This window comes from Limanda limanda, chromosome 14 (genome assembly GCF_963576545.1).
Source record: "Limanda limanda chromosome 14, fLimLim1.1, whole genome shotgun sequence".
Classification (NCBI taxonomy): Eukaryota; Metazoa; Chordata; class Actinopteri; order Pleuronectiformes; family Pleuronectidae; genus Limanda; species Limanda limanda.
In genome coordinates, this window is record NC_083649.1 from 810,963 (window position 1) to 882,686 (window position 71,724).

General features: G+C 43.5%; 7 protein-coding genes across 7 annotated transcripts; all 7 read left to right on the forward strand.

Moving 5' to 3' along the window:
* Nucleotides 1-10,576: 10,576 nt before the first annotated feature.
* On the forward strand, nucleotides 10,577-11,518 carry LOC133019707 (odorant receptor 131-2-like). The gene has a single exon (XM_061086265.1). The coding sequence runs from the start codon at nucleotides 10,577-10,579 to the stop codon at nucleotides 11,516-11,518; it is 942 nt and encodes a 313-aa protein (XP_060942248.1).
* Nucleotides 11,519-19,093: 7,575 nt separating this feature from the next.
* Nucleotides 19,094-20,062, forward strand: LOC133019708 (odorant receptor 131-2-like). The gene has a single exon (XM_061086266.1). It carries the CDS (start codon nucleotides 19,094-19,096, stop codon nucleotides 20,060-20,062), a length of 969 nt encoding a protein of 322 aa, XP_060942249.1.
* Nucleotides 20,063-30,254: 10,192 nt separating this feature from the next.
* On the forward strand, nucleotides 30,255-31,148 carry LOC133019906 (odorant receptor 131-2-like). Its single transcript, XM_061086498.1, has one exon. It carries the CDS (start codon nucleotides 30,264-30,266, stop codon nucleotides 31,146-31,148), a length of 885 nt encoding a protein of 294 aa, XP_060942481.1. The 5' UTR covers nucleotides 30,255-30,263.
* Nucleotides 31,149-38,710: 7,562 nt separating this feature from the next.
* LOC133019709 (odorant receptor 131-2-like) lies at nucleotides 38,711-39,679 on the forward strand. Its single transcript, XM_061086267.1, has one exon. The coding sequence runs from the start codon at nucleotides 38,711-38,713 to the stop codon at nucleotides 39,677-39,679; it is 969 nt and encodes a 322-aa protein (XP_060942250.1).
* A 9,006-nt stretch (nucleotides 39,680-48,685) lies between these two features.
* LOC133019908 (odorant receptor 131-2-like) lies at nucleotides 48,686-49,579 on the forward strand. The gene has a single exon (XM_061086500.1). It carries the CDS (start codon nucleotides 48,695-48,697, stop codon nucleotides 49,577-49,579), a length of 885 nt encoding a protein of 294 aa, XP_060942483.1. The 5' UTR covers nucleotides 48,686-48,694.
* A 7,300-nt stretch (nucleotides 49,580-56,879) lies between these two features.
* LOC133019710 (odorant receptor 131-2-like) lies at nucleotides 56,880-57,848 on the forward strand. Its single transcript, XM_061086269.1, has one exon. The coding sequence runs from the start codon at nucleotides 56,880-56,882 to the stop codon at nucleotides 57,846-57,848; it is 969 nt and encodes a 322-aa protein (XP_060942252.1).
* Nucleotides 57,849-63,075: 5,227 nt separating this feature from the next.
* Nucleotides 63,076-64,017, forward strand: LOC133019907 (odorant receptor 131-2-like). The gene has a single exon (XM_061086499.1). It carries the CDS (start codon nucleotides 63,076-63,078, stop codon nucleotides 64,015-64,017), a length of 942 nt encoding a protein of 313 aa, XP_060942482.1.
* Nucleotides 64,018-71,724: the final 7,707 nt, after the last annotated feature.

Genomic DNA, 71,724 nt, shown 5'->3' on the forward strand with positions numbered 1-71,724 from the left:
ATTAATAATTAGCCAACGTCAAGTCTACTCCTATTGCACAACATCAGTAAAACACAAAAATAAAAACGTCAAAACATAGCTGTGATTAAAAGAATCACAGCAAGCAATACAAAAATCTCAAAACAAACCTGACTGTAAACATTCGGAACAAACTGAAGACAAACAATGTCCTACTGACTTTGCCCCAGAAGAGATAGCTCCTGGTACTCTGTTTGATGTCTAATGCAGCTAAGGAAATTATGATTTAATACAGAACGAGAAATGAGAACTAGTGAAAGAGTCATTATTAACACTAAGCAGCAACAGTTATTAAAATCATTTGTATGAAGCATATGATAAAACTGTTCCTAGCTTTATTGCTTAAGAGTTCAATCAGACACAGATTATAGTTAAAAGTTTGAAATCCCTCCAGACCCTCTTTTAATCCCCCTTTAGGGTGTGACCACTTACTGGGGAGTTCATGTACCCCCAACCTTCATCCCATCCAGTGCAAACCCGTCCTCATACATCATCATCATCGTCGCGTCATCATCTCCATCGTCCTCAGCTTCGTCTTCAGCTTCACAGCATCAGCACCAGCATCCACAGCCTCAGATCAGCTGGGGGATGAGGCACGTTTTCCTTCATCAGCAATTTCAGAGTCTACAGCCAGGTCATCTCATGGTGCGTAGAGGTGGAGAGGGCACTGGTCACCCAGCCACCACGGGCAGTTTGGAAAAAATGTCTTTCAAGAACTTCCTATGATAGTGCACACATCCCTTTCCTGCCAGTAGCAGATCCAGGGCCATTCGTTTCTGTGTGACCGTACAGGACATAGTAGTAAGCTGTTCAGATATCAGCTTCTTTCAGATCTACTCCAAATACAAAATTATCATAAATCGTTAATGAGGCTTTTTTCAGTCAATGATTTGGATCCTAGCCTTGTAAAGATCCTTTCGTGGAATTGATACTCACCTACAGGCCAGGTGGTTGGCTTGCACTGTACAAGCCAGGCGCAGGGCGTAGTCGGTCAGGGTGGAGGATGTGGAGTTGACATCGAATGGGAGTGGGTTGTGAAGACATGAAGCCCAGATCCCAGAGTTTGAAAGGAAAACAAACAGAAAAATTATTAATTTACTGCGATGCGTTATTGAGATTAAAGTAGATTATATAAATTTAGAATTAAAAAGAAACAAACAAAATAATCTAAACAAAACATACATACCCTCCGTTTGTGGTCAACAATTTCAATAAAACTTTTAAGGAGTGGTCGGCCCAATCAGTTGACATTTCAAAATAAAATTAAACATGTTGAATTTCAATAAGCAGCAGATATGACAGTGTTTGAGTATTTGTGTTCAAACCATTTTCCAAAATTAATTCGACTGCTTCTGTTACACGATCATTTCAGAAGCTTTGACGTCAAACTGTCCTGTGATAAAACAGGAATCACATACAAAAAGGACAAATGTGTGAGAGATTAGATTCAATCAAACGTTTCAGAGTTGACAGCTGAAACAGTTCAAAACAACTTAAAAGTTATTCTGCCACTATTTTCTTCATGATGAAAATAAAACAATAAGTAGAGCTTCACATCACCTTTCAAATTAAGAGCATAAGATGTTAAGATAAAGTATTAAACAAAACAAAAAATAATAACCCGTCTTCCCTGAATTTAAAAGTTAAAGGGTCCAAAATAAATTAAACTATAATTATAGATATGACATTCAGTAAAGTGTCTAAACAGAGGGGCTTTTATTCTGGTTTGTGCTTTTTATTTAAGATGAAACACGCTATGAGTTAAAGTGTATTTGACCTCTGACCTTTAACTGGATTTTTAATTTATTCGTCTTCCCAATGGTGAAACTATTTATTTTAGGACTCTCCAGAGTCTAACAAGAGTTACATGGGGGGTGAATCAAACTCCTAGTTTAAATTCCAACTGTAAATAGATTTAACATGTCTTGACTATGGAATTTTAAATGGATGCTTTGAATGTGGAATAAAAGCAACTGCAGGTGAAACTGAAAAAATAAATTATTCTAGGCAGCACAGAATTTAGTTTAAAGTTAAGTTAGAATTTCTCATCCTAATATGATTGATTTGGCTCATAGAAAAAGCACATGATTCAGCTCTAAGAACTAAAAGTCAATAAAACAGTTTTTTCAACAACCAAAAAGAAGAGCTAGATTTCCCTTCTCATCAAACCTCTAGCAGAGAAAAGCAGATCAGCTTTTATCAAACTTTCACTGGGCTCATTGCATCGGAGCAGCAACTTCTCCAGACTAAAAAACAAAAAACAGTGTTATCTTCATTGTCACAAAGCCGCAGTTGCAGATGAAACTTTTGTAAGATGGCTCAAAAATCATAAAAACAGAGAAATTAATAAAAAACATTGCACATTAACTGTACTTAGAGATGGGCTTCAAAGGAAACCTTCATGTGATTTAGTTAATCACTCATACTTGAAGTTTATATTATGAATCAAATTAGTAACTTGTGAAGTCTTAAACTGGTGTCTACTATTATCCCTGCTGTGTCAGGTAAAAAATAAAATATTAAATGATTGGATTTTATGTAGAACTTTGGAAGCAAAAACCTTTCTCCTTTCCTCTAATAGATTAGATGTATTGGAAATATCTGTGTTGTGCAATAGGAGTAGACTTGACGTTGGCTAATTATTAATAATCATGAAATATGATTATTAAAATAATAAAAATTATTTATTGAAAATAATTAAAAATGATAAGGCTATCACTTAAGAATGGTAAAATAATTAATTAGAAATTATAAGGTTATCCATTAAGAATAGTTAAATGATTAATGAAAACAATAAAATTATCAATTAAGAATGATACAATCTGTAATTATTACTTATCGAAGCGGGTCACCACCCTGGTTACAGGGACCAACGAGTCAATCTATAAATATCAGTCTCATCTGATAAAAGTTAAATTAATAATCTCAATAGTTAATATTAATGATTATATAATAAACAATAAAGGGTTGTAAGTTCGAGCACAGGCTATCATAATCCAGCTGTATTCACATACATATGCACAAATAATCAGACTACAGATACTTTAATTGCAAAAGCATTTATTAAAAAGGGGAAATAAAGTTAATGTTATTCAATGATTCATCATTTTAACAAACTCTAATATTTCAAAGATAACGACAGCAGCAGCACTTATCACAATTCAGACCATACATGTAAAACCTGTGGTCTATGTATGTATGTCTGTCGGTGTGTGTGTGTGTGTGTGTCTGTCTGTGTGTGTCTATGTGTGTGTGTGTGTGTGTGTGTGTGTGTGTGTGTGTGTGTGTGTGTGTGTGTGTGTGTGTGTGTGTGTGTGTGAAATAAAGAGAGAGAGAGGGGAGTGGCAATGACGTATGACGCAGTCACGTGGTGACGTGGTCTGGTCACATCCAAGATGGCGGCCGACAATGATTCATGGAATTATGAGGGCCGAAAAACTCTCAAAATGGTGGTGACTACAAACAAAATGGCGGAGCCGCTTTGGAATTTAGAGCCAAAAGGGGAGGAGAGAGAGAGAGGAGGCGTGGCAATAATAAACTCTCAAAATGGTGGTCTAACTCGCGTTATTCAAAATGGAGCCTATGTTAATGACACCATGCGGCCGATGCCCAAAATGGCAGTCGCCACGTGAATTAAAACAAAGGAATTTTCAGACAAAGAGAATTCTTTGTCTCTGCTTTGGCCTTGGGGCCGAATGGCTTCCAGCTGCGTCCAGTCTCTCTAAGTATAAATGTATCTATGTGACGTGAACTGTATGAATACAGATCGGAACGAGTGTGTAGGTAGGTTTAGGAGAAGAGAGAGAGAGGAGAGAGAGAGAGCATGCACAGGAAATATCAAAGAAACTCTTAAAAACACCGTCGAGACAAGTTCACAATTACTTTACCACTCAGCACCCAAGCGGCGTCGTGTGCTGAAGTTTGAACGGTAAAGTCTCTGTAAAGTTGGTCAGACGGTCACAGTGCAGCCGGAGAAGCTTCGTTGCGACGCTTAAACACTGTAACAAAGCCACGGCCGTCAAACCGGAAACCGTAAGTGCCGGCTCGTCACAGCTAAAAATAGGAGACACGGAGTCCCACAAACAAATACACTCAAATAAAGACAATACGCTAAGTATTAAAACTAGTCTCTGCCCAGACAAAATAACCTCTTACTGTAACCGTAGTTTCATGGGGTTGCATGCGCGTTGGCGCGAATATCCCGAAAGTTCAGTGAATGAACGCGTGGCCTCTCAAGCTCTGTGTCGCTGGTTCGTCTGGGGCAGCGGGCGTCGTGCTGAGCGGACAGGAGCGGATTCTTCTTGCTCCTCAGCGGAATGAACGTCGCGCTTCTGCAGGGAACGGCTGTTTTGAAGCCGTTTGTAGATCGTGTGGAAAAAATAGTCCGTGGGGAAAATGTCTGAGCTTGACCCGCGAGCGAACTTCCTGTTTCGGTCTTTCAAGTTAAAATAACAAAAGGTTCCTATCAAAATAAAATCTGACTGAAGGAAAAATAAAGAAAATAAAAATGGTATAAAACAAACGTTTGTGATTCGCCCCCTTTAACAGCTAGGACATCTGAAAAGACCAGGGGAAATCTTGGTTGAAATCTTTAGCAGGGAAAATGGCTGAAATAAAATTGGTAATCGCCTCCGTTAGCTACTGGGTCATCTGTTTTGTTCCACCTGAGGAGTTCCTGCCTCCTCAGGAAGTGGTCATGGGCTTCAGCTGGCTCTCAGCCAATGAGATGTCAGGGTTACAACCTTAGTGCGCGGGGATTCGACCTCAGTGGGAGTTTTAGGGTCACAGTTGGGCTTCTCTTGAAGGACACCCGAGATGCTCCCCCACCGAGGAGAGGCTCCACGTTGTCTGAGGAAGGTGTGAATTAAGAGTAAAACTGGTTGAACTGGTTTCAGCTTGGCCTACAGGCCGCATTTTTTATTTCTCTTTGTCTGGAGGTCAGATCTCAGGACTTCACCCCCCAACATCTGAAAGAACAAAATTGGTGCCAAAAAGTGTAATTTTAACAATTCCCTCTGGGATTCATTACTTCTGAATGAAGCAATATTAAAAAAACAAACAAACAAACAAACAAACAAACAACATAGAAACAAACAACCAAGCCTCTTTGTGATCTTAACGCCAGTTGTAAGCTGTAAGGCTTCTGGCCTTCCCCAGATGGCTTTCCGACTCCAAAACACTGTTATCTCCCCCTTTTCATCCTATGCTATGCACGTCTTCATCTTTCTTTGGCAAGTCCTAAACACATTTACCCCTCTCATTCATACATACAACAAATATCAGATGGCAAGCGCATATACCACCTCTAGTTTAGGAAAAAGTCGTTTTCCTGTCAGTCAGTTTTTCGCTCAGTCAGTTTTTTCTGTGTCTCAGACAGCCAGCTGTGACCTTGACACACATTTTCTCCTCTCTTACACACAGACACACACACTCCTACTCTCACACACACATCTGGGAGGTATCGCCCTGCACACAGACGCACAAACATTTCACAGCCAATGAGCTCAATTCTCCAGTCTCCCCCACAGTCACTTCAATCAATCAACATTTATTGTCATATACATTGTCATATATTCCTCTAATTTATATCTGTTTCTATCATCTTTTAAGATGTGGGAGACCTGATTCGGGTTAAATTCCTAGCTACTACCCACGCACCAACCTGTGTACTCAGGCTTTGCGTTTTACAGTGTGTGTCTTCACGGGAACCCACACACCAACCGCCGCGGAATGATTTTCCGATGTGCGCCTGGATGAATTTTAACCCTTCTCTTTTTAAGTGGGAGACCGAATTTGAGTTAAATTCGTAGCTACTACTCACACACCAACCCGAGATCAGGCTTTGCGTTTTACAGTGTGCGTCTTCACGCCAACCCACACAACAACCGCCGTTGCGGAACGATTTTCCGATGTGCGCCTGGCTGAATTTTAACTCTTTACTTTTTCTTCGGCTACTCTGACACCAACCCTTCGGATCGATTGTACAGTGTAAGCTGCCAGCACTTCGTTATTAAAATATAAAAACACAATTTGCACAATACACAGCAGTTTCAGACCATTTAATTACTTTGTTAAATTTATCATATGCAACTCATACTCACCCTCAGTACATCTGATAAAAAATTTAGGTTTTCTCTATCGCGACAATATGCAGATTTATATTAAATAGGCTCTGCTTACCTCTTTAATAGGACAGCGCTGTTTTGATCAGGTTCCTGAGGAGAGACGAGCCACGCAGGGCGGTTCTTTCCCGTCCGAGAGACGACCTCCTCTCTGACTGGTTGTTTCCAATCCACTCTTTCAATCGTCTAAAACCATCCTCTGCTACCAATTTGTTGCGGGTGGAAATCAAAGGCAGGAGTCGTCGTTCTCAAGTTAAAATTAAGCAAGTTTATTCAGAGGTCACAGGTCAGGAAACTGCGGTGTCCAGCAAATGATCATGCATGGGCCCAGGCATGGGCCTCCAGTCCTACGCAGTAAGCTGCACAGGAAAAAAGGCGCTTAGACAAAGTGTGCACATAGCTTATGTATCGATATACTGGGCGTGACAGAGGTTCTTGGATTGGTCGAGACTAGACGGAAGCTGCTGCATATACGCGGGGCAGTGCCTCGTTGGCTGATTCACAAGGCAGTCCTGCCCTCCTGGCTCGTTGGGTCCTCCTCCTGGCGTTGCGTGTTGATGATGATGATCTGGGCGTGCACGCCATGTCGCTGTTACCAGAGGTCATCCGGCCTCAAAGCATTCTAAGACTGATGATCTCATTGTGTGTGTACTGATGAGTGGGACATACCATGCACAGGAGAGAGGACATCTCAGAATTTATTTTTGGTTTTGGCCGAGGTCTGCTCATTATCTGCCTCACCTCCCTCAGATGTGGTCCTCTGCCTTGTGTGTGTGTGTGTGTGTGTGTGAAGTGACTGTGCTACAGAGTGTAGTTAATGCCCAAGGGACATGATGTGTAGCTGACCACACGTTAAAGTGTGTGTATGTCAATAGACCCGCACAAAGGATTAACATGGGAGTGGATGGGAGCCAGCTGTTATTTAAGGCTTGGCGCTGCGCTTACGCGTCGCTTCAGCGTCGCTTCAGCGCCCGGTGTGAACCCGGCGTGAACCTCCTGGAGGAGAAAAGCATTTTGTGCTCTCATGGCATTTACCTCCTGTTCCATCGCTCCTTTGCTCTGACAGGCAAGGTAGATTTGCCTGTGGAAATTTAGAATCATACATCTCAACAATGGACCCTTTGATGCTGTTTGTGCATCACATCTGTCATTAAGAAGTGAATCTATTTCTTTACTGCACTCATTGAAGTTCAACTTGCTGATGAATTCAGGATAGCCAGGGGTCAGGCTTGGTGCTAGGGAAGAAACAAATTGTTCTACACAGGGGTTCTCCATTGTTTGACCTGTAATTTAAGGATTAGATTTAAGTTTATAAATCAAAAAGCCGTGTGGTTGGCTTTGGTGTTGCAATGGCAGACACCTTGTAGTGTGGATTCTATCATACTCTAGCCTAACCAAAACTATGGTGGGTTAAACAGTTCACCAAACTTTTAACAACACTAACTGATATGCAGGGCAGTAACAGTTAGGGATTCTTTAAATTCACAGGGCTGGAAGCACACTGTGGCTTTTTCTCAGGTTCTCTTATCCAATTTGGGCTGATATGCTAGGCAGAAGCAGCCATGTACAAGCTCTGTTACATAGGGCCGGTGTCAGCTTTGTCTTAAAGGTGACATATTATGCCCATTTTACCACAGTTGATATGGTTCCTTGGGGTCTTAATGAAATATCTGTAAAATTTTTTGGTCAAAATACCACAAGGATCATTTAAAACAGCAGCCTTTTTACCCTGTCTAAAACAGCCCTCCTCAGATTGACCTGTTTTGAGTGACACAGACACAGACAAAGGGATGTGGGGGCTTGTTTTGGAGGATAACACTGCTGCAACTTTTGCGGCGAAATGCACTTAAAACCCCGGGTATGAGTCTATTTTAAAGCAAGCGATGGAGGCGACAACGAGCTGCTGGTGACCGGCACTGGTTTGTGCAGCTCAAGGCGCGTGGAGCAAATCTGTACGAGCCACAAAAGTTGTAAGGCGCAGCTCTCTCCCCCCCTTCTCCTTCGCTTCGCCACCCGGGAACCACAGGAGAGGCTGTCCGCTGAGCGAGCACCCAAGCACGGGTACACTGCAGCCAGAGATCGGGGGGGGTTAGGGTTAGCACGCTGCTAATACACGTAAAGCATCTAAGTGGCCACAGCGGCAGAGACACGGTCCCCAACACCGGCAACCCCGGAGCTAACAGCTGCTGCTACCCGTAAACAAACACTGACACGTCCAACCTGGACAAAGTCACATCCAGCTGCGGCAAAGCTGGATGTGCAAATTCCAACTTCAGTTATTTCTGGCCTTGGCAAAAATGAAAATCACATTAATATTGCATAGTCATGAATTTTTGCCAACTGTATTCTGCCTCACATGGGGCACCATATGTTGTGCAATAATTGTTAGAAGTGATACCATAAGATGGTGTGCCTTTAGGCATTCAATACATTTGGTTATCAAAATGAATTATAAAACATTTATATTTAAAATATTAATATTAAACCATATCTTTAGTTTGTTTAAGTTCTCTCCGGGCACCACCTTTCAAAGAAGGAAAAAGATAGCCAATTTATTGATTCAGATCAGTCTCATTTAGAACTTTTTCAATTAGAAATCTTAATATTTACTATTAAAGATTATATAATGAAGAGTGAAGGTTTATATCAATCGATCAATCAATCAATCAATCAAATTTTATTTGTATAGCCCATATTTACAAATCACAATTCGTTTCATAGGGCTTTAACATGGTGAGACATCCTCTGTCCTTAACCCTCAGCAAGAGTCAGGAAAAACTACTAAAAACCCTTTTAACAGGTAAAAATACGTAGAAACCTCAGAGAGACACATGTGAGGATCCGTCTCCCAGGACGGACACAAGTGCAATAGATGTCAAAAAGGTGGTTAACAAAGAGAGTGACCCCTTCCTGTGGGCTCCTAAGATGGTAGCTCCCCCCCTGTGAATGCTAATTAGAGACTGAAAGGGTCAGAGAGATCCTGTGAAGAGCGTATCTAACATTTAACTTTCATTTAACTTGTAACCACAATAACACAACACATATCAAACTTATACACACCACACAGAATCACATAAACAGTCCTGCTTAGTCTAGTATCATTATTAAGCCCAGTATGTTACCAGTCCTTAAAAAAGGGAGAAAGTTGCTGTGCAGTTGCAGTCCTGCGACGTCCCCGGTTTGGTCGGAAGGTTGAAGTCCTCGCGGTGCTGTTGAGCTGTGCAGTTCATTTGCTTATTGAATCTGAGTTCTTACCTGCAGGACATTGAGTCGCTGCTTGGAGTTTGGAAAAAGCTTGAGATTCGTGGAGGTTTCCTTGAAGACATGAGTTGGAAACTGCACCTCTGACTTCGGGTTGTTGGGTGGGAAGAGAAGAGTTGTTGGAGCAGCCCGGCCCTCTACTAGGCGATGCAGGAGGGTGTCCTTGGAGGGTCGGCAGAAAGAGGAAGAATTGGGGCAGACCTTGGTCTTATATAGGCCCGGTGACCTCACGGGTCATGGGCCAGAGTGACCAAAAGGAGGTCAGCATTGTGACTTTTCACACCTATGCCTGAAGTTGCTGAAACAAAAAAAAACCTGTTGCCCCCTGGGAGACTGAGTTCCTTGGTTTTTCACAACAATAGAACCTGTGGCATCTTGGGAGATTGAGTTCACTCCAGAACATGTGGCATGCTTGTTTCAAGCTTTGACCACACATGTAGGCTGAAAGGGGAGCCTCGTGTTTCCCAACACCTTTAACCGCTTATGAGAGTTTGCTGGGAAAAGAAAACATTTTGCAAAAATTATCAAATTCGATGGTTGAATGTGTTTAAATTCAAATTGATATAGATGCTGCAGGAATTCAGAAAAATGCAGACGCATATTCAGATCACTGCAACGGTTTTCAACTTGCAAGTTCCTTCTGAAAGCTTCAGGTCTCCCAGGAGGGATCAAAGGAAACAGGGGAAAGGGAAACAAACGTAAAATATTACAAAGTGAAATGAGTTTGTACAAAGCAATAACAGTGACAAGCCATTTAATCATAAATACTAATGATATTCATATTTATAACATTAATATTAATAATGAAAGTAATTTTTAATATTATTATCATTATAATATTCCCACAGCGTCTTTAGTTGTGTGCAGTCCTGTTTCCGAGCACTTGCAGCGTGGTCACATGTCAGAGTCATGTGACGTCCTGTGCAGCTGATATACAGACGATGGGAACATGTTGCCTCAGCAGAGCTGCTCACACACAGACACACACTGACCTGCTAATGATCTGCAAAGGGAAATGTGAATGCTTTTGGGTTTTGGATGCAACTCGACGAGCCTCTTTGTGTTTTTTCCACTGTTCTCAGAATACAGGGGACAGATGAAGAGATTCATTGTGCTGTTGTTTTCCAGCTGCATCAACAGGCTCTAGCTGTTCATGTGGTAAATGCTTCTCTGAGATGTCACGTACAGCTCAAACCAACACTACTACTGGTGATGCGTTGCTGCACAGAGTGATGCTGGGCACTGTGACCTCTGTGCCCTGCTGCATCTTCCTCTTCATTAATGTCACCATGTTGTTCACCCTGAGGAGCAAAGCAGTGTTTCGTGAGTCCTCTCGTTACATCCTCCTGTTCAACCTCCTGGTGGCCGACACCATGCAGATAACACTGGGCCAGATATTGTACATTTTGTCTGTCTGTAGAACACGGCTGTCGTATCCTGTGTGTGGTGTTCTGGTCATGCTCTCTAATATCACAATTGAAGTCTCCCCTCTCACTCTGGTGGTGATGTCTCTGGAGAGATATGTAGCTGTGTGCCAGCCGCTGCGACACGCTACCATCATCACCATCACAAACACAGCACTGGCCATCATGGTGGTTTGGGCCATTAGTTCACTGAACATCCTCGTCCACGTTCTGTTGATGTTAGATTTCCCGTTTGAAGACCTGGACACTCTGCAGATGAAAGAATTTTGTACATCCCATGCCATGTTTCTTGGGCCGATGTCTTATGATTATGACAGAGCTTTCACTTGTCTTGTGTTTGTATCAGCGGCTGCAGTGATCATATCCACCTACATCGGTGTGATGGTGGCAGCAAGGTCAGCGTCTACAGACAAAGCTTCAGCTCGTAAAGCTCGTAACACCCTGCTGCTGCATCTGGTGCAGCTGGGCCTCAGCCTCTTATCAACTATACACAACTCTGTCGTTGGATCCATTGCAAGGATTGTGACAAGGCCAATACTTCTGATCATCCTAAATACTTTATATGTGCTCGTCATCATGCTCCCCAGATGTCTGAGTTCTCTCATCTATGGGCTCAGAGATAAGACCATCAGGCCTGTGCTCTTGTACCATCTGTGCTGTCGACTGAAACTCAAAGCTGGGGTCTCACCCTGACACATGTATTGACTTGTTAAACTCATGCTGCTTGTAAAATGCCAACATTTCCAGCATTTGACTTTAATGTAAAGTTCAGGCCAAAAGTCTGAGTCTCATCAGTTTGTCTCTTTTTCTTTAGTGAATAGAATCCTGTCAAAATTATGATTGTTTCAATCAGATCCGGCTACAGCGACTTGTCGTTGAAAGGTGTTAATGGAAGTGGAAGTGTTGAACATTGAGGGGAGGTGAAGGTTAAACATCCGTCTATTTCCCACCCGAGTCCGTCGGGACCCGTCGGGACCTGACAGGACGGAGAGGTTGAGATGATATCGGCGTCAGGTTGGTTCAGACCCGCTGGCTGGGCTGCTGGATGTTTTGACTGTAACTGGGGGAAACATCAGGCTCAGGTTTCTCTCTGGCTCAGTCGGGTTCAGACAGAAAAGGGTCCCGAGCTGATCACAGGCCTCAGATGGTACAGAGAAGGAGAAAAGGTGTGCACCAGACTGAATACGAGTAGGAAGAGACGAGTGCAGGAGGAGAAAAGCTGAACGAGGATGAAGGGAGGTGGGATGTGATGAGAGAGGAAGAAGAATGGAGAGAGGGGAGAAAAAAGGCTGAGTCAGACGGATGTATTGTGGAGGTGTGGTTCAGATATGACCCTGATCCTAAGTTCACTAGTTCACTTCATTAGGCATTAACATTTCAAAAGGATAGGATTCAAGTTGCATCATCCTCGTCTAACGTGCGGCTGTAGCTTCTGCCTTCTTCCGTTCCTCCAGAAACGTTTCAGATTGTCTTTGAAGAAAAGCTCCTGTGCTGTATCACCACAACATGAAATAAAATGATTGCATATCATGTTTGTGTTGGTCTTCATAGTGTCACATGTTTTCAGTCCATTTAAAATTGAGTTGTTAAAACTGGATTCTTTTCATGTTCAGACCCCAGCTTTGAACCTACCACCCCCCCCACACACACACACACACACACACACACACCATCGTGACCTCCATGTTAATCAAACAAGTGTTTCATCCATAGACTGTTTATAAAAAGGTTTTATCCCTCTATGTTCATTCATTCTCCACCACTTACACTGGTCAGTGATTTCTTTCTTTCTACTGGTCAAGATCATATTTAACTCTGACATCTTAAGGTTGAGATTTATGTGAATTAGATGCAGCTAAAGTAAATAAACTCAATCAGTCACTAGTCTAATGAATCCAAGCAGAAGCTTGTGTCCACAGTGAACGTGCACAGCCAAGGGGACAGGATGCACCAGAACCAGCACCGGATAGTTCCAGGAGCAAAATCCTTTAATACACTTGTTTTCAGTTTTGATGAAAAGCTAAATTTGAAAGTAAAATGTTAACATTATTGATAGGAATGATGAGAACCGGGAATGTCCCATTGCTCTGCCAAGGCCCGAAAGGCTCCTTATGAAAACATATTTAAGTTCACTAGCTCAGGATTTTTATTCAGATCTGCACCAGATTACACAAACATAAATATCATCGCAATGAATATGAATTGTTCTGAGAGAAATCTGTGAATATGTTGAACTCTTTTCTCACTTTGTTGACGAAAGTGAGAAACAATCCTTGATCTGGACTCAAAGTTTACCAAGTACCCTGTGTCGTGCCCCACTCCGGGCTTTTGATGTAATCCTGCTTTTAAACATTTGATGTATCATCATATCTGTAATATCAACACAATGACATGTAGTGACCACATGAGGGCGCTGACACCAAGGTTTTGTCTCAGTGTTGTCTTTAGCTCGCTGAAGATGAAAAGTCTCCATGAGACCCACAACACAAACCATAATAAAGACCCAAACGTGTCCAGACCACGTTGGAGTCGTCCTGCCCCATGTCGTTGAGGTGCAGCTGGAACAAGAAGTCATGCTCCTCTAAAGCGCTGAGCATGCTGGGAAGGCGACCTCACCGGACTGGTGGCTGAGCAGAGGACACACGAGGACATGAGACACAAACTTATCTAATTTCAGACGTGAGAAGTGGCTCATTTCAATTTAAACATTAATAAAAATCTCTCCTAAATCTATATGTACGTAATCCTGAAAAATCTGCCACTGTGATTGGCTGGTTAATACAATGAGATGTGACATAATAACATTATTACATTAGTAATAAAGTTCTGCACATCGAGTTGTATATTATTGTTGTGCAATAGGAGTAGACTTGACGTTGGCTAATTATTAATAATCATGAAATATGATTATTAAAATAATAAAAATTATCTATCAAAAATAATTAAATTATTAATTGAAGATGATCAGTAATCAAATAACAATAAAACCACTAATGAGAAAATAGGAATTATCAATTAGAAAGTACAAGCTATCAATTAACAATGATAAGGTTATCAACCAAGAATAATGAAAATAATTAGTAAAAAACAATAAAATTATCAATTTAAGAATAATACTATCTATATTAATAATTGAGAAAGGGGGGCACCACCCTGGTTTCCAGGGACCAACATATCAAGCTATAATTATCAGTCTCATAATGATAAATGTCAAATTAATAATGTCAATATTTTAATATTAACGATTACTTAATAAACAGTGAAGGCTTCTAAGTTCGAGCACAGGCAATCATAATCCAGCTGTATTCACACACTTATGCACAAATAATCACAGACTACAGATACTTTAATTACAAAAGTATTAATTAAAAAGGGGAAAATAAAGTTATAATGTTATTCAATGATTTATCATTTTAACAAGCTCCGATATTTCAAAGATAAACACAGCAGCAGCACTTATCACAATTCAGACAATACATGTAAAACCGGCGGTCTACCTATGTATGTCTGTCCCTATGTGTGTGTGTGTCTGTGTCAAAGTGTCTCTCTGTGTGTATGTGTCTATGTGTGTGTGTGTGAAATAAAGTTAGTGTTATTTATTGATCCATCATCTTAACAAACTCCCATATTTCAAAGATCACAACAGCAGCAGCATTTATCACCATTAAGAAAACACATGTATTCATCTATGTGTATCTGTGTGTGTGTGCATCTGTCTATGTCTATCAAAAAGTGTGTGTGTGTGTGTGTGTGTGTGTGTGTGTGTGAGTGTGTGTGTGTGTGTGTGTGTGAGAGAGAGAGAAAAAGAAGGGGGGCGTGGCGATGACGCAGTCACATAGTGACGACACATCCAAGATGGAGGCCGACAATGTTAGGCTTAAAACTACAAAACAAAATGGCGGGTTCGTTATGAATTTAGAGCCAGAATTGAGGGCGGGTCTACCGATGAATAATCTCCAATGGCCGCCGGACCACGTGTGAGGCACAAAGGAGGAGGTGGAACAAAGGATTCTTTGTTCTGGTTTAGCTTTGGCTTCAAAATGGCGGCCAGATGTTTTCAGGCCCTTTAAATATAGATTTAACTGTTACATGAACTGTATTCTAAATACAGATCGGAACGGGTGTATAGGTCGGTTTAGAAGGAGAGGGAGAGAGAGAAGGCATGCAAGGAGAGTTCAAAGAAGCTCTTAAAACACGCCAGAGATAGATTAACAGTGATTTAACCACTCAGCCCCAAGCGGACGTTGTGGGCTGAGTTTCTGATCGGTAAACTCACTGCAGACTAACACAGACGTTAACAGCGTGGCTGGAGGCTTTCCTCGCGGCGCTCAACCACTAACACAAAACCCGGAAATGAACCGGAAGTAGCGGCTCTTGGTAGCCGGTTAAACAATGAGACTCAGCGGTCTCGCAACAAATAAAATCAAATATTAAACAATATGCTACGTATCTGCCCAGATAATCAAGTCTCTTACTGTACAACCCTCGCGATGTGCCTGCGCGAATGTGTCAGGGGCCAGTGAATCACGTGGTCTCTCTCACGAGCGGAGCTCCGGGCTCGGCCGCTGGACCGGAAAAGGAAGCGAATTCTTCTTGCTGCCCTGACGGAATGAAACTTCGTCTTCTTCTGTAGCAGCGGAGATCGTGCTGCTTTACAGGAACGTGCGGCTGCTTGTAGCCGTTGTAGATCGTGTTGGGAAAAGAATAAAAGTAAAGTCCGTGTCTCACTCGTCTCGCGAGTGAGATTCCTGTCTGGTCTTTTCAGGTTAAAACAGGAAAATGTCCTTTCAAAATAAAACGTCAACTAAGATAAAAGAATAAATGAATGAAATGAATTGAAATGAATAAAACAAACGTCTTAACGCCTCCATTAGCTTACTGGGTTGACTAGGAAGACCCCCGTGGGGGGGGGTCTAGTGGCGACGTCAGCATCGGAGGAAAAAAGAAAGGTTTCTGGGAGCACAGCCTTTTTAAGTCATGTTCCAGGTGACTCCCCCCTGGGAGGAGGGGTCAGGGGTCAGTGTGGCCCCCGGCCAATTGAGTTGTCAGGATTTGGCCCCCAGGGGCGGGCTTACAGTGGGGGACCCAGGAAGTGATTTTCTCTCACATGGAGATAAGATCTCCATGCTGGATTTTTAAATGTAAGGGGTCTCCTGAGGCGAGTCCCAAGTTTTACGAGCCTTTGTTCTAAGTCAGATCACTGGGCCTTCCCCAACAATATAAACTACTACAAGACACATTGTGTCTGAAAGTGAAAGGTGACGTATTTGACTGAACAACGCACCACACGTTGTCCACCAGCAGGACGGAGCCGTCTGGCATCATGGGAAGGTATGAGGCGTTCAGGTTCGGCAAAATGCGAACATCCCGAATCCTCACCTCCTCCTGAGAAGACTCATTCAACACTGTGGGGTATAAATACAGTTTTCAGTTTAACTTTTATTAATCTAAAACCATTCCAATAACACGTGGTTCCTTTAGAGCCTGTCCTGATGCTGGTGATCGTCCAACCTGACGTCTGGTTTCTTTTCCTCTTTCAAAGTAAATTTGGGATCAGACTAATTCCTGCCTCTCCTTCTTTTCTCTATCACACCAGGAGGCAACAGAAACATAAAGCTGAATACAAAACCATCTGGTACCTTTGAGGACAGCGAGGTGTCTCCCGGAGACGGTCATCTGTTTACAGCGGACGGTTGGCGGCGGCAGGACGGTCAGAGTGGTGCTCACTGTGGAGGACGGGGGTTAACGCTGAGGTCAGAGGTCAAACTGAAAGTGTATGAATGTGTGTGTGGTGTACCCTGAGCCTTGAAGGTGTTCAGGCTAATGGACATTTAGTAAATGAACCAGAGAATCGTTTTCTTCCTTTATGAAATCTTTAGTCAGTAGTGATATTGACGTGGTTTGTCCTTGTTGGTATCTCCATCTACTTTCTTTGGCCCTGATCCCGATTCAACTATCTACCAATCCCTTTACTCTATTTACCTAACTGTTGATGAAGGATTAGCTTTCTACGTTCAGTACAAATTATCTTCCATTAGTTTGTTCCAAGTAGTGGAACCACTTTAATGCTAATAATCTTAAATTGTTAATCTGATTCATGTTGTTGTCTGGGATCAAGCAGGTCGTCCATTAATTAGAACGTTTTATCATAATTATTATAATAATAATACATTTTATTTGTAGAGTGCTTCAAGAAAGTCAAAGACACTTTACACAAAGTTCAGTAGAGAATCTAAAGTCTCTGCTCATTAAGGGACAAGTTTCCTCAGCTCACAGGTTGTCATGTTGTTTGTCAGCTGTAAACACTCAGGGGTGTCACACAGAGAAATCCCTTGTAGACCTTTCCCCAGATATCTCATTTAGACACATTAAATATTCAAAACCTCATTCTTTCAGTAACTATTGACATGATTAATGATTCCTCTGAGTAATCATCAGAGGGGATCGAAGTAGAACAAGCACAAACAAAGTCTTCAGCAAACAGAGAAAACTTAACTTCAGTCTTCAAGGTCTGAATCCAAAACTTGTAAATCTGAGACGTTTCAAGTTTCCTTTGGCAAAAGTTTTCTAAGTTTAAAGTTGGGCTGCAACAGAGAGGATCACCTGAGAGTTTCCTCCCTTGTGCAGGAGGTGAAAGATCCTTCAGCCGTGGTTCACTGAGGGGGGGCTCATGTATAAAGTACATCACAGGAGTCCAGACGGGAAAAGACAGGGGGATGCAAGTGATTTCATTTAGGAACTATTTCATAGATGGAAGTATCAGGTTTAATGATTTCATTAACGTGTGATTTAAAATTCAGTTTGGATCGAATGTGAAACCTGTTGTTTTCATACTGGTTGCCAGGCGACGGAGGGATGGTAGAAGTTCGCCTGCTGATCGGGACTGAAAAGTATGATTTCTGTTTTATTTGAATTTACCTGAAGGAAGTTAAATGACATCATTTCTCTGATGCAGATCCATCACATGTCATTAAGCCGTTTAGGGGTCGAGTATCTTGCCAAAGGGCACTTCAGCAGGCTGATGGGGAAGACTGAGGATCGGACCACCGAACTTCTGGTTGGAGGTTGACCGCTCTACCCCCTCAGCCACAGTCGCACCACAGTTACACACTAAGCAGCTGACATTGTCTGGTTTCAAAAATCATCGGCATCGCAATGATACGATATCCCATTAAAATGGCCGATGACGTTTCCTATTGAGAGCAGGTACAGGGAAACTAAAATGGGAACAGGAATCAAACCTCTCTCTGTCTGAGAGACTCTAAGGGCAGCTCCAGATCTGCCCACTCTCCGATAAAGCTGCTCGGACAGAGGCTGAGGAAGGGGATGCTAGCAGGAGACGCTAACTGTCTGTAGCTCAGTGGTCAGATGCTCGATCATCAGTCAAGTGTTGGAATGTAATGTGGATTGTATATAATCAAGTTAAGGCAAAGTGATGCTATGCTATGCTATGCTATGCTATGCTATGCTATGCTATGATATGCTATGCTATGCTATGCTATGCTATGCTATGCTATGCTATGCTATGCTATGAATCGACCCAAAGGATACTTGTCTGTGTGACTTGTTCCAGAAGGCCCACAAGGTGATGCCTGAGTTTAGGTTTATATCATCTGTGGAATAACTTTGACCTGACAGCCAGGAGCACTCAGCCAATGAGAGGCTCTCATAGCTGAACACACGGGTTTGGACACTCGTAACTTTATACACACCAGTGAGTGTCTGAAGCTGTCAGTCACCACATGTCAACAGTTCTTATATCATCCATCAATAACTGATCAGAGCCGAGCTGATCAGAGACATGAAACCTTGTGTGTTGATCCAGATGCTTCTCACGTTTGGAAGCTGTCCTGTAGTCCATCTTTATTTGAAGTCATTGGCACAAAGACCTTGAGGACAGACTGGATGTCCATGTCTTTGTGAACTAAAGGGACATGCTCATTGTGAATTTACTGCCCCTCCCCATCATTTCGCCAGGGAGATAGATGTTCTTCTAGAAATCACATGACCAGGGAGCTGGAGACCAGTGGAGAGATGATGCAGAAGGTGTCAGCCAGTGTCTGGTGTCACGTGATGTGAGGGTTCATATACAGTGTGAGGACAGGAGGACGCTGCAGACAAGCTCTGCTCACATGGAAACCAGAGGAGCCACGACCAGGCGTCTCCGCTGACAGCCCCTCTTTACTGTTGTGGGAATACGAGCGAGAAGAAACCTGTGTTACTGCTTCATTGACTTTAACAGGTTCATGTCTGTGATGCTGGACTAAAATGTTGAGTGCAAATCTCTCTCTGACCAATGTCACAGCTGGAGCTCAGTATCAGGGTTTACTGGAGAGACTGCTGTTCTCCACTGTGACCTCTGTGCCCTGCTGCATCTTCCTCTTCATTAATGTCACCATGTTGTTCACCCTGAGGAGCAAAGCAGTGTTTCGTGAGTCCTCTCGTTACATCCTCCTGTTCAACCTCCTGGTGGCCGACACCATGCAGATGACACTTGGCCAGTTAATGTATATAATCGCTGTCTGTAGAACACGGCTGTCGTATCCTGTGTGTGGTTTTCTGGTCATGCTCACTAAACTCACAAATGAAGTCTCCCCTCTCACTCTGGTGGTGATGTCTCTGGAGAGATATGTAGCTGTGTGCCAGCCGCTGCGACACGCTACCATCATCACCATCACAAACACAGCACTGGCCATCATGGTGGTTTGGGCCATTAGTTCACTGAACGTCCTCGTCCGCGTTCTGTTGATGTTAGATTTCCCTTTTGAAGACCTGGACACTCTGCAGATGAAAGACTTTTGCTCGGACATAGCAATGTTGATCGGGCTCGTGTCTGATGATTATGACAGAGCTTACACTTGTCTTGTGTTTGTATCAGCAGCTGCAGTGATCATATCCACCTACATCGGTGTGATGGTGGCAGCCAGGTCAGCGTCTACAGACAAAGCTTCAGCTCGTAAAGCTCGTAACACCCTGCTGCTGCATCTGGTGCAGCTGGGCCTCAGCCTCTCCTCCACCGTCTACAACCCAATCCTGGCAGCTGCTTCCAGAAGTCTCAAAAGATTAGTATTCGTGCGCCTGCAAAATGTTTTTTATGTTTGCATTTTTATTTTCCCCAGATGTCTGAGCTCTCTCATCTATGGCATCAGAGATCAGACCATCAGACCTGCTCTCATGTTTTATCTCTGCTGTCGACTGAAAGTCTTTCGGACCAACACGAAGGTCTCCGCCTCGTGAAGTCGCATTATTCACTGTTTCGCTGTGTTTTGAATCTGATAGAAAGAAAGTGACTAAAACAAGCTTGTACTTTATTTCACGTCTCACCACAGCTCCACCAACAAACCCCATGTTGTAACACTTAGTGCTGTTTGACTGTTTGACTGTAAAATGTACATTTGAATGTCCTCAAAACAGGTTAATATTATACCATATATATAAATATATATCATATTTATGTCCTAAATGCGTTTCTGTGCCTCAGACACATTTTATTCCATTAAAGTTCTTTCAGAAATGACAACAAAGAAAGTATTTGTCAGGATCCACACTTTTTCATGTCCTGTCATCTTACACAATAATGCCTTAAAAGTGATACCATAACATGGTGTGCCTTTCGGCATTCAATAAATGTGGTTTTCAAAATAAAATATAAACATATTTAAAATATAATGAAATCATAACTTTAGTTGGTTAAAGTTAACTCGGTGCACCACCATTCAAAGGAAGGGAAACGATAGCCAATTTATTGATTAAGATCAGTCTCATTTAGATCTAGTTCACTTAGAAATCTCAATATTTACTATTAAAGATTATATAATGAACAGTGAAGGTTTATGGTTTTCTTGACTTAAGATTCAAGATTCAAGATTTTTATTATCAAATACACAACAAAAACATTAAGCAGTCGCTGGCAATGAAAAGCTCGAGTCAAAGGCTATCTTCTAGCAATGCTCAATAATTACAACCAAAAAAATAAAATAGAAATAGTATAAAATAGAATAAAATAGAATATCAAAAATTTAAAAAATAAAATAAAATGTATATATCTAAATATATATATATATATACAGCTCAAGAGAAAAATAGAACAACAATTGTTCAATTGTGTGCAAGAGTGCAAATGCAAATATGCCACGGTGCTGGTGCAAATATGCAAATATGCCAGGGTGCTGGTTTGATGGAGTTATTGCAGTTTAGAGGAGTTAGAGGAGTTTAAAAGTCTTATGGCCGTACCAGGCAGTGAAGCAGCCAGTCAGGATGCTCTCTATGGTGCACCTGTAGAAGTTGCATAAAATCCTGGAGTCCATGTGGAGAAGAGCCGCTGTCTGGCCATCTTCCTGATGGAGTCTGTGTGATGGGTCCAGGTCAGGTTATCACAGATGTGGACCCCGAGGAACTTGAAGCTGCTGACTCGCTTCACCGTGGTCCCGTTGATGGAGAGGGGGGCGTGTTCTTCTCCTCGTCTCTTCCTGTAGTCCACGATCAGCTCCTTAGTTTTGCTGACGTTGAGAAGGAGGTTGTTGTCCTGGCGCCAAGATGTCAGGGCTCTGACCTCCTCTATGTAGGCCTTCTCATCGTCTCCGGTGATCAGGTCTATGACGGTGGTGTCATCAGCAAACTTGATGATGGTGTTGGAGCTGAGGGTGGTGTTGGGGAAGGCCCCAGTGATCTGACTTTAGACAAAGAGTCGTAAACGCGGCCCTTGCGACATTACAAGCCAGGATAAGAGTTGCTCTCCTCTCAGGGGAGATGTTGCTTGGGGGCCTGCAGAGACCATACTGAAACCTGAGACATCCACTGAGGTCAAATCTGACAGTCAATTGGCTGAGGGCCACACTGACCCTTGAACCCCTCCTCAAGGGGGGAGTCACCTGGAACCTGACTTAAAAGAGATGAGCTCCCTCAGAACGCTGCTTTTCTCCTGCACTGACGTTTCAACCAGACCTCCCCAGGGTCTGACCAGATGACCCAGTCACTAAAGGAGGCGATTACCACTTTTGTTTTAGCCATTTTCCCTACTAAAGATTTCAGCCAAGACCTCCCCGGGTCTTTCCAGATGTCCTAGCTGCTAAAGGGGGGAAATCACAAACGTTTGTTTTAATTCATTTTATTTTTCCTTCGTTTATCTTAGTCAAAGTTTTATTTTGATAGGACATTTTTGTTATTTTAACTTGAAAAGATCGAAACAGGAAATTCACTCGCGGGACGAGTTGCACACAGATTTTTTTTTCTTTCCACACGATCTCCAACGGCTACAAGCAGCCGCACATCCCTGTGTGACAATCCTTAACTAGGCAGAGACTCAGAAGCAAAGAAAGCACGAGAGGCAGCAAAATAAAGTATTAAATAAAACTTTACTTAAATAGTCCAAAGCAACAAGTCCATACAGGTAACAGGCAGAAATCGAAGGTCATAAATCCAGGCAGAGTCAAAAACCAGGTAGTCCAAACACAGAAGAAATCGCTGGAGAGCATGTACGCACACAGGAGACAATGACAATCTGGCAGAGGGTGAGGGGAAACACAGGGTATAAGTAGGGACTGCTTAATGACAAGTACAGGTGTGTGGGGAAACCAACAGGAAGTAAAGGTAGACATGAGACACAAGAACCCAGACACCAAAATAAAACAGGAAGTGAAATCAAAACAGACACAGACTGAACAGATCGTAACACCCTGCAGAAGAAGACGAAGTTTCATCCCGTCAAGGAGCACGAGAAAATCCGCTCCGTTCCGGCCCAGCTGCTGAGCTCCGTGCCCCAATCGAACCACCGGAGCAAGCCTGAGAGGCCTCAAGTTATTATCTGGACTTCCGGGACATTCGCGCGGAACGCGCACGCACCCCACGAAACCACGGTCACAGCAAGGGGCTATTTTGTCTGGGCAGAGACTAGTTTTAATACTTAGCGTGACGTTTAATATTTGAGTGTATTTGTTTGTGAGACCTCCGTGTCTCCTGTTTAGCCGTGACGAGCCGGCACTTCCGTTTCCGGAGTTCCGGCCTTGTTCTTTGTGCTTAGTGCCGCGAGAAGCGCCTCCGGCATCACTGTTTACGTCCGTTTAAGTTAGCAGAGATTTTAACGATTAAAACATCAGCACACAACGTCCGCTTGGGTGCTGAGTGGTAAAATCACTGTTAGCTTATCTCCGGCGTGTTTAAAAGAGCTCCTCTGTTCTTTCCTTGCATGTTCTTTCTCTCTCTCTCTCTCTCTCTTCTCCTGAACCTGCTTACATACACATTCCGATCTGTATTCACACATTTCAAGTTTCCTAGATAACTCTAGGCTAAGAGAGCCTGAACGCATCTCGAAGCCATTCGGCCCCAAGGCCAAAGCAGAGATAAAGAATTCTCTTTGTCTGAAAATTCCTTTGTTTTAATTCACGTGCCGACCGCCATTTTGGCCTTCGGCCGCATGGTGTCATTAACATAGGCTCCATTTTGAATAACGTGAGTTAGACCACCATTTTGAGAGTTCATCATTGCCACTCCTCCTTTCTCTCTCTCTCCTCCATTTTTGGCTTCACATTCCTAAGATGAATCTGCCATTTTGGTTGTGGTCCCGGTGAGTTAGACCACCATTTTGAGTTTGTCATCGCCACTCCCCCTTTCTCTCTCACACACACACACATAGAAACACACACAGACACACACACACACATAGACACAGAAAGATACAATTATGAATCATTAAATAACATTAACTTTATTTCCCCTTTTTAATAAATACTTTTGTAAATAAAGTATCAGTATTCTGTGATTATTTGTGCATATGTATGTGAATGCAGATGGATTATGATAGCCTGTGCTCGAACTTAAAACCCTTCATTGTTTATTATATAATCATTAATATTAACTATTGAGATTATTAATTTAACTTTTATCAGATGAGCATTGGTGGAGGAAGTACTGAAGTTTAGTACTTAAGTAAAAGTACAACTACCCAGGAAAATATATACTTAAGTAAAAGTAAAAGTACTACATCAACAATCCTACTTAAGTAAAAGTAAAAAGTACTTACTTTTAAATTTACTTTAAGTATTAAAAGTAAAAGTACTCACGCAATGGGTTGTCTCTCAATGTCTAGGCTGTGCCATTTTGATAAAGAATGCAGATATAGCTACTAGTAATACTCATGCCTCTACAGATGTCACTTCTAGTAATAATTATAAGCAACAACATTTGCAGGTATGGCCTGCCCCTTTAAGGAACGGGCCCAGAGAGTGACGTAGTGCACCTGGGTAACTTGCGCAAGATGTGTGTGAATACGAGAAGTGAACGACCACCTGGAGGTGATGAGAGTGTTGCTCCGGTGGACAGTCAATAAATAAAGTGGCGGCTTTAAAACTAAAGAAACGTCTCCTCCTCCTTCTTCACGGAGTGGTCCGGACGGCTGCTTACCGGCCACTGTGTGTGACTGTGTGTGTGTGTGCGTATGTGTGTGTGTGTGTGTGTGTGTGTGTGTGTCACCCAGATGCGTATGTGTGTGTGTGTGTGTGTGTGTGTGTGTGTGTGTGTGTCACCCAGATGTGTGTGTGTGTGTGTGTGTGTGTCACCCATATGAGGAGCTGACGAGTGGGCACCCTCCGTCGGCCCTGCGCTAAACAGAGTAGCTGATGGTTAGATAGTGATCAACTACGAACTTTAACAGGAAGAGTGGAAATGTTTGTTGGCGTGTGTGTGGCTGCGTGTGTGACTGTGTGTGTGTGTGGAGCGCTGGCGGAGCCGCTCCGTAACAGCAACATTTTGGCGAAAACTGTGTTCATAAAATGTAACGAGTAACGACACATATATGTAGCGGAGTAAAAGTATAGATAATAGCTGCAAAATGTAAGGAAGTAAAAGTAAAAAGTATGCACTATTATTTTTACTTAAGTAAAGTACAGATACGTAAAAATGTACTTAAGTTCAGTAACGAAGTAAAAATACCTTGTTACATTCCACCACTGCAGATGAGACTGATATTTATAGATTGACTTGTTGGTCCCTGTAACCAGGGTGGTGCCCCGCTACGATAAGTAATAATTACAGATTGTATCATTCTTTATTGATAATGTAACGGACTGGGGCTTATGGTCAGTGTTGGGAAGGATACTTTCAAAACGTATTCCGTTACAGAATACAGAATACATGCACAAAAATGTAATCTGTAACGTATTCCATTACATTAACTAATCTGAGTAACGTATTCTGAATACTTGGAATACTTCCGGTTTGTATTGCATTTTTTAAGTGTATGATTGCGGCGTTGTTATAGTCAGTGGAGCAGCAGCAGTTTAAAATCTCTCTCCGCCGATGCGTCGGGCCAGCTGGATGTCCGGCTCCCATCCACTCCCACCTCTGTACCGGTCCCACCGGAGGCTGAAGCCCCGCCCTGCGCCAAGGCTGCCTCGCGCCGTGCAGCGATCGTTTCGGCGTCGAGTCTATTTTTTGCGCTTGACGCGAGCGTATCGCTCCAGGAAACACACTGAAAAATGAACGATATTGATGACATATTTTATATGATATAAATGATAAAGCATGCATCCCATAGTTTGTATTCCCCTTCTGTTGTCCTGGAGTTTTAAATTTACCAATTTGACCGATCACATTATTAAATGCCCCCCTCCATACAGACACACAAGCAGTCATAAAGATAAAAAGAGAGGGGGGGGGGGGCGGAGAATACGTCATTTACCCTCGACACCCGACATTGAACGGAGCAAACAGCGGAGAAGTTCTTGAAGATAGATGACATTAAATTGGGACGCTGTTGCAGTTAATGTTGGAGCAACAAGTGACCATATGCTTTTATACTTCTGGGTCAACGGGTGATATTATTTTAGCGTCGCTTCAGCGTCCGGTGTGAACCCTGCGTGCCTCGCTGGTCTCCTGCTGAGCCATGACAGCGGAGCTCTGGGAGCGCAGGTCGGTCTTCTCTCATCAGGCGCAGGAAGGGCAGCTTGCGGATCAGCAGCTCCGTAGATTTCTGGTAGCGACGGAACTCTCTCAGAGCCTCGGTCCCGGGCCTGTAACGGTCCCGAGCCGGTCGCGGTGAGGCTCCTTCACGCCGCCGGGGGCCCGGGCGATCTTACGGCAGCCCTGGTCTCCAGCTGCTTCCTGGGGGCTTTGCCTCAGGTGGATTTACGAGACAGTGATTAAACTCGTGAAACAGAAAAGTACCGTCATGTAATCCACTGATTTCAACAATGTAACTGTATTCTGAATACCATCTATTTAATTTGTAACTGTAACGGAATACAGTTACTCATAATTTGTATTCTAAATACGTAACGCCGTTACATGTATTCCGTTACTCCCCAACACTGCTTATGGTTATGTGTGATTGTTGGCCGTTGTCAGTAAGACATTGTGTTAAAGGAATGTTCTGAAGTCCTGAGCGGCAGTGAAGGGTCGGGGGCGGGACATGTGATTGTTTAGACAAATAGGATGGGTTCTTTGGTAACGAGGCTCTCTCATTGGCTGGTTTTGCGGGGGATTGGGTGGCAATAAGGAAGTTAGGTTGTTGTTGATGTGCGCGAGTGACAGAGTGGATGAAAAAGGCACATGTTCACATGTAAAAGTCAATAAAGTGATAGACGACGAAGAAGCTTCCTGTCCTCTCTACGTGAGGACGTTACAATCATTTTATTGTGATATTTTATTGTGATAGCCTTATCATTTTTAATTATTTTAATAAATCATTTTTATTATTTTAATAATCATATTTCATGATTATTAATAATTAGCCAACGTCAAGTCTACTACTATTGCACAACAGTGGCCATGCAGTCATGCGTGACAGGGAGGACAGGAGAGGACTGAGCACACAGCCCTGGGGGGCACCGGTGGTGAGAGTCAGGGTGGAGGATGTGGAGCTGCCGATCCGCACCGCCTGTGGTCTGCCCGTCAGAAAGTTCAGTATCCACTCACAGAGGGCGATGTGAGCCCAAGGTCTCTGAGCTTGGTGACGAGCTTCATGGGCAAGATGGTGTTGAATGCTGAACTGTAGTCGATGAACAGCATTCTCACATATGTGTCCCTCTGGTCCAGGTGGGAGAGGGCAGTGTGGAGGGTAGGGAGATGGCATCTGCAGTCGACCTATTTGACCTGTAGGCAAACTGCAGAGGGTCCAGAGAGTCAGAGAGGAAGGACAGGTTGAAGATGTCTGTGAACACATCTGCCAGCTGATCTGGACACACCTGGAGAGCTCGGCCGGGGATGCCATCAGGTCCAGGTGCCTTGCTCGTTGAGAGATCTCCACACGTCTGCCCTGGATATGACGGGGGGGCAGCAGTCCTCCTGGGCCTCTTCGATCACCACAGCCGGGGGGGTGCTCTCAAAGCGTAAAAAGTGTTCAGATCCTCTGGGAGAGATGCAGACACATCATCAGCACTGCTGGTCTTAGCTTTGTAGTCTGTGATGGTTCTCAGTCCGGCCCACATGTTCCTGGTGTTGGAGCCCTTGTAGTGGGACTCCACTTTGTCCCTGTACAGTCTCTTAGCTCTGCTTATAGCACTCCGGAGCGCGTACCAGGACTTCTTGTATTCCTCCAGATCCCCTGAGATGTAGGCAACGGTCCTTGCTTTGAGTTTAGCATGGACGTCACCATTAATCCAGGGCTTCTGATTTGGAAATGTTCGTACAGACATCCTGGGTACCACGTCATCGATGCATTTGCTGATGTAGCAGATGACCGCGTCCGTGTACGTGTTGATGTCATCATCCTGGAACACGCCCCACTCCGTCGTGCTGAAGCAGTCCTGAAGAGCCGAGTCTGATTGGTCGGACCACCGCTGAATGGTCCGAGTCACCGGTCTGTCACGCTTGAGTTTCTGCCTATAGGAAGGCAGCAGCAGAACTGAAACGTGATCTGATTTGCCGAATGGGGGCGGGGGAGGGCCTTATACGCACCCCAGAAGGGAGTGTAAACATGGTCCAGCGTGTTCGCGCCGCGCATCAGACAGCTGATGTGCTGGTAGTATCTCGTCAGGACTTTCCTCATCTTGCCGTTGTTAAAATCCCCGGCCACAATAAACGCAACCTCGGGCCGTGATGTCACTGTCCTGTCGATAACCGCATGCAGCTCGTCCAGCGCCTGGTTGGTGTCGGCGTGTGGCGGGATGTACACAGCTGTTATGACGACCGATGTAAACTCCCGCGTGATGTAATAAGGCCGGCATCTGATCATGAGGTGCTCCAGGTCCGGAGAATAAAGTAGAAGTAGTAAAGTAGTATTCTATAAAGTAGAATAAAAAACAACAATATAGAAAAAAGAGAAAAAAAGAGCAGAGCTATGGGAGAGCTCGAGACACGGCAGCCTTCCTCGGCGCAATCCTACATCCAACCTGACAGTGTAGAGGTTGGCAAAATTCACTTATGCATCATTAATGAAAGAACATTTGTGAAAGACAAACATTTATTATGAATATAATAAAGTATAAAAACACAAATTACTAACAAACGTACTAGCTAAACAAAGATGTGTATGTGAGTGTGTGTGTCTATGTAAGTCAGTGTGCTTCCCAAGATGGTGGCTTAATTAAAAGTTCACACCTTCCTTAGTATGCTTTCAAAATGGTCACTGGCCCCCCCTCTAGTTAACGGCCTCCCTTCCTTCAGAAGTGGTTTTACGACATGTAGTGGGGGTCTGAGCTAATGAGGTGAGGAGATATGCGTGTGTCTGTGTAGCTGTTAATCAGAGAATGGGAGTCAGAGAGAGGAAGCCTGTGATGGGCTTAACTAAAATTAACTTTCAAATAACTTATAACCACAATATCACAACATATCAAACGTATAAACGTCACACAGAATCACTTTAACAGTCTTGCTGAGCCTTATATAATTATTAAGCCCAGATTATGTTACCAGTCCTTAGAAAGGGAGAAAGGAAGTTGCTGTGCAGTTCGCAGTTCATCCTGCCGGTTGTGTGAAGTCTGCTTGTTGGTCGTAAGGTTCTGAACTCACGGTTCTGTCGAGCTGTGGCTCAGTTGCTCGTTGAATCTTACCTGCAGGACATCGAGTCGCTGCTAGGAGTTTGGAAAAGCTTGAGATGCGTGGAGGTTTCCTTAGTGAGATGAGCTGGGAGCTGCACCTCTGTGCTCCTCTTGTTGGATGGGAAGAGAAGTTTTGAGCTGGAGCAGCCCGGCCTCTCCCTCGGCGATGCAGGAAGATAGACCGGTAGCCTTCCTCCTGGGAAGGTTGGTGAAAAGAGAATGAACAGAGGGAGATCTGTCCGTATATTGGCCCGGTGACCCCACAGGTCATACGGCCAGAATGACCAATAGGAGGGGCCCTTGTGGTTTTTCACACCTCTGTGTGAAGTTGAGGAATCCTGGGAGAGTGAGTTCCCTGTGCTCTGGCTTTTTCCAGACCAATGGAATCTGTTGCACCCTGGGAGACTGAGTTCCTTGGCTTTCTCAAGAACAAAGAAACATGTGCTTTCAGGCTTTTGACTGCACATATAGGCCCAAGAGAAGGCCTGTGTTTTCACAAGAACCATGTCCCAACAGTGGGAAGCCGGTTGCGGGGGGGAGCTTGTATGTTTTAACTCTCATTATCAACTATCTTGGAAATCTGTCCAACTTTTAAAGACACTGAGATCATCACGTCTGGATCATTGCGTTTTTTTATTGCTTGAAATGCTCCGTAAATAGATATTATTATAATTATTCACAGCTTAGTGACACATACTGTCCTTCTCTTATTCCATTAACCGCTTATGCCGGGAAAAAAAACATTTTGCAAAAATTATCAAATTCGATGGTTAAATGTGGTCAAATTCAAATTGATATAGATGCTGCAGGAATTCAGAAAAATGCAGATGTCATATTCAGATCACTGCAACTGTTTTCAACTTGCAAGTTCCTTCTGAAAGCTTCAGGTCTCCCAGGAGGGATCAAAGGAAACAGGGGAAAGGAAAACAAACGTAAAATATTACAAAGTGAAATGAGTTTGTACAAAGCAATAACAGTGACAAGCCATTTAATCATAAATAATAATGATATTAATATTTATAACATTAATATTAATAATTAAAGTACTTTTTAATATTATTATCATTATAATATTCCCACAGCGTCTTTAGTTGTGTACAGTCCTGTTTACGAGCACTTGCAGCGTGGTCACATGTCAGAGTCATGTGACGTCCTGTGCAGCTGATATACAGACGATGGGAACATGTTGCCTCAGCAGAGCTGCTCACACACATACACACACTGACCTGCTAATGATCTGCAAAGGGAAATGTGAATGCTTTTGGGTTTTGGATGCAACTTGATGAGCCTCTTTGTGTTTTTTCCACTGTTCTCAGAATACAGGGGACAGATGAAGAGATTCATTGTGCTGTTGTTTTCCAGCTGCATCAACAGGCTCTAGCTGTTCATGTGGTAAATGCTTCTCTGAGATGTCACGTACAGCTCAAACCAACACTACTACTGGTGATGCGTTGCTGCACAGAGTGATGCTGGGCACTGTGACCTCTGTGCCCTGCTGCATCTTCCTCTTCATTAATGTCACCATGTTGTTCACCCTGAGGAGCAAAGCAGTGTTTCGTGAGTCCTCTCGTTACATCCTCCTGTTCAACCTCCTGGTGGCCGACACCGTGCAGATGACAGTGGGCCAGTTATTGTACATTTTGTCTGTCTGTAGAACACGGCTGTCGTATCCTGTGTGTGGTCTTCTGGTCATGCTCTCTAATATCACACTTGAAATCTCCCCTCTCACTCTGGTGGTGATGTCTCTGGAGAGATATGTAGCTGTGTGCCAGCCGCTGCGACACGCTACCATCATCACCATCACAAACACAGCACTGGCCATCATGGTGGTTTGGGCCATTAGTTCACTGAACATCCTCGTCCACGTTCTGCTGCTGTTAGATTTCCCGTTTAAAGACCTGGACACTCTGCAGATGAAAGACTTTTGTGGAACCCATGTCATGTTTCTTGGGCCGATGTCTTATGATTATGACAGAGCTTTCACTTGTCTTGTGTTTGTATCAGCGGCTGCAGTGATCATATCCACCTACATCGGTGTGATGGTGGCAGCCAGGTCAGCGTCTACAGACAAAGCTTCAGCTCGTAAAGCTCGTAACACCCTGCTGCTGCATCTGGTGCAGCTGGGCCTCATCCTCTTATCAACTATACACAACTCTGTCGTTGGATCCATTGCAAGGATTGTGACAAGGCCAATACTTCTGATCATCCTAAATACTTTATATGTGCTCGTCATCATGCTCCCCAGATGTCTGAGTTCTCTCATCTATGGGCTCAGAGATAAGACCATCAGGCCTGTGCTCTTGTACCATCTGTGCTGTCGACTGAAACTCAAAGCTGGGGTCTCACCCTGACACATGTATTGTCTTGTTAAACTCATGCTGCTTGTAAAATGCCAACATTTCCAGCATTTGACTTTAATGTAAAGTTCAGGCCAAAAGTCTGAGTCTTATCAGTTTGTCTCTTTTTCTTTAGTGAATAGAATCCTGTCAAAATTATGATTGTTTCAATCAGATCCGGCTACAGCGACCTGTCATTGAAAGGTGTTTATGGAAGTGGAAGTGTTGAACATTGAGGGGAGGTGAAGGTTTAACATCCGTCTGTTTCCCACCCGAGTCCCTCGGGACCCGTTGGAACCTGACAGGACGGAGCGGTTGAGATGATATCGGCGTCAGGTTGGTTCAGACCCGCTGGCTGGGCTGCTGGATGTTTTGACTGTAACTGGGGGAAACATCAGGCTCAGGTTTCTCTCTGGATCAGTCGGGTTCAGACAGAAAAGGGTCCCGAGCTGATCACAGGCCTCAGATGGTACAGAGAAGGAGAAAAGGTGTGCACCAGACTGAATACGAGTAGGAAGAGACGAGTGCAGGAGGAGAAAAGCTGAACGAGGATGAAGGGAGGTGGGATGTGATGAGAGAGGAAGAAGAATGGAGAGAGGGGAGAAAAAAAGGCTGAGTCAGACGGATGTATTGTGGAGGTGTGGTTCAGATATGACCCTGATCCTAAGTTAACTAGTTCACTTCATTAGGCATTAACATTTCAAAAGGATAGGATTCAAGTTGCATCATCCTCGACTAACATGCGGCTGTAGCTTCTGCCTTCTTCCGTTCCTCCAGAAACGTTTCAGATTGTCTTTGAAGAAAAGCTCCTGTGCTGTATCACCACAACATGAAATAAAATGATTGCATATCACGTTTGTGTTGGTCTTCATAGTGTCACATGTTTTCAGTCCATTTAAAATTGAGTTGTTAAAACTGGATTCTTTTCATGTTCAGACCCCAGCTTTGAACCTACCACCCCCCCCCCCCCCCACACACAAACCATCGTGACCTCCATGTTAATCAAACAAGTGTTTCATCCATAGACTGTTTATAAAAAGGTTTTATCCCTCTATTTTCACTCATTCTCCACCACTTACACTGGTCAGTGATTTCTTTCTTTCTACTGGTCAAGATCATATTTAACTCTGACATCTTAAGGTTGAGATTTATGTGAATTAGATGCAGCTAAAGTAAATAAACTCAATCAGTCACTAGTCTAATGAATCCAAGCAGAAGCTTGTGTCCACAGTGAACGTGCACAGCCAAGGGGACAGGATGCACCGGATCCAGCACCGGATGGTTCCAGGAGCAAAATCCTTTAATACACTTGTTTTCAGTTTTGATGAAAAGCTACATTTCAAAGTAAAATGTTAACATTATTGATAGGAATGATGAGAACCGGGAATGTCCCATTGCTCTGCCAAGGCCCGACAGGCTCCTTATGAAAACACATTTAAATTCACTAGCTCAGGATTTTTATTCAGATCTGCACCAGATTACAAAAACATAAATATCATCGCAATGAATATGAATTGTTCTGAGAGAAATCTGTGAATATGTTGAACTCTTTTCTCACTTTGTTGACGAAAGTGAGAAACAATCCTTGATCTGGACTCAAAGTTTACTAAGTACCCTGTGCCGTGCCCCACTCCGGGCTTTTGATGTAATCCTGCTTTTAAACATTTGATGTATCATCATATCTGTAATATCAACACAATGACATGTAGTGACCACATGAGGGCGCTGACACCAAGGTTTTGTCTCAGTGTTGTCTTTAGCTCGCTGAAGATGAAAAGTCTCCATGAGACCCACAACACAAACCATAATAAAGACCCAAACGTGTCCAGACCACGTTGGAGTCGTCCTGCCCCATGTCGTTGAGGTGTAGCTGGAACAAGAAGTCGTGCTCCTCTAAAGCGCTGAGCATGCTGGGAAGGCGACCTCACCGGACTGGTGGCTGAGCAGAGGACACACGAGGACATGAGACACAAACTTATCTAATTTCAGACGTGAGAAGTGGCTCATTTCAATTTAAACATTAATAAAAATCTCTCCTAAATCTATATGTACGTAATCCTGAAAAATCTGCCACTGTGATTGGCTGGTTAATACAATGAGATGTGACATAATAACATTATTACATTAGTAATAAAGTTCTGCACATCGAGTCATATATTATTGTTGTGCAATAGGAGTAGACTTGACGTTGGCTAATTATTAATAATCATGAAATATGATTATTAAAATAATAAAAAAAATTATCTATCAAAAATAATTAAATTATTAATTGAAGATGATCAGTAATCAAATAACAATAAAACCACTAATGAGAAAATAGGAATTATCAATTAGAAAGTACAAGCTATCAATTAACAATGATAAGGTTATCAACCAAGAATAATGAAAATAATTAGTCAAAAACAATAAAATTATCAATTTAAGAATAATACTATCTATATTAATAATTGAGAAAGGGGGGCACCACCCTGGTTTCCAGGGACCAACATATCAAGCTATAATTATCAGTCTCATAATGATAAATGTCAAATTAATAATGTCAATATTTTAATATTAACGATTACTTAATAAACAGTGAAGGCTTCTAAGTTCGAGCACAGGCAATCATAATCCAGCTGTATTCACACACTTATGCACTAATAATCACAGACTACAGATACTTTAATTACAAAAGTATTTATTAAAAAGGGGAAATAAAGTTATTATGTTATTCAATGATTTATCATTTTAACAAGCTCCGATATTTCAAAGATAAACACAGCAGCAGCACTTATCACAATTCAGACAATACATGTAAAACCGGCGGTCTACCTATGTATGTCTGTCCCTATGTGTGTGTGTGTCTGTGTCAAAGTGTCTCTCTGTGTGTATGTGTCTATGTGTGTGTGTGTGAAATAAAATTAGTGTTATTTAATGATCCATCATCTTAACAAACTCCCATATTTCAAAGATCACAACAGCAGCAGCATTTATCACAATTAAGAAAACACATGTATTCATCTATGTGTATCTGTGTGTGTGTGCATCTGTCTATGTCTATCAAAACGTGTGTGTGTGTGTGTGTGTGTGTGTGTGTGTGTGTGTGTGTGTGTGTGTGTGTGTGTGTGTGTGTGTGTGAGAGAGAGAGAAAAAGAAGGGGGGCGTGGCGATGACGCAGTCACATAGTGACGACACATCCAAGATGGAGGCCGACAATGTTAGGCTTAAAACTACAAAACAAAATGGCGGGTTCGTTATGAATTTAGAGCCAGAATTGAGGGCGGGTCTACCGATGAATAATCTCAAATGGCCGCCGGACCACGTGTGAGGCACAAAGGAGGAGGTGGAACAAAGGATTCTTTGTTCTGGTTTAGCTTTGGCTTCAAAATGGCGGCCAGATGTTTTCAGGCCCTTTAAATATAGATTTAACTGTTACATGAACTGTATTCTAAATACAGATCGGAACGGGTGTATAGGTCGGTTTAGAAGGAGAGGGAGAGAGAGAAGGCATGCAAGGAGAGTTCAAAGAAGCTCTTAAAAACACGCCAGAGATAGATTAACAGTGATTTAACCACTCAGCCCCAAGCGGACGTTGTGCGCTGAGGTTCTGATCGGTAAACTCACTGCAGACTAACACAGACGTTAACAGCGTGGCTGGAGGCTTTCCTCGCGGCGCTCAACCACTAACACAAAACCCGGAAATGAACCGGAAGTAGCGGCTCGTAGTAGCCGGTTAAAAAATGAGACTCAGCGGTCTCGCAACAAATACAATCAGATATTAAACAATATGCTACGTATCTGCCCAGATAATCAAGTCTCTTACTGTACAACCCTCGCGATGTGCCTGCGCGAATGTGTTGGGGGCCAGTGAATCACGTGGTCTCTCTCACGAGCGGAGCTCCGGGCTCGGCCGCTGGACCGGAAAAGGAAGCGAATTCTTCTTGCTGCCCTGACGGAATGAAACTTCGTCTTCTTCTGTAGCAGCGGAGATCGTGCTGCTTTACAGGAACGTGCGGCTGCTTGTAGCCGTTGTAGATCGTGTTGGGAAAAGAATAAAAGTAAAGTCCGTGTCTCACTCGTCTCGCGAGTGAGATTCCTGTCTGGTCTTTTCAGGTTAAAACAGGAAAATGTCCTTTCAAAATAAAACGTCAACTAAGATAAAAGAATAAATGAATGAAATGAATTGAAATGAATAAAACAAACGTCTTATCGCCTCCATTAGCTTTCCGGGGTCGACTAGGAAGACCCCCGTGGGGGGGGGGTCTAGTGGCGACGTCAGCATCGGAGGAAAAAAGAAAGGTTTCTGGGAGCACAGCCTTTTTAAGTCATGTTCCAGGTGACTCCCCCCTGGGAGGAGGGGTCAGGGGTCAGTGTGGCCCCCGGCCAATTGAGTTGTCAGGATTTGGCCCCCAGGGGCGGGCTTACAGTGGGGGACCCAGGAAGTGATTTTCTCTCACATGGAGATAAGATCTCCATGCTGGATTTTTAAATGTAAGGGGTCTCCTGAGGCGAGTCCCAAGTTTTACGAGCCTTTGTTCTAAGTCAGATCACTGGGCCTTCCCCAACAATATAAACTACTACAAGACACATTGTGTCTGAAAGTGAAAGGTGACGTATTTGACTGAACAACGCACCACACGTTGTCCACCAGCAGGACGGAGCCGTCTGGCATCATGGGAAGGTACGAGGCGTTCAGGTTCGGCAAAATGCGAACATCCCGAATCCTCACCTCCTCCTGAGAAGACTCATTCAACACTGTGGGGTATAAATACAGTTTTCAGTTTAACTTTTATTAATCTAAAACCATTCCAATAACACGTGGTTCCTTTAGAGCCTGTCCTGATGCTGGTGATCGTCCAACCTGACGTCTGGTTTCTTTTCCTCTTTCAAAGTAAATTTGGGATCAGACTAATTCCTGCCTCTCCCTCTTTTCTCTATCACACCAGGAGGCAACAGAAACATAAAGCTGAATACAAAACCATCTGGTACCTTTGAGGACAGCGAGGTGTCTCCCGGAGACGGTCATCTGTTTACAGCGGACGGTTGGCGGCGGCAGGACGGTCAGAGTGGTGCTCACTGTGGAGGACGGGGGTTAACGCTGAGGTCAGAGGTCAAACTGAAAGTGTATGAATGTGTGTGTGGTGTACCCTGAGCCTTGAAGGTGTTCAGGCTAATGGACATTTAGTAAATGAACCAGAGAATCGTTTGCTTCCTTTATGAAATCTTTAGTCAGTAGTGATATTGACGTGGTTTGTCCTTGTTGGTATCTCCATCTACTTTCTTTGGCCCTGATCCCGATTCAACTATCTACCAATCCCTTAACTCTATTTACCTAACTGTTGATGAAGGATTAGCTTTCTACGTTCAGTACAAATTATGTTCCATTAGTTTGTTCCAAGTAGTGGAACCACTTTAATGCTAATAATCTTAAATTGTTAATCTGATTCATGTTGTTGTCTGGTATCGAGCAGGTCGTCCATTAATTAGAACGTTTTATCATAATTATTATAATAATAATACATTTTATTTGTAGAGTGCTTCAAGAAAGTCAAAGACACTTTACACAAAGTTCAGTAGAGAATCTAAAGTCTCTGCTCATTAAGGGACAAGTTTCCTCAGCTCACAGGTTGTCATGTTGTTTGTCAGCTGTAAACACTCAGGGGTGTCACACAGAGAAATCCCTTGTAGACCTTTCCCCAGATATCTCATTTAGACACATTAAATATTCAAAACCTCATTCTTTCAGTAACTATTGACATGATTAATGATTCCTCTGGGTAATCATCAGAGGGGATCGAAGTAGAACAAGCACAAACAAAGTCTTCAGCAAACAGAGAAAACTTAACTTCAGTCTTCAAGGTCTGAATCCAAAACTTGTAAATCTGAGACGTTTCAAGTTTCCTTTGGCAAAAGTTTTCTAAGTTTAAAGTTGGGCTGCAACAGAGAGGATCACCTGAGCGTTTCCTCCCTGGTGCAGGAGGTGAAAGATCCTTCAGCCGTGGTTCACTGAGGGGGGGCTCATGTATAAAGTACATCACAGGAGTTCAGACGGGAAAAGACAGGGGGATGCAAGTGATTTCATTTAGGAACTATTTCATAGATGGAAGTATCAGGTTTAATGATTTCATTAACGTGTGATTTAAAATTCAGTTTGGATCGAATGTGAAACCTGTTGTTTTCATACTGGTTGCCAGGCGACGGAGGGATGGTAGAAGTTCGCCTGCTGATCGGGACTGAAAAGTATGATTTCTGTTTTATTTGAATTTACCTGAAGGAAGTTAAATGACATCATTTCTCTGATGCAGATCCATCACATGTCATTAAGCCGTTTAGGGGTCGAGTATCTTGCCAAAGGGCACTTCAGCAGGCTGATGGGGAAGACTGAGGATCGGACCACCGAACTTCTGGTTGGAGGTTGACCGCTCTACCCCCTCAGCCACAGTCGCACCACAGTTACACACTAAGCAGCTGACATTGTCTGGTTTCAAAAATCATCGGCATCGCAATGATACGATATCCCATTAAAATGGCCGATGACGTTTCCTATTGAGAGCAGGTACAGGGAAACTAAAATGGGAACAGGAATCAAACCTCTCTCTGTCTGAGAGACTCTAAGGGCAGCTCCAGATCTGCCCACTCTCCGATAAAGCTGCTCGGACAGAGGCTGAGGAAGGGGATGCTAGCAGGAGACGCTAACTGTCTGTAGCTCAGTGGTCAGATGCTCGATCATCAGTCAAGTGTTGGAATGTAATGTGGATTGTATATAATCAAGTTAAGGCAAAGTGATGCTATGCTATGCTATGCTATGCTATGCTATGCTATGCTATGCTAAGATATGCTATGCTATGCTATGCTATGCTATGAATCGACCCAAAGGATACTTGTCTGTGTGACTTGTTCCAGAAGGCCCACAAGGTGATGCCTGAGTTTAGGTTTATATCATCTGTGGAATAACTTTGACCTGACAGCCAGGAGCACTCAGCCAATGAGAGGCGCTCATAGCTGAACACACGGGTTTGGACACTCGTAACTTTATACACACCAGTGAGTGTCTGAAGCTGTCAGTCACCACATGTCAACCGTTCTTATATCATCCATCAATAACTGATCAGAGCCGAGCTGATCAGAGACATGAAACCTTGTGTGTTGATCCAGATGCTTCTCACGTTTGGAAGCTGTCCTGTAGTCCATCTTTATTTGAAGTCATTGGCACAAAGACCTTGAGGACAGACTGGATGTCCATGTCTTTGTGAACTAAAGGGACATGCTCATTGTGAATTTACTGCCCCTCCCCATCATTTCGCCAGGGAGATTGATGTTCTTCTAGAAATCACATGACCAGGGAGCTGGAGACCAGTGGAGAGATGATGCAGAAGGTGTCAGCCAGTGTCTGGTGTCACGTGATGTGAGGGTTCATATACAGTGTGAGGACAGGAGGACGCTGCAGACAAGCTCTGCTCACATGGAAACCAGAGGAGCCACGACCAGGCGTCTCCGCTGACAGCCCCTCTTTACTGTTGTGGGAATACGAGCGAGAAGAAACCTGTGTTACTGCTTCATTGACTTTAACAGGTTCATGTCTGTGATGCTGGACTAAAATGTTGAGTGCAAATCTCTCTCTGACCAATGTCACAGCTGGAGCTCAGTATCAGGGTTTACTGGAGAGACTGCTGTTCTCCACTGTGACCTCTGTGCCCTGCTGCATCTTCCTCTTCATTAATGTCACCATGTTGTTCACCCTGAGGAGCAAAGCAGTGTTTCGTGAGTCCTCTCGTTACATCCTCCTGTTCAACCTCCTGGTGGCCGACACCATGCAGATGACACTTGGCCAGTTAATGTATATAATCGCTGTCTGTAGAACACGGCTGTCGTATCCTGTGTGTGGTTTTCTGGTCATGCTCACTAAACTCACAAATGAAGTCTCCCCTCTCACTCTGGTGGTGATGTCTCTGGAGAGATATGTAGCTGTGTGCCAGCCGCTGCGACACGCTACCATCATCACCATCACAAACACAGCACTGGCCATCATGGTGGTTTGGGCCATTAGTTCACTGAACATCCTCGTCCGCGTTCTGTTGATGTTAGATTTCCCTTTTGAAGACCTGGACACTCTGCAGATGAAAGACTTTTGCTCGGACATAGCAATGTTGATCGGGCTCGTGTCTGATGATTATGATAGAGCTTACACTTGTCTTGTGTTTGTATCAGCAGCTGCAGTGATCATATCCACCTACATCGGTGTGATGGTGGCAGCCAGGTCAGCGTCTACAGACAAAGCTTCAGCTCGTAAAGCTCGTAACACCCTGCTGCTGCATCTGGTGCAGCTGGGCCTCAGCCTCTCCTCCACCGTCTACAACCCAATCCTGGCAGCTGCTTCCAGAAGTCTCAAAAGATTAGTATTCGTGCGCCTGCAAAATGTTTTTTATGTTTGCATTTTTATTTTCCCCAGATGTCTGAGCTCTCTCATCTATGGCATCAGAGATCAGACCATCAGACCTGCTCTCATGTTTTATCTCTGCTGTCGACTGAAAGTCTTTCGGACCAACACGAAGGTCTCCGCCTCGTGAAGTCGCATTATTCACTGTTTCGCTGTGTTTTGAATCTGATAGAAAGAAAGTGACTAAAACAAGCTTGTACTTTATTTCACGTCTCACCACAGCTCCACCAACAAACCCCATGTTGTAAAACTTAGTGCTGTTTGACTGTTTGACTGTAAAATGTACATTTGAATGTCCTCAAAACAGGTTAATATTATACCATATATATAAATATATATCATATTTATGTCCTAAATGCGTTTCTGTGCCTCAGACACATTTTATTCCATTAAAGTTCTTTCAGAAATGACAACAAAGAAAGTATTTGTCAGGATCCACACTTTTTCATGTCCTGTCATCTTACACAATAATGCCTTAAAAGTGATACCATAACATGGTGTGCCTTTCGGCATTCAATAAATGTGGTTTTCAAAATAAAATATAAACATATTTAAAATATTATGAAATCATAACTTTAGTTGGTTAAAGTTAACTCGGTGCACCACCATTCAAAGGAAGGGAAAAGATAGCCAATTTATTGATTAAGATCAGTCTCATTTAGATCTAGTTCACTTAGAAATCTCAATATTTACTATTAAAGATTATATAATGAACAGTGAAGGTTTATGGTTTTCTTGACTTAAGATTCAAGATTCAAGATTTTTATTATCAAATACACAACAAAAACATTAAGCAGTCGCTGGCAATGAAAAGCTCGAGTCAAAGGCTATCTTCTAGCAATGCTCAATAATTACAACCAAAAAAATAAAATAGAAATAGTATAAAATAGAATAAAATAGAATATCAAAAATTTAAAAAATAAAATAAAATGTATATATCTAAATATATATATATATATACAGCTCAAGAGAAAAATAGAACAACAATTGTTCAATTGTGTGCAAGAGTGCAAATGCAAATATGCCACGGTGCTGGTGCAAATATGCAAATATGCCAGGGTGCTGGTTTGATGGAGTTATTGCAGTTTAGAGGAGTTAGAGGAGTTTAAAAGTCTTATGGCCGTACCAGGCAGTGAAGCAGCCAGTCAGGATGCTCTCTATGGTGCACCTGTAGAAGTTGCATAAAATCCTGGAGTCCATGTGGAGAAGAGCCGCTGTCTGGCCATCTTCCTGATGGAGTCTGTGTGATGGGTCCAGGTCAGGTTATCACAGATGTGGACCCCGAGGAACTTGAAGCTGCTGACTCGCTTCACCGTGGTCCCGTTGATGGAGAGGGGGGCGTGTTCTTCTCCTCGTCTCTTCCTGTAGTCCACGATCAGCTCCTTAGTTTTGCTGACGTTGAGAAGGAGGTTGTTGTCCTGGCGCCAAGATGTCAGGGCTCTGACCTCCTCTATGTAGGCCTTCTCATCGTCTCCGGTGATCAGGTCTATGACGGTGGTGTCATCAGCAAACTTGATGATGGTGTTGGAGCTGAGGGTGGTGTTGGGGAAGGCCCCAGTGATCTGACTTTAGACAAAGAGTCGTAAACGCGGCCCTTGCGACATTACAAGCCAGGATAAGAGTTGCTCTCCTCTCAGGGGAGATGTTGCTTGGGGGCCTGCAGAGACCATACTGAAACCTGAGACATCCACTGAGGTCAAATCTGACAGTCAATTGGCTGAGGGCCACACTGACCCTTGAACCCCTCCTCAAGGGGGGAGTCACCTGGAACCTGACTTAAAAGAGATGAGCTCCCTCAGAACGCTGCTTTTCTCCTGCACTGACGTTTCAACCAGACCTCCCCAGGGTCTGACCAGATGACCCAGTCACTAAAGGAGGCGATTACCACTTTTGTTTTAGCCATTTTCCCTACTAAAGATTTCAGCCAAGACCTCCCCGGGTCTTTCCAGATGTCCTAGCTGCTAAAGGGGGGAAATCACAAACGTTTGTTTTAATTCATTTTATTTTTCCTTCGTTTATCTTAGTCAAAGTTTTATTTTGATAGGACATTTTTGTTATTTTAACTTGAAAAGATCGAAACAGGAAATTCACTCGCGGGACGAGTTGCACACAGATTTTTTTTTCTTTCCACACGATCTCCAACGGCTACAAGCAGCCGCACATCCCTGTGTGACAATCCTTAACTAGGCAGAGACTCAGAAGCAAAGAAAGCACGAGAGGCAGCAAAATAAAGTATTAAATAAAACTTTACTTAAATAGTCCAAAGCAACAAGTCCATACAGGTAACAGGCAGAAATCGAAGGTCATAAATCCAGGCAGAGTCAAAAACCAGGTAGTCCAAACACAGAAGAAATCGCTGGAGAGCATGTACGCACACAGGAGACAATGACAATCTGGCAGAGGGTGAGGGGAAACACAGGGTATAAGTAGGGACTGCTTAATGACAAGTACAGGTGTGTGGGGAAACCAACAGGAAGTAAAGGTAGACATGAGACACAAGAACCCAGACACCAAAATAAAACAGGAAGTGAAATCAAAACAGACACAGACTGAACAGATCGTAACACCCTGCAGAAGAAGACGAAGTTTCATCCCGTCAAGGAGCACGAGAAAATCCGCTCCGTTCCGGCCCAGCTGCTGAGCTCCGTGCCCCAATCGAACCACCGGAGCAAGCCTGAGAGGCCTCAAGTTATTATCTGGACTTCCGGGACATTCGCGCGGAACGCGCACGCACCCCACGAAACCACGGTCACAGCAAGGGGCTATTTTGTCTGGGCAGAGACTAGTTTTAATACTTAGCGTGACGTTTAATATTTGAGTGTATTTGTTTGTGAGACCTCCGTGTCTCCTGTTTAGCCGTGACGAGCCGGCACTTCCGTTTCCGGAGTTCCGGCCTTGTTCTTTGTGCTTAGTGCCGCGAGAAGCGCCTCCGGCATCACTGTTTACGTCCGTTTAAGTTAGCAGAGATTTTAACGATTAAAACATCAGCACACAACGTCCGCTTGGGTGCTGAGTGGTAAAATCACTGTTAGCTTATCTCCGGCGTGTTTAAAAGAGCTCCTCTGTTCTTTCCTTGCATGTTCTTTCTCTCTCTCTCTCTCTCTCTTCTCCTGAACCTGCTTACATACACATTCCGATCTGTATTCACACATTTCAAGTTTCCTAGATAACTCTAGGCTAAGAGAGCCTGAACGCATCTCGAAGCCATTCGGCCCCAAGGCCAAAGCAGAGATAAAGAATTCTCTTTGTCTGAAAATTCCTTTGTTTTAATTCACGTGCCGACCGCCATTTTGGCCTTCGGCCGCATGGTGTCATTAACATAGGCTCCATTTTGAATAACGTGAGTTAGACCACCATTTTGAGAGTTCATCATTGCCACTCCTCCTTTCTCTCTCTCTCCTCCATTTTTGGCTTCACATTCCTAAGATGAATCTGCCATTTTGGTTGTGGTCCCGGTGAGTTAGACCACCATTTTGAGTTTGTCATCGCCACTCCCCCTTTCTCTCTCACACACACACACATAGAAACACACACAGACACACACACACACATAGACACAGAAAGATACAATTATGAATCATTAAATAACATTAACTTTATTTCCCCTTTTTAATAAATACTTTTGTAAATAAAGTATCAGTATTCTGTGATTATTTGTGCATATGTATGTGAATGCAGATGGATTATGATAGCCTGTGCTCGAACTTAAAACCCTTCATTGTTTATTATATAATCATTAATATTAACTATTGAGATTATTAATTTAACTTTTATCAGATGAGCATTGGTGGAGGAAGTACTGAAGTTTAGTACTTAAGTAAAAGTACAACTACCCAGGAAAATATATACTTAAGTAAAAGTAAAAGTACTACATCAACAATCCTACTTAAGTAAAAGTAAAAAGTACTTACTTTTAAATTTACTTTAAGTATTAAAAGTAAAAGTACTCACGCAATGGGTTGTCTCTCAATGTCTAGGCTGTGCCATTTTGATAAAGAATGCAGATATAGCTACTGCTAATACTCATGCCTCTACAGATGTCACTACTAGTAATAATTATAAGCAACAACATTTGCAGGTATGGCCTGCCCCTTTAAGGAACGGGCCCAGAGAGTGACGTAGTGCACCTGGGTAACTTGCGCAAGATGTGTGTGAATACGAGAAGTGAACGAGCACCTGGAGGTGATGAGAGTGTTGCTCCGGTGGACAGTCAATAAATAAAGTGGCGGCGTTAAAACTAAAGAAACGTCTCCTCCTCCTTCTTCACGGAGTGGTCCGGACGGCTGCTGACCGGCCACTGTGTGTGACTGTGTGTGTGTGTGCGTATGTGTGTGTGTGTGTGTGCGTATGTGTGTGTGTGTGTGTGTGCGTATGTGTGTGTGTGTGTCACCCAGATGCGTATGTGTGTGTGTGTGTGTGTGTGTGTGTGTGTGTGTGTGTGTGTCACCCAGATGCGTATGTGTGTGTGTGTGTGTGTGTGTGTGTGTGTGTGTGTGTGTGTGTGTCACCCATATGAGGAGCTGACGAGTGGGCACCCTCCGTCGGCCCAGCGCTAAACAGAGTAGCTGATGGTTAGATAGTGATCAACTACGAACTTTAACAGGAAGAGTGGAAATGTTTGTTGGCGTGTGTGTGGCTGCGTGTGTGACTGTGTGTGTGTGTGGAGCGCTGGCGGAGCCGCTCCGTAACAGCAACATTTTGGCGAAAACTGTGTTCATAAAATGTAACGAGTAACGACACATATATGTAGCGGAGTAAAAGTATAGATAATAGCTGCAAAATGTAACGAAGTAAAAGTAAAAAGTATGCACTATTATTTTTACTTAAGTAAAGTACAGATACGTAAAAATTTACTTAAGTTCAGTAACGAAGTAAAAATACTTTGTTACATTCCACCACTGCAGATGAGACTGATATTTATAGATTGACTTGTTGGTCCCTGTAACCAGGGTGGTGCCCCGCTACGATAAGTAATAATTACAGATTGTATCATTCTTTATTGATAATGTAACGGACTGGGGCTTATGGTTATGTGTGATTGTTGGCCGTTGTCAGTTAGACATTGTGTTAAAGGAATGTTCTGAAGTCCTGAGCGGCAGTGAAGGGTCGGGGGCGGGACATGTGATTGTTTAGACAAATAGGATGGGTTCTTTGGTAACAAGGCTCTCTCATTGGCTGGTTTTGCGGGGGATTGGGTGGCAATAAGGAAGTTAGGTTGTTGTTGATGTGCGCGAGTGACAGAGTGGATGAAAAAGGCACATGTTCACATGTAAAAGTCAATAAAGTGATAGATGACGAAGAAGCTTCCTGTCCTCTCTACGTGAGGACGTTACAATCATTTTATTGTGATATTTTATTGTGATAGCCTTATCATTTTTAATTATTTTAATAAATCATTTTTATTATTTTAATAATCATATTTCATGATTATTAATAATTAGCCAACGTCAAGTCTACTACTATTGCACAACAGTGGCCATGCAGTCATGCGTGACAGGGAGGACAGGAGAGGACTGAGCACACAGCCCTGGGGGGCACCGGTGTTGAGAGTCAGGGTGGAGGATGTGGAGCTGCCGATCCGCACCGCCTGTGGTCTGCCCGTCAGAAAGTTCAGTATCCACTCACAGAGGGCGATGTGAGCCCAAGGTCTCTGAGCTTGGTGACGAGCTTCATGGGCAAGATGGTGTTGAATGCTGAACTGTAGTCGATGAACAGCATTCTCACATATGTGTCCCTCTGGTCCAGGTGGGAGAGGGCAGTGTGGAGGGTAGGGAGATGGCATCTGCAGTCGACCTATTTGACCTGTAGGCAAACTGCAGAGGGTCCAGAGAGTCAGAGAGGAAGGACAGGTTGAAGATGTCTGTGAACACATCTGCCAGCTGATCTTGACACACCTGGAGAGCTCGGCCGAGGATGCCATCAGGTCCAGGTGCCTTGCTCGTTGAGAGATCTCCACACGTCTGCCCTGGATATGACGGGGGGGCAGCAGTCCTCCTGGGCCTCTTCGATCACCACAGCCGGGGGGGTGCTCTCAAAGCGTAAAAAGTGTTCAGATCCTCTGGGAGAGATGCAGACACATCATCAGCACTGCTGGTCTTAGCTTTGTAGTCTGTGATGGTTCTCAGTCCGGCCCACATGTTCCTGGTGTTGGAGCCCTTGTAGTGGGACTCCACTTTGTCCCTGTACAGTCTCTTAGCTCTGCTTATAGCACTCCGGAGCGCGTACCTGGACTTCTTGTATTCCTCCAGATCCCCTGAGATGTAGGCAACGGTCCTTGCTTTGAGTTTAGCATGGACGTCACCATTAATCCAGGGCTTCTGATTTGGAAATGTTCGTACAGACATCCTGGGTACCACGTCATCGATGCATTTGCTGATGTAGCAGATGACCGCGTCCGTGTACGTGTTGATGTCATCATCCTGGAACACGCCCCACTCCGTCGTGCTGAAGCAGTCCTGAAGAGCCGAGTCTGATTGGTCGGACCACCGCTGAATGGTCCGAGTCACCGGTCTGTCACGCTTGAGTTTCTGCCTATAGGAAGGCAGCAGCAGAACTGAAACGTGATCTGATTTGCCGAATGGGGGCGGGGGAGGGCCTTATACGCACCCCAGAAGAGAGTGTAAACATGGTCCAGCGTGTTCGCGCCGCGCATCAGACAGCTGATGTGCTGGTAGTATCTCGTCAGGACTTTCCTCATCTTGCCGTTGTTAAAATCCCCGGCCACAATAAACGCAACCTCGGGCCGTGATGTCACTGTCCTGTCGATAACCGCATGCAGCTCGTCCAGCGCCTGGTTGGTGTCGGCGTGTGGCGGGATGTACACAGCTGTTATGACGACCGATGTAAACTCCCGCGTGATGTAATAAGGCCGGCATCTGATCATGAGGTGCTCCAGGTCCGGAGAATAAAGTAGAAGTAGTAAAGTAGTATTCTATAAAGTAGAATAAAAAACAACAATATAGAAAAAAGAGAAAAAAAGAGCAGAGCTATGGGAGAGCTCGAGACACGGCAGCCTTCCTCGGCGCAATCCTACATCCAACCTGACAGTGTAGAGGTTGGCAAAATTCACTTATGCATCATTAATGAAAGAACATTTGTGAAAGACAAACATTTATTATGAATATAATAAAGTATAAAAACACAAATTACTAACAAACGTACTAGCTAAACAAAGATGTGTATGTGAGTGTGTGTGTCTATGTAAGTCAGTGTGCTTCCCAAGATGGTGGCTTAATTAAAAGTTCACACCTTCCTTAGTATGCTTTCAAAATGGTCACTGGCCCCCCCTCTAGTTAACGGCCCCCCTTCCTTCAGAAGTGGTTTTACGACATGTAGTGGGGGTCTGAGCTAATGAGGTGAGGAGATATGCGTGTGTCTGTGTAGCTGTTAATCAGAGAATGAGAGTCAGAGAGAGGAAGCCTGTGATGGGCATAACTAAAATTAACTTTCAAATAACTTATAACCACAATATCACAACATATCAAACGTATAAACGTCACACAGAATCACTTTAACAGTCTTGCTGAGCCTTATATAATTATTAAGCCCAGATTATGCTACCAGTCCTTAGAAAGGGAGAAAGGAAGTTGTTGTGCAGTTCACAGTTCATCCTGCCGGTTGTGTGAAGTCTGCTTGTTGGTCGTAAGGTTCTGAACTCACGGTTCTGTCGAGCTGTGGCTCAGTTGCTCGTTGAATCTTACCTGCAGGACATCGAGTCGCTGCTAGGAGTTTGGAAAAGCTTGAGATGCGTGGAGGTTTCCTAAGTGAGATGAGCTGGGAGCTGCACCTCTGTGCTCCTCTTGTTGGATGGGAAGAGAAGTTTTGAGCTGGAGCAGCCCGGCCTCTCCCTCGGCGATGCAGGAAGATAGGCCGGTAGCCTTCCTCCTGGGAAGGTTGGTGAAAAGAGAATGAACAGAGGGAGATCTGTCCGTATATTGGCCCGGTGACCTCACAGGTCATATGGCCAGACTGACCAATAGGAGGGGCCCTTGTGGTTTTTCACACCTCTGTGTGAAGTTGAGGAATCCTGGGAGAGTGAGTTCCCTGTGCTCTGGCTTTTTCCAGACCAATGGAATCTGTTGCACCCTGGGAGACTGAGTTCCTTGGCTTTCTCAAGAACAAAGAAACATGTGCTTTCAGGCTTTTGACTGCACATATAGGCCCAAGAGAAGGCCTGTGTTTTCACAAGAACCATGTCCCAACAGTGGGAAGCTGGTTGCGGGGGGGAGCTTGTATGTTTTAACTCTCATTATCAACTATCTTGGAAATCTGTCCAACTTTTAAAGACACTGAGATCATCACGTCTGGATCATTGCGTTTTTTTATTGCTTGAAATGCTCCGTAAATAGATATTATTATAATTATTCACAGCTTAGTGACACATACTGTCCTTCTCTTATTCCATTAACCGCTTATGCCGGGAAAAAAAACATTTTGCAAAAATTATCAAATTCGATGGTTGAATGTGTTTAAATTCAAACTGATATGGACGCTGCAGGAATTCAGAAAAATGCAGATGTCATATTCAGATCACTGCGACTGTTTTCAACTTGCAAGTTCCTTCTGAAAGCTTCAGGTCTCCCAGGAGGGATCAAAGGAAACAGGGGAAAGGGAAACAAACGTGAAAGTGAAATGAGTTTGTACAAAGCAATAACAGTGACAAGCCATTTAATCATAAATAATAATGATATTAATATTTCTAACATTAATATTAATAATGAAAGTAATTTTTAATATTATTATCATTATAATATTCCCACAGCGTCTTTAGTTGTGTACAGTCCTGTTTACGAGCACTTGCAGCGTGGTCACATGTCAGAGTCATGTGACGTCCTGTGCAGCTGATATACAGACGGTGGGAACATGTTGCCTCAGCAGAGCTGCTCACACACAGACACACACTGACCTGCTAATGATCTGCAAAGGGAAATGTGAATGCTTTTGGGTTTTGGATGCAACTCGATGAGCCTCTTTGTGTTTTTTCCACTGTTCTCAGAATACAGGGGACAGATGAAGAGATTCATTGTGCTGTTGTTTTCCAGCTGCATCAACAGGCTCTAGCTGTTCATGTGGTAAATGCTTCTCTGAGATGTCACGTACAGCTCAAGCCAACACTACTACTGGTGATGCGTTGCTGCACAGAGTGATGCTGGGCACTGTGACCTCTGTGCCCTGCTGCATCTCCCTCTTCATTAATGTCACCATGTTGTTCACCCTGAGGAGCAAAGCAGTGTTTCGTGAGTCCTCTCGTTACATCCTCCTGTTCAACCTCCTGGTGGCCGACACCATGCAGATGACAGTGGGCCAGTTAGTGTACATTTTGTCTGTCTGTAGAACACGGCTGTCGTATCCTGTGTGTGGTCTTCTGGTCATGCTCTCTAATATCACACTTGAAATCTCCCCTCTCACTCTGGTGGTGATGTCTCTGGAGAGATATGTAGCTGTGTGCCAGCCGCTGCGACACGCTACCATCATCACCATCACAAACACAGCACTGGCCATCATGGTGGTTTGGGCCATTAGTTCACTGAACATCCTCGTCTACGTTCTGTTGATGTTAGATTTCCCGTTTGAAGACCTGGACACTCTGCAGATGAAAGACTTTTGTGCATCCCATGCCATGTCTCTTGGGCCGATGTCTGATGATTATGACAGAGCTTTCACTTGCTTTGTGTTTGTATCAGCGGCTGCAGTGATCATATCCACCTACATCGGTGTGATGGTGGCAGCCAGGTCAGCGTCTACAGACAAAGCTTCAGCTCGTAAAGCTCGTAACACCCTGCTGCTGCATCTGGTGCAGCTGGGCCTCAGCCTCTTATCAACTATACACAACTCTGTCGTTGGATCCATTGCAAAGATTGTGACAAGGCCAATACTTCTGATCATCCTAAATACTTTATATGTGCTCGTCATCATGCTCCCCAGATGTCTGAGTTCTCTCATCTATGGGCTCAGAGATAAGACCATCAGGCCTGTGCTCTTGTACCATCTGTGCTGTCGACTGAAACTCAAAGCTGGGGTCTCACCCTAACACATGTATTGACTTGTTAAACTCATGCTGCTTGTAAAATGCCAACATTTCCAGCATTTGACTTTAATGTAAAGTTCAGGCCAAAAGTCTGAGTCTCATCAGTTTGTCTCTTTTTCTTTAGTGAATAGAATCCTGTCAAAATTATGATTGTTTCAATCAGATCCGGCTACAGCGACCTGTCATTGAAAGGTGTTAATGGAAGTGGAAGTGTTGAACATTGAGGGGAGGTGAAGCTTAAACATCCGTCTGTTTCCCACCCGAGTCCGTCGGGACCCGTTGGGACCTGACAGGACGGAGCGGTTGAGATGATATCGGCGTCAGGTTGGTTCAGACCCGCTGGCTGGGCTGCTGGATGTTTTGCCTGTAACTGGGGGAAACATCAGGCTCAGGTTTCTCTCTGGCTCAGTCGGGTTCAGACAGAAAAGGGTCCAGAGCTGATCACAGGCCTCAGATGGTACAGAGAAGGAGAAAAGGTGTGCACCAGACTGAATACGAGTAGGAAGAGACGAGTGCAGGAGGAGAAAAGCTGAACGAGGATGAAGGGAGGTGGGATGTGATGAGAGAGGAAGAAGAATGGAGAGAGGGGAGAAAAAAGGCTGAGTCAGACGGATGTATTGTGGAGGTGTGGTTCAGATATGACCCTGATCCTAAGTTAACTAGTTCACTTCATTAGGCATTAACATTTCAAAAGGATAGGATTCAAGTTGCATCATCCTCGACTAATGTGCGGCTGTAGCTTCTGCCTTCTTCCGTTCCTCCAGAAACGTTTCAGATTGTCTTTGAAGAAAAGCTCCTGTGCTGTATCACCACAACATGAAATAAAATGATCGCATATCACGTTTGTGTTGGTCTTCATAGTGTCACATGTTTTTAGTCCATTTAAAATTGAGTTGTTAAAACTGGATTTTTTTCATGTTCAGACCCGAGCATTGACCCTACCCCCACACGGTGTGATGAAAAATCGATCTCTAAATCAGTTTTTATCTCCATCTTGTTGTGATGACACTCATCTTAATTTGAAGTTGATCTGATGAAAGCCCTGAGACAAGTACTTCAAAGTAAAAATGGTGAATATGGTCATAATGGCCACTAAATCCAAAATGGCGGGCTTCAGTGCTTAGTCATGATACACCTCTGGCCCGATTTTGGTGAAAATCGGTTATGTGGAAACCTAGGGGCTGGGTTCCAGGGGGCGCTGTAGAGACATTTTGCCACACCCATCTCCAAATACTCCAGAATACGTAAATTTTCACCACCAATTCATTTTGGTTAGAATAATAAGAATAAGAACTAGGGCTACGGGCCCGAGCACACCGGCGATTTCACGTCTGTTGCGGTTGGGAAAGAGACAGCCTTCGATGACCAAGCGCTCGTATCCGCTTTGCATGCGTTTGCAACTGCGGCAAGGATAAATGCATCACTTCCTGTAGCCAGTAGGTGGCGCTGTGATTTTAAATCATGGTGTCTCTTTAGATGTCATCAGGTCGCAACTCTCGTCCTACATGCCTAGTTTGGTCTTGATTGAATCAAATATGCCTGAGATACAGAAGCTCGTGTTTCGATGGCGTGTAATCAAACTTTGACGCCAGGCCACGATCACATGGTATGACGAAACGTTAATATTCCAATAACTTTAGCTCTCCATCTTGTTGTGAAGACACTCATCTAAATTTTAAGTTGATATGATGAAAGCCCTACGACAAGTATGTCAAACTAAATATGCGGAATATGGCCAAAATGGCCACTAAATCCAAAATGGCGGGCTTCCTGATTGGTCTAGCATATGTTTTTTGTAACAGCGATTTCGTGTGTCATGGTGAGTTGATGAACTTCGATGCCAAGACATTAAAAATGCTCTTGACGAAAAGTCACAGTAATCTTATATCTTCATTATCAATGTCTTGAGACCCATTTGACACAGTTTGACAGGGTTTCGCAAAGTGGATGAGGAGGAATACTTCCAAGTGTAAGACGTTCCAATATCAAGACATTTCCTGCTGCCACCAGGGGGCACTGTGATTTTAAGTCATGTTGCCTGTGTAGATGTCATCAGGTCGCGACTCTTGTCTTATGTGTCTAGTTTGGACTCGATTGGACCAAATATGTTTGAGATACAGAAGCTTGTGTTTTGATGGCGTTTAATCAAACTTTGACGTTGATCTTTTGATAATTTTAGTACTCCATCTTGTTGTGATGACACTCGTCTAAATTTTAAGTTGTGCATCTGGTCATGACACGCAACGGTCCTCATTTTCGTGTGGATCGGTGAATGCTAAATGAGGGGCTTTTCCATAGGTGGCGCTGTTGAGGTATTTTGACACGCCCATTTCAAATTACTCCAGAATACGTCAATTTTCACCACTTTCTAATTTACTGCAAACTTTAGAAACTTTTTGAGCATGTTGAAGCCCTCAAAAAGCCCATTCTCTACGCTCAGAATAATTTTAATACATGGAGCTGTTCAGGTCACAATTGGGATCAAAGGTCAGTAGTTTGGAGCCGGTTGGATAATGCAGAGTGGATTTACAAAGTACTTCCTGTTTCATGGTGAATCAGTAGGTGGCGCTATGACACTGAGGAAATATTGACACATGGAGCTGTTCAGGCTTGGACTCTAATCATGTGACAGAAGTTTGGTAGTGATAAAATGCAGAGTGGTGTTATGACAACATCGTGTCCTTTGGCGAAGGATGATCCTTCGCCGCAGCTCAATGTTTACACGCTTTGAGAATATGTCACAATTCTGACCACGACCACGAACAATGACTTGACTGAGCTCTTTTGAGCTGTATATTGTAAAGCAGCCAGGAGCAGTTCATAAAAGTATAAAACATGTCACTTCCTGTATGCACCAGGGGGCGCTGTGATTTAGAGTCATAATTTCTGTGTACATGTCATCAGGCCGGGACTCTTGTCTGCCATGTCTAATTTGGACTCAATTGGACAATGTTGTGCACTAGTAGTCGACTTGACGTTGGCTAATTATTAATCATCATGAAATATGATTATTAAAATAATAAAAATTATTTATTAAAAATAGTTAAAAATGATAAGGCTATCACTTAAGAATAGTACAATAATTAATTAGAAATGATAAGGTCATCCATTTAGAATAGTTAAATAATTAATGAAAACAATAAAATTATCAATTAAGAGTGATACAATCTGTAATTATTACTTATTGTAGCGGGGGACCACCCTGGTTCCAGGGACCAACAAGTCAATCTATAAATATCAGTCTCATCTGATAAAAGTTAAAATAATTATCTCAATAGTTAATATTAATGATTGTATAATAAACAATGAAGGGTTTTAAGTTCAAGCACAGGCTATCATAATCCAGCTGTATTCACACACATATGCACAAATAATCACAGACTACAGATACTTTAATTACAAAAGTATTTATTAAAAAGGGGAAATAAAGTTAATGTTATTTAATGATTCATCATTTTAACAAACTCCAATATTTCAAAGATAACAACAGCAGCAGCACTTTTTAGAACATACCTGTAAAACCTATGGTCTATGTATGTCTGTGTGTGTGTGTGTGTGTGTGTGTGTGTGTGTCTGTCTGTGTCTATATGTGTGTGTGTGTGTGTGTGTGTGTGTGTGTGTGTGTTTCTATGTGTGTGTGTGAGAGAGAGAAAAGAGGAGTGGCAATGATAAACTCTCAAAATGGTGGTCTAACTCAGGAGGACTACAACCAAAATGGGGGAGCCGGCGTTATCGCAAACCCATTTTAACACCGTCGATTTTTTTGATGCAAGATTAACGCAGAGCTGCAGCTTCAGTATCTGTGTTCGGATCGAGTCTGACCTGCTCTCGCTTTGTGTTTTAATATTTCGCCAATTAAAATGTATATTTTTAAGCTATTGTAGCGTCCCTGCTTACACAGGACACGGAACTTCTTCGTGGTTTAGTAGCTTTTATTTTCCTCTACACGAACATGTGCACTTCTCGCTCTTACTCCGTCACTCGCACACATCAACAACACTTCACGAATCCTTGTTTACCTGAAATGTGCACTTTATAATTTTATTATGTACCGCCCTGTTTGGCAATGTTTGTTTTTCAATAAAATAAAAAAATTGCATAAAGCAAGCCAATCCACTTTTCTATGTTGATAAGAGCATTAAAATGAAAAAAAATGGGTTAGGGTTTTTAAAATAGATAAAAATTGCGATTAATTGTGATTAATCGCGAGTTAACTATGCGATTAATGTGATTAATCGCGATTAAATATTATAATCGTTTGACAGCACTAATTAAAACAAATGTCTGTGATCGCCCCCAATAGCAGCTGGAAATCTGGAAAGACCCGGAGGTCTTGTTCAAAGTCTTTAAGCAGGGAAATTGCAGAGTTCTGAGGGGGCTCATCTCTTTTAAGTCACGTTCTAGGTGACTCCCCCCTGGAGGAGGGGTTCAAGGGTCAGTGTGGCCCTCAACCAATTGACTGTCAGATTTGACCTCAGTGGACGTCTCAGGTTTCAGTAGAGTCTCTGCAGAGCTCCGTGCAGCGTCTCCCCTGAGAGCCTGCTGGGGAGCTTCGACCAACAGGAAAACTCTAGAGCTGGTCTCAGCATCGCATGTAGGCCTTGTTTAAGACTCTTTGTCTTAAAGTCAGATCAATGGGGTCTTCCCCAACAACAATGTATGTCCCAGATACAGAACCTCGTGTTTTGACCATAAACACTAAGGTTATAGCAATTTCTTGTTTCACGGAGAGTTGTTGAACTTTGATGCCATGCCATTAATATGGCGTTTGATGAAAAGTCACAGTAATCTTATATCTTCATTATCAATGTCTTGAGACCCATTTGATACAGTTTGACATGGTTGAGGTCAGTGGGTGAGGAGGAATACATCCAAATATAAGACATGCAAAAAACAAGACATTTCCTGTTGCCACTAGGGGGCACTGTGATTTTAAACCATGATTTCAGTGTAGATATCATCAGGCTGGGACTCTTGTCTCACATGTCTAGTTTGGACTTGATTGGATTGTGTATGTGCGAGATACAGAACCTCGTGTTTTGATGGCGTTTAATCAAACTTTGACGCCACGGTCACACTGTGTGAAGAAAATTCAATCCCTAAATCAGTTTTTATCTCCATCTTGTTGTGATGACACTTATCTAAATATTAAGTTGATCTGATGAAAGCTCTACGACAAGTATGTCAAAGTAAAAATGTGGAATATGGCCAAAATGGCCACTAAATCCAAAATGGCGGGCTTCCTGTTGAGTTTTTCATAATGCTCCTTGAGACTCTTCTGTGCGTCTGAACATGATACACCTGTGTATCAATTATTCGTGAAGATCGGTCAAAGTGAACTCAGGGGCTGTGTATAGGTGGCGCTGTTGAGCCATTTTGCCACGCCCATTTCAAATTACTCCAGAACATGTACATTTCTCAGATATTTGAATTTCCTGCAAAGTTTGGTAAGAAGTTGAGCATGTTAAAGGCCTCAAAAAGCCAATTCATTTGGCAGAGAATAATAAGAAGAAGAATCCTTACAGTTTCAATAGGGCCTCCCACCATTCGGTGCTCTGGCCCTAATGAAAGTGTTTTCTAAGTTTAAAGTTGGGCTGCAACAGAGAGGATCACCTGAGCGTTTCCTCCCTGGTGCAGGAGGTGAAAGATCCTTCAGCCATGGTTCACTGAGGGGGGGCTCATGTATAAAGTACATCACAGGAGTCCAGACGGGAAAAGACAGGGGGATGCAAGTGATTTCATTTAGGAACTATTTCATAGATGGAAGTATCAGGTTAAATGATTTAATTAACGTGTGATTTAAAATTCAGTTTGGATCGAATGTGAAACCTGTTGTTTTCATACTGGTTGCCAGGCGACGGAGGGATGGTAGAAGTTCGCCTGCTGATCGGGACTGAAAAGTATGATTTCTGTTTTATTTGAATTTACCTGAAGGAAGTTAAATGACATCATTTCTCTGATGCAGATCCATCACATGTCATTAAGCCGTTTAGGGGTCGAGTATCTTGCCAAAGGGCACTTCAGCAGGCTGATGGGGAAGACTGAGGATCGGACCACCGAACTTCTGGTTGGAGGTTGACCGCTCTACCCCCTCAGACACAGTCGCACCACAGTTACACACTAAGCAGCTGACATTGTCTGGTTTCAAAAATCATCGGCATCGCAATGATACGATATCCCATTAAAATGGCCGATGACGTTTCCTATTGAGAGCAGGTACAGGGAAACTAAAATGGGAACAGGAATCAAACCTCTCTCTGTCTGAGAGACTCTAAGGGCAGCTCCAGATCTGCCCACTCTCCGATAAAGCTGCTCGGACAGAGGCTGAGGAAGGGGATGCTAGCAGGAGACGCTAACTGTCTGTAGCTCAGTGGTCAGATGCTCGATCATCAGTCAAGTGTTGGAATGTAATGTGGATTGTATATAATCAAGTTAAGGCAAAGTGATGCTATGCTATGCTATGCTATGCTATGCTATGCTATGCTATGCTATGCTAAGATATGCTATGCTATGCTATGCTATGCTATGCTATGCTATGCTATGCTATGCTATGCTATGCTATGCTATGAATCGACCCAAAGGATACTTGTCTGTGTGACTTGTTCCAGAAGGCCCACAAGGTGATGCCTGAGTTTAGGTTTATATCATCTGTGGAATAACTTTGACCTGACAGCCAGGAGCACTCAGCCAATGAGAGGCGCTCATAGCTGAACACACGGGTTTGGACACTCGTAACTTTATACACACCAGTGAGTGTCTGAAGCTGTCAGTCACCACATGTCAACAGTTCTTATATCATCCATCAATAACTGATCAGAGCCGAGCTGATCAGAGACATGAAACCTTGTGTGTTGATCCAGATGCTTCTCACGTTTGGAAGCTGTCCTGTAGTCCATCTTTATTTGAAGTCATTGGCACAAAGACCTTGAGGACAGACTGGATGTCCATGTCTTTGTGAACTAAAGGGACATGCTCATTGTGAATTTACTGCCCCTCCCCATCATTTCGCCAGGGAGATAGATGTTCTTCTAGAAATCACATGACCAGGGAGCTGGAGACCAGTGGAGAGATGATGCAGAAGGTGTCAGCCAGTGTCTGGTGTCACGTGATGTGAGGGTTCATATACAGTGTGAGGACAGGAGGACGCTGCAGACAAGCTCTGCTCACATGGAAACCAGAGGAGCCACGACCAGGCGTCTCCGCTGACAGCCCCTCTTTACTGTTGTGGGAATACGAGCGAGAAGAAACCTGTGTTACTGCTTCATTGACTTTAACAGGTTCATGTCTGTGATGCTGGACTAAAATGTTGAGTGCAAATCTCTCTCTGACCAATGTCACAGCTGGAGCTCAGTATCAGGGTTTACTGGAGAGACTGCTGTTCTCCACTGTGACCTCTGTGCCCTGCTGCATCTTCCTCTTCATTAATGTCACCATGTTGTTCACCCTGAGGAGCAAAGCAGTGTTTCGTGAGTCCTCTCGTTACATCCTCCTGTTCAACCTCCTGGTGGCCGACACCATGCAGATGACACTTGGCCAGTTAATGTATATAATCGCTGTCTGTAGAACACGGCTGTCGTATCCTGTGTGTGGTTTTCTGGTCATGCTCACTAAACTCACAAATGAAGTCTCCCCTCTCACTCTGGTGGTGATGTCTCTGGAGAGATATGTAGCTGTGTGCCAGCCGCTGCGACACGCTACCATCATCACCATCACAAACACAGCACTGGCCATCATGGTGGTTTGGGCCATTAGTTCACTGAACATCCTCGTCCGCGTTCTGTTGATGTTAGATTTCCCTTTTGAAGACCTGGACACTCTGCAGATGAAAGACTTTTGCTCGGACATAGCAATGTTGATCGGGCTCGTGTCTGATGATTATGATAGAGCTTACACTTGTCTTGTGTTTGTATCAGCAGCTGCAGTGATCATATCCACCTACATCGGTGTGATGGTGGCAGCCAGGTCAGCGTCTACAGACAAAGCTTCAGCTCGTAAAGCTCGTAACACCCTGCTGCTGCATCTGGTGCAGCTGGGCCTCAGCCTCTCCTCCACCGTCTACAACCCAATCCTGGCAGCTGCTTCCAGAAGTCTCAAAAGATTAGTATTTGTGCGCCTGCAAAATGTTTTTTATGTTTGCATTTTTATTTTCCCCAGATGTCTGAGCTCTCTCATCTATGGCATCAGAGATCAGACCATCAGACCTGCTCTCATGTTTTATCTCTGCTGTCGACTGAAAGTCTTTCGGACCAACACGAAGGTCTCCGCCTCGTGAAGTCGCATTATTCACTGTTTCGCTGTGTTTTGAATCTGATAGAAAGAAAGTGACTAAAACAAGCTTGTACTTTATGTTGTAACACTTAGTGCTGTTTGACTGTTTGACTGTAATATGTACATTTGAATGTCCTCAAAACAGGTTAATATTATAAAATATATATAAATATATATCATATTTATGTCCTAAATGCGTTTCTGTGCCTCAGTCACATTTTATTCCATTAAAGTTCTTTCAGAAATGACAACAAAGAAAGTATTTGTCAGGGTCCACACTTTGTCATGTCCTGTCATCTTACACAGAGGAGCAGTTATTATATGTTATGTTAAAAAGTGGTCCTGTGCAATAATGCCTTAAACGTGACACCATAAAATGGTGTGCCTTTTGGCATTCAATAAATGTGTTTTTCAAAATAAAATATAAACATATTTAAAATATTATGAAATCATAACTTTAGTTGGTTAAAGTTAACTCGGTGCACCACCATTCAAAGGAAGGGAAAAGATAGCCAATTTATTGATTAAGATCAGTCTCATTTAGATCTAGTTCACTTAGAAATCTCAATATTTACTTAAAGATTATAAAGATTATATAATGAACAGTGAAGGTTTATGGTTTTCGTGACTTAAGATTCAAGATTCAAGATTCAAGATTTTTATTATCAAATACACAACAAAAACATTAAGCAGTCGCTGGCAATGAAAAGCTCAAGTCAAAGGCTCTCTTCTAGCAATGCTCAATAATTACAACCAAAAAAATAAAATAGAAATAGTATAAAATAGAATAAAATAGAATATCAAAAATTTAAAAAATAAAATAAAATGTATATATCTAAATATATATATATATATATACAGCTCAAGAGATAAATAGAACAACAATTGTTCAATTGTGTGCAAGAGTACAAATGCAAATATGCCACGGTGCTGGTGCAAATATGCAAATATGCCAGGGTGCTGGTTTGGTGGAGTTATTGCAGTTTAGAGGAGTTTAAAAGTCTTATGGCCGGGGGGATGAAACTGTCTCTGAGCCTGGTGCTGCCGGCCCGGATGCTGCGGTACCGTCGGCCAGACGGCAGAAGGCAGAAATGTTTATGGCTGGGGTGAACGGGGTCTTTAATAATCCGGTTGCTCTTCCTCCTGCACCGCTGGGTGTAGAGGTCCTATCAATAAATCATTTTTATTATTTTAATAATCATATTTCATGATTATTAATAATTAGCCAACGTCATGTCTACTACTATTGCACAACAGTGGCCATGCAGTCATGCGTGACAGGGAGGACAGGAGAGGACTGAGCACACAGCCCTGGGGGGCACCGGTGTTGAGGGTCAGGGTGGAGGATGTGGAGCTGCCGATCCGCACCGCCTGTGGTCTGCCCGTCAGAAAGTTCAGTATCCACTCACAGAGGGCGATGTTGAGCCCAAGGTCTCTGAGCTTGGTGACGAGCTTCAGGGGCAAGATGGTGTTGAATGCTGAACTGTAGTCGATGAACAGCATTCTCACATATGTGTCCCTCTGGTCCAGGTGGGAGAGGGCAGTGTGGAGGGTAGGGAGATGGCATCTGCAGTCGACCTATTTGACCTGTAGGCAAACTGCAGAGGGTCCAGAGAGTCAGAGAGGAAGGACAGGTTGAAGATGTCTGTGAACACATCTGCCAGCTGATCTGGACACACCTGGAGAGCTCGGCCGGGGATGCCATCAGGTCCAGGTGCCTTGCTCGTTGAGAGATCTCCACACGTCTGCCCTGGATATGACGGGGGGGCAGCAGTCCTCCTGGGCCTCTTCGATCACCACAGCCGGGGGGGTGCTCTCAAAGCGTAAAAAGTGTTCAGATCCTCTGGGAGAGATGCAGACACATCATCAGCACTGCTGGTCTTAGCTTTGTAGTCTGTGATGGTTCTCAGTCCGGCCCACATGTTCCTGGTGTTGGAGCCCTTGTAGTGGGACTCCACTTTGTCCCTGTACAGTCTCTTAGCTCTGCTTATAGCACTCCGGAGCGCGTACCTGGACTTCTTGTATTCCTCCAGATCCCCTGAGATGTAGGCAACGGTCCTTGCTTTGAGTTTAGCATGGACGTCACCATTAATCCAGGGCTTCTGATTTGGAAATGTTCGTACAGACATCCTGGGTACCACGTCATCGATGCATTTGCTGATGTAGCAGATGACCGCGTCCGTGTACGTGTTGATGTCATCATCCTGGAACACGCCCCACTCCGTCGTGCTGAAGCAGTCCTGAAGAGCCGAGTCTGATTGGTCGGACCACCGCTGAATGGTCCGAGTCACCGGTCTGTCACGCTTGAGTTTCTGCCTATAGGAAGGCAGCAGCAGAACTGAAACGTGATCTGATTTGCCGAATGGGGGCGGGGGAGGGCCTTATACGCACCCCAGAAGGGAGTGTAAACATGGTCCAGCGTGTTCGCGCCGCGCATCAGACAGCTGACGTGCTGGTAGTATCTCGTCAGGACTTTCCTCATCTTGCCGTTGTTAAAATCCCCGGCCACAATAAACGCAACCTCGGGCCGTGATGTCACTGTCCTGTCGATAACCGCATGCAGCTCGTCCAGCGCCTGGTTGGTGTCGGCTTGTGGCGGGATGTACACAGCTGTTATGACGACCGATGTAAACTCCCGCGTGATGTAATAAGGCCGGCATCTGATCATGAGGTGCTCCAGGTCCGGAGAATAAAGTAGAAGTAGTAAAGTAGTATTCTATAAAGTAGAATAAAAAACAACAATATAGAAAAAAGAGAAAAAAAGAGCAGAGCTATGGGAGAGCTCGAGACACGGCAGCCTTCCTCGGCGCAATCCTACATCCAACCTGACAGTGTAGAGGTTGGCAAAATTCACTTATGCATCATTAATGAAAGAACATTTGTGAAAGACAAACATTTATTATGAATATAATAAAGTATAAAAACACAAATTACTAACAAACGTACTAGCTAAACAAAGATGTGTATGTGAGTGTGTGTGTCTATGTAAGTCAGTGTGCTTCCCAAGATGGTGGCTTAATTAAAAGTTCACACCTTCCTTAGTATGCTTTCAAAATGGTCACTGGCCCCCCCTCTAGTTAACGGCCCCCCTTCCTTCAGAAGTGGTTTTACGACATGTAGTGGGGGTCTGAGCTAATGAGGTGAGGAGATATGCGTGTGTCTGTGTAGCTGTTAATCAGAGAATGGGAGTCAGAGAGAGGAAGCCTGTGATGGGCTTAACTAAAATTAACTTTCAAATAACTTATAACCACAATATCACAACATATCAAACGTATAAACGTCACACAGAATCACTTTAACAGTCTTGCTTAGCCTTATATAATTATTAAGCCCAGATTATGCTACCAGTCCTTAGAAAGGGAGAAAGGAAGTTGCTGTGCAGTTCACAGTTCATCCTGCCGGTTGTGTGAAGTCTGCTTGTTGGTCGTAAGGTTCTGAACTCACGGTTCTGTCGAGCTGTGGCTCAGTTGCTCGTTGAATCTTACCTGCAGGACATCGAGGCGCTGCTAGGAGTTTGGAAAAGCTTGAGATGCGTGGAGGTTTCCTTAGTGAGATGAGCTGGGAGCTGCACCTCTGTGCTCCTCTTGTTGGATGGGAAGAGAAGTTTTGAGCTGGAGCAGCCCGGCCTCTCCCTCGGCGATGCAGGAAGATAGACCGGTAGCCTTCCTCCTGGGAAGGTTGGTGAAAAGAGAATGAACAGAGGGAGATCTGTCCGTATATTGGCCCGGTGACCTCACAGGTCATACGGCCAGAATGACCAATAGGAGGGGCCCTTGTGGTTTTTCACACCTCTGTGTGAAGTTGAGGAATCCTGGGAGAGTGAGTTCCCTGTGCTCTGGCTTTTTCCAGACCAATGGAATCTGTTGCACCCTGGGAGACTGAGTTCCTTGGCTTTCTCAAGAACAAAGAAATATGTGCTTTCAGGCTTTTGACTGCACATATAGGCCCAAGAGAAGGCCTGTGTTTTCACAAGAACCATGTCCCAACAGTGGGAAGCTGGTTGCGGGGGGGAGCTTGTATGTTTTAACTCTCATTATCAACTATCTTGGAAATCTGTCCAACTTTTAAAGACACTGAGATCATCACGTCTGGATCATTGCAACTTTCTTGTTAACTTACTTACTACAAAGCTGTCTGGAGCTCAGCTGCTTCCACGTGAACCAAGAGTCGGGATCACATCGTTTGAGCGTCTTTACACGGACGCCTCAAAGCGTCTCTCTTCCTTCAGCGTGTGACCGTTCAGTGTCCGACTCAGCAGCTTGCATCAGGAGATCCTCCGTGGAGCCGGTTCTCTGTCTCAGACCAGGCAGAGAACTCAAGGGGACAGTTTGCAGTTGAGGCCTGAGACTCTGGACGGATCTGTTGTCGCAGATCAGGTCGGAGGACAAAGTTACTTCCTGTCTCTAGAAAATTAATAAATATTTACTTTTAATTCTAATAATTTTGAAACGTTTTTTTATTGCTTGAAATGCTCAGTAAATAGATATTATAAATATTCACAGCATAGTGTCACATACTGTCCTTCTCTTATTCCATTAACCGCTTATGAGAGTTTGCTGGGAAAAAAAACATTTTGCAAAAATTATCAAATTCGATGGTTAAATGTGTTTAAATTCAAATTGATATAGAGGCTGAAGGAATTCAGAAAAATGCAGATGTCATATTCAGATCACTGCGACTGTTTTCAACTTTCAAGTTCATTCTGAAAGCTTCAGGTCTCCCAGGAGGAATCAAAGGAAACAGGGGAAAGGGAAACAAACGTAAAATATTACAAAGTGAAATGAGTTTGTACAAAGCAATAACAGTGACAAGCCATTTAATCATAAATAATAATGATATTCATATGTATAACATTAATATTAAAAGTACGTTTTAATATTATTATCATTATAATATTCCCACAGCGTCTTTAGTTGTGTGCAGTCCTGTTTACGAGCACTAGCAGCGTGGTCACATGTCAGAGTCATGTGACGTCCTGTGCAGCTGATATACAGACGGTGGGAACATGTTGCCTCAGCAGAGCTGCTCACACACAGACACACACTGACCTGCTAATGATCTGTAAAGGGAAATGTGAATGCTTTTGGGTTTTGGATGCAACTCGATGAGCCTCTTTGGGTTTTTTCCACTGTTCTCAGAATACAGGGGACAGATGAAGAGATTCATTGTGCTGTTGTTTTCCAGCTGCATCAACAGGCTCTAGCTGTTCATGTGGTAAATGCTTCTCTGAGATGTCACGTACAGCTCAAGCCAACACTACTTCTGGTGTGGCGTTGCTGGAGAGAGTGATGCTGGGCACTGTGACCTCTGTGCCCTGCTGCATCTTCCTCTTCATTAATGTCACCATGTTGTTCACCCTGAGGAGCAAAGCAATGTTTCGTGAGTCCTCTCGTTACATCCTCCTGTTCAACCTCCTGGTGGCCGACACCATGCACATGACACTGAGCCAGATTATGTTCATTTTGGCTGCCTGTAGAACACGGCTGTCGTATCCTGTGTGTGGTCTTCTGGTCATGCTCTCTATTATCACAATTGAAATCTCCCCTCTCACTCTGGTGGTGATGTCTCTGGAGAGATATGTAGCTGTGTGCCAGCCGCTGCGACACGCTACCATCATCACCATCACAAACACAGCACTGGCCATCATGGTGGTTTGGGCCATTAGTTCACTGAACATCCTCGTCCACGTTCTGCTGCTGTTAGATTTCCCGTTTAAAGACCTGGACACTCTGCAGATGAAAGACTTTTGTGGAACCCATGTCATGTTTCTTGGGCCGATGTCTTATGATTATGACAGAGCTTTCACTTGCTTTGTGTTTGTATCAGCGGCTGCAGTGATCATATCCACCTACATCGGTGTGATGGTGGCAGCCAGGTCAGCGTCTACAGACAAAGCTTCAGCTCGTAAAGCTCGTAACACCCTGCTGCTGCATCTGGTGCAGCTGGGCCTCAGCCTCTTATCAACTATACACAACTCTGTCGTTGGATCCATTGCAAAGATTGTGACAAGGCCAATACTTCTGATCATCCTAAATACTTTATATGTGCTCGTCATCATGCTCCCCAGATGTCTGAGTTCTCTCATCTATGGGCTCAGAGATAAGACCATCAGGCCTGTGCTCTTGTACCATCTGTGCTGTCGACTGAAACTCAAAGCTGGGGTCTCACCCTGACACATGTATTGACTTGTTAAACTCATGCTGCTTGTAAAATGTAAAATTTCCAGCATTTGACTTTAATGTAAAGTTCAGGCCAAAAGTCTGAGTCTTATCAGTTTGTCTCTTTTTCTTTAGTGAATAGAATCCTGTCAAAATTATGATTGTTTCAATCAGATCCGGCTACAGCGACCTGTCATTGAAAGGTGTTAATGGAAGTGGAAGTGTTGAACATTGAGGGGAGGTGAAGGTTAAACATCCGTCTGTTTCCCACCCGAGTCCGTCGGGACCCGTTGGGACCTGACAGGACGGAGCGGTTGAGATGATATCGGCGTCAGGTTGGTTCAGACCCGCTGGCTGGGCTGCTGGATGTTTTGACTGTAACTGGGGGAAACATCAGGCTCAGGTTTCTCTCTGGATCAGTCGGGTTCAGACAGAAAAGGGTCCCGAGCTGATCACAGGCCTCAGATGGTACAGAGGAGAAAAGGTGTGCACCAGACTGAATACGAGTAGGAAGAGACGAGTGCAGGAGGAGAAAAGCTGAACGAGGATGAAGGGAGGTGGGATGTGATGAGAGACGAAGAAGAATGGAGAGAGGGGAGAAAATAAGGCTGAGTCAGACGGATGTATTGTGGAGGTGTGGTTCAGATATGATCCTGATCCTAAGTTCACTAGTTCACTTCATTAGGCATTAACATTTCAAAAGGATAGGATTCAAGTTGCATCATCCTCGTCTAACGTGCGGCTGTAGCTTCTGCCTTCTTCCGTTCCTCCAGAAACGTTTCAGATTGTCTCTCAAGAAAAGCTCCTGTGCTGTATCACCTCAACATGAAATAAAATGATTGCATATCACGTTTGTGTTGGTCTTCATAGTGTCACATGTTTTCATTCCATTTAAAATTGAGTTGTTAAAACTGGATTCTTTTCATGTTCAGACCCCAGCTTTGAACCTACCACCCCCCCCCACACACACACACACACACACACACACACCATCGTGACCTCCATGTTAATCAAACAAGTGTTTCATCCATAGACTGTTTATAAAAAGGTTTTATCCCTCTATGTTCATTCATTCTCCACCACTTACAATGGTCAGTGATTTCTTTCTTTCTACTGGTCAAGATCATATTTAATTCTGACATCTTAAGGTTGAGATTTATGTGAATTAGATGCAGCTAAAGTAAATAAACTCAATCAGTCACTAGTCTAATGAATCCAAGCAGAAGCTTGTGTCCACAGTGAACGTGCACAGCCAAGGGGAACAGGATGCACCGGATCCGCCACCGGATGGTTCCAGGAGCAAAATCCTTTAATACACTTGTTTTCAGTTTTGATGAAAAGCTAAATTTGAAAGTAAAATGTTAACATTATTGATAGGAATGATGAGAACCGGGAATGTCCCATTGCTCTGCCAAGGCCCGAAAGGCTCCTTATGAAAACACATTTAAATTCACTGGCTCAGGATTTTTATTCAGATCTGCACCAGATTACACAAACATAAATCTCATCGCAATGAATATGAATTGTTCTGAAAGAAATCTGTGAATATGTTGAACTCTTTTCTCACTTTGTTGACGAAAGTGAGAAACAATCCTTGATCTGGACTCAAAGTTAACCAAGTACCTAGTGTTTCCCAACACCTTTAACCGCTTATGAGAGTTTGCTGGGAAAAGAAAACATTTTGCAAAAATTATCAAATTCGATGGTTGAATGTGTTTAAATTCAAATTGATATAGATGCTGCAGGAATTCAGAAAAATGCGGGATGGAGAAGAGGAAGGAGAAGCTGGAAAGATAAGCTTTGTGTGTCATATTTCATAAATTCCCTTTGCGCCTTAGCGTCATCAGGGGCTTTTGCCATGTTATCAATGATACAATGATACAGGCCGAACTTGTAGAGTTCTTGAGAGTGTAGAGTAGAGTCAAAATTCACTTATGCAACATTAATGAAAGAACATTTGTGAAAGAAAAACATTTATTATGAATACAATAAAGTATAAAACACAAATTACGAGCAGAGTACGAACTGAAACAAAGGTGTGTATGTGAGTGTGTGTGTGTGAGTGTGTGAATAAGGGGCTCTCAAAATGGTGGCTGACAAAGAGAGTAACACCTTCCTGTGGGCTCCTAAGATGGTAGCCCCCCCCCACTTCTTCTGGAGTGGGGACGTGCTAAGTAGGAAGAGATATGCGGTGTCTGTGTAAATGCTAATTAGAGACTGAAAGGGTCAGAGAGATCCTGTGAAGAGCGTATCTAAGATTTAACTTTCATTTAACTTGTAACCACAATAACACAACACATATCAAACTTATACACACCACACAGAATCAAATAAACAGTCCTGCTTAGTCTAGTATCATTATTAAGCCCAGTATGTTACCAGTCCTTAGAAAGCAAGAAAGTTGCTGTGCAGTTGCAGTCCTGTGACGTCCCCGGTTTGGTCGGAAGGTTGAAGTCCTCGCGGTGCTGTTGAGCTGTGCAGTTAATTTGCTTATTGAATCTTAGTTCTTACCTGCAGGACATTGAGTCGCTGCTAGGAGTTTGGAAAAAGCTTGAGAATCGTGGAGGTTTCCTTGAAGAGATGAGTTGGAAACTGCACCTCTGACTTCCGGTTGTTGGGTGGGAAGAGAAGAGTTGCTGGAGCAGCCCGGCCCTCTACTAGGCGATGCAGGAGAAGAGGCTGGTCACCTGCTGTCCTTGGAGGGTCGGCGGAAAGAGGAAGAATTGGGGCAGACCTTGGTCTTATATAGGCCCAGTGACCTCAAGGGTCATGGGCCAGAGTGAGCAATAGGAGATGAGCATTGTGACTTTTCACACCTATGCGTGAAGTTGCTGAAACAAAAAGAACCTGTTGCCCCCTGGGAGACTGAGTTCCTTGGTTTTTCAGAACAATAGAACCTGTGGCATCTTGGGACATCCCCCCTGTTGGGCGTACTTGAACATGTTTAGTGCAAAGCTGGAAAAGTAAATTGTCAGTTCATTTGGACGGTAACATCTGGACATTTGTATATACTATCTAGTTAGCTAAGCACGATTCAAATAATTTTAGAGTTTAGAGTTTTAGAGTTACGATAACAGTACAATATGAATAACCTAGGTTTCACTAGGTTTAGGGAGAACACAGAAAAATGTGACATTTGTAAATTGTAAGATGTAGAGAGACGCACGTACATTGATAAGGTCTTTTTGAAATGTCCAAGAGTTTTTTTCACTCCTTGGATCTTACTCAATGTAGTACACAGTCGTATCTGTTAGATTTAACAATTTTAAACTTCTCAGGTTTTCCTGCAGAAGGATGTCATAATTTTCAAAATCTCCAAATTCAAATGACTGTATCATTGTTTCTGTAATAATATGCTAATGTCATAACCTGTGTGGTATGAACTCCATTATTATGGAAATGAAAGTAGTCGATCCAAACATATTAACAAAGTTGGCAGTGGTATGTAAGTTTAATCAGAATTTAGGTTTTTGAGTTTGCTGCTGTTGTTAACAAAACAGTTTTCCTATTAACTGCATGAAACTTACTACTGACTGTCAGTTCGGTGTTTAACTGTGTTGGTTAAACCGTGAGGGTCGAGCTCTGGATCGCCTGTGTCGTGGCTTCGGGCTGTAACGCTCTGCGGAGCCAGACTCTAAGTGGACTTCAGAGGCGCTGTCACTTTGTGCTCGGTCAAGAGTTGTGCACAGAAAAATGTGTCATGCATCCGTGGATGAGAAGTATATGAGGCACAATGTGTTCTTGAAGATAAACTACATGTGTCATCAATGTCAGTGTCAGTGAGATGGGAAGTTAGGAAGCTGTTACCTCTTCCTGTCAGTGGAGGATGAGAAGGTGACTTAATTCCCAAAGACTTCGGGTCGAATGGGATTCTGTCCCATCCTGGGAGTGAAGAGGGAGTTAACCGTACACTATCAGAGGAGTTTGAATCGGAATAACCAGAATCACATTGGTTCAAAAACTGATTCTAGGCCACACCTTCTAATCTAAGTTTTAACAATTCCTCCTTGACTTCTCAAGATGGCGGCGTGAGGGAAGGTCACGTTCGGGAGCGCTGCTGCGCTTATAACCAATTTATTCACTTAACCCTACAAAAATAGCACTCCAACCTCTTAATGGTTCATTAGCCTAACATGAACATTGACAGCTACTTTCTAAGGCAATCCGACAGCATGCAACGTAAAAGAAATCAAGCTCCCGATGATGCTGAGGAGCCAGCAGGCTGGCGAGGTTCATGCTGGAGCTAGCATCATAGCCGACACCGGAGCCGAGGCTGGCTTACGGGCGCTTTGCGAAGCAGTGGGTGAAATTACAGCCAACATCTCTAGAGTCATCGACGAAAAACTCGGCCCACTGTCAGAGCTCTTAAAAATACACAGAGAAGAACTGGACAGCCATGAGAAGCGGATAACCGAGGCCGAGCAGAGGATTTCAGCGCTGGAGGACGTCACAGACCCGGTGGACGGAAAGTTGAAAGCTCTGCAGAAGTTGGTGTGTGAATTAGGCGAGTGGTCCGACGACCTGGAGAACAGAGGACGACGCAAAAACATCCGTATCATTGGACTCCCAGAGGAGGCTGAAGGAGATGAGCGACTCAGTTCTTTGAGGCTTGGCTCCCTAAAATCCTTCACATTGAAACGAAAATTCGGGCCGCGTGAAGTTGGAGACAGCACACCGCTCGCTGGCCCCGAAGCCCCCCTCCACCCAGAGACCGCGGCCGGTGCTGGTCAGGTTCCACAACTATCAGGATAAACAGCGTGTGATGAATGTGTCGTGGGAGATGAGAAGGAGAAATTAAGTGCTGAAACATGAGGACGCGACGGTGATGATATTTCAGAACTTTTCAGCTTCCGTTCTCCGCAGGAGAAATGGATACGACGGAGTAAAGAAACAGCTGATAGCGCTCGTTGCTGATTACAGGCAGGTGTACCCCACGTCACTGAGAGTCACCTGTCGCGGATCCACCAAGAAGTTTCACGACCCAGCCGCGGTGGAGAAATATATCCAGTCACTGAAGGATGCCCCCCGTGATGATGATGTGTGAACATTAATCTAAGTTTTCATGCTGAGCAGCGGATCTGTCGGACCTCTGGTAAGTTTTGCAGTTAGATAATTGATATGCATTACACTTGATTTGGAGCACTGATGATGTCTTTTAGCTTTGTAGGATCACTATAAGCAATGCCTCCAGATTTCCTGGATAGATATCTTTCTTTTGTTGCTAGAGAAGCCTTTCGCTCTAGCTCCTCCAAGTTTAGGAGAAGGACAGTGTGTACATTTTATGCCAGGGGTCTTCAACGCTTTTCAGGCCAAGGACCCCCAAACAGGTGGAGAGATGGAGCAGGTACCCCCTACTATATATATTGTATAAAATTGTGTTTTATATTTAACTGGGCCTAGTGCCATGTATAAACATCCCTAGCATGATATTGTGCATTCAATACTCAGCTATTCAAATATTACACAGGTTCATATATTCATGTTTTAATGTGCAAGGTACCTGGTGGCCATGCCACTGCCATTTATAAATATACAGTGGGTACGGAATTAAGTAATTAAGTATTCAGACCCCTTTAAATTTTTTTAAAGGGTCTGAATACTTATGACCATGTGATATTTCAGCTTTTCTTTTTTAATAAATTTGCAAAAATTACTACATTTCTGTTTTTTTCTGTCAAGATGGGGTGCTAAGTGTACATTAATGAGAAATAAAATGAACTTTTTGGATTTTTGCAAATTACTGCAATGAAACAAAGAGTGAAATATTTGAAGGGGTCTGAATACTTTCCGTACCCACTGTACATCTTGCAAACAACACTGAGCGATTTAAGTAATTCACAGATTCATGTTTTTATTTTAAACATACATGTAGAAGAGACAGTGTATCCTCAAGCTATCTGTGGATGGCACACATACTCCCACAATAGTGAGATGTCGGACCTTGATGGGTAGCACACAATTTATCTTTATCCATTTATCTTGGATGGACGGAGGTTGTCAGGCAGAGGGTCAAATCAGCCTCACAATATGTTGGATGCATGTTAATGTGTATTGAAAGACATTTAAATTCGTGAAAAAAAAAAAAAATTATAAAAAATTAAAAAAATTGTCTAATGAACCAAAGATTTTGCGACCCCCCTGCAGTGCCTCCGCGGACCCCCTAGGGGTCGCGGACCCCCTGTTGAAGACCTCTGTTTTATGCCAATGTTAAGCAGAGGGTGCCTTAGATGCACTATTTTTTGTTATAACCTTTATAATGATCTGTTTTTGGTTTTGTTTGGTTTTACTTTACACAAACTATTGGAATGCTCTACTATGATGTCTTTTAGTCAGCTGAAAACGAAATATGATATTCCAAAAAGGATTTCTTACGATATTTGCAAGTGAGAGATTTTGTCACGAAGGATACCTCAATCCTTCAGTGTCAGGATATCATAGCCTAGAGAGACAGCTCTTTTTGCAAAAATCTGGCAGTTCTTTTAGCCTATTCTATAATATCCTTAAGGAGTATAACATCACAAACACCTCCTCTCTGAAGGGCTTATGGGAAAGGGAACTTAATGTTAGGATAACAGATGATGACTGGAATGATGCTTGGAAAAGTGCTCAAATACTGAATGTCTGTAACAGAGTGAGAGCTATGCAACTGAAGCTACTACACAGGGTTCATATCTCTCCCTCTCAACATCATAAATACAACCCTAATACATCTCCACTGTGCCCCAAGTGTAAGATAGAATCTGGTGCTCTGACACATTGTTTGTGGGATTGTAGAAAACTACAGCAGTTTTGGCAGATCATAGGGCAGGAAATTAATAAGATTCTGTCTATTACAGTAATAATAACCCTTTATACCTGCTACTTGGTATATCTGACATCACTTTTATTTTACTAATCTGTTTTTATCTTTTTCTTACTTGTATAGGACGTGACCCCTGAATCTTCTGCCTGTATGGATTTGAATATGTGTGTGGGCTAAATGTTTGTCTTGTTTTTGTTTTGTTTTGTGTTGTATTACCTGTTGGAAAACTAATAAACATATATGTAAAAAAAAAAAAAAAAAAAAAAACAATTCCTCCTTGTGTGAAAATAGATCAGACTCTGCTGAGTGCAGGGCTTTCAAATAGTGCAGAGTTTTCTTACTAGCAGTCTGACTCCGGGTTTAGACCGGACGCTGAAGCAACGCGTTAGCGCTAATCCCTAGCGTGCCGGCGCTTGGCTGGTCACACCGTGGCGGTCATCATGTGATTCCTCTCCGTGATCACACATCCAGCTGATATTTGTCATTAACTGCAACGGCGTCCCAGCATTTGTCCTTTTTAATGTTGTCTTTAAACAAGATGTGCCAAGGATCATACAACTCACTGTACTACTTCTCCACTTCAATTATTAATTTAATGTCATCCATCTTCAAGAACTTCTCCGCTGTTTGCTCCGTTCAATGTTGGGTGTCGAGGGTAAATTACGTATTCTCCACTCAAGCCTATGGGGAGAGTACGTAGACCCCCCCCCCCCCTCTCTCTTTTTATCTTTATGACTGCTTGTGTGTCTGTATGGATGGGCAGAGGGGGACATTTAATAATGTGGTAGGTAAAATTGGTAAAGTTAAAACTCCAGGACAACAGAAGGGGAATACAAACTATGGGATGCATATTTGATCATTTATATCATATAAAATATGTTATCAATATCGTTTAAAATCATTTTCCACGGTAATTCCTG

Bases quoted from the DNA above. Each gene is read 5' to 3' on its own strand.
- LOC133019707 (XM_061086265.1), top strand. From the start codon at position 10,577: ATGTCACGTACAGCTCAAACCAACACTACTACTGGTGATGCGTTGCTG.
- LOC133019708 (XM_061086266.1), top strand. From the start codon at position 19,094: ATGTTGAGTGCAAATCTCTCTCTGACCAATGTCACAGCTGGAGCTCAG.
- LOC133019906 (XM_061086498.1), top strand. From the start codon at position 30,264: ATGCTGGGCACTGTGACCTCTGTGCCCTGCTGCATCTTCCTCTTCATT.
- LOC133019709 (XM_061086267.1), top strand. From the start codon at position 38,711: ATGTTGAGTGCAAATCTCTCTCTGACCAATGTCACAGCTGGAGCTCAG.
- LOC133019908 (XM_061086500.1), top strand. From the start codon at position 48,695: ATGCTGGGCACTGTGACCTCTGTGCCCTGCTGCATCTCCCTCTTCATT.
- LOC133019710 (XM_061086269.1), top strand. From the start codon at position 56,880: ATGTTGAGTGCAAATCTCTCTCTGACCAATGTCACAGCTGGAGCTCAG.
- LOC133019907 (XM_061086499.1), top strand. From the start codon at position 63,076: ATGTCACGTACAGCTCAAGCCAACACTACTTCTGGTGTGGCGTTGCTG.